Source organism: Rutidosis leptorrhynchoides, chromosome 7, assembly GCF_046630445.1.
Source record: "Rutidosis leptorrhynchoides isolate AG116_Rl617_1_P2 chromosome 7, CSIRO_AGI_Rlap_v1, whole genome shotgun sequence".
Lineage (NCBI taxonomy): Eukaryota > Viridiplantae > Streptophyta > Magnoliopsida > Asterales > Asteraceae > Rutidosis > Rutidosis leptorrhynchoides.
In genome coordinates this window covers 369,257,686-369,329,774 of record NC_092339.1, presented here as the reverse complement: position 1 = coordinate 369,329,774, position 72,089 = coordinate 369,257,686, and the positions used below count along the sequence as shown (strand labels likewise).

General features: G+C 33.4%; 2 protein-coding genes across 2 annotated transcripts; both read right to left on the bottom strand.

Moving 5' to 3' along the window:
• Positions 1 to 35,446: 35,446 nt before the first annotated feature.
• LOC139860506 (uncharacterized) lies at positions 35,447 to 40,604 on the bottom strand. The gene is made up of 2 exons (XM_071849260.1): positions 39,089 to 40,604; positions 35,447 to 38,973 (listed from the first exon to the last, which is right to left on the bottom strand). The coding sequence occupies exons 1-2, from the start codon at positions 40,602 to 40,604 to the stop codon at positions 35,447 to 35,449; spliced, it is 5,043 nt and encodes a 1,680-aa protein (XP_071705361.1).
• A 356-nt stretch (positions 40,605 to 40,960) lies between these two features.
• On the bottom strand, positions 40,961 to 60,398 carry LOC139860505 (separase-like). The gene is made up of 26 exons (XM_071849259.1): positions 59,749 to 60,398; positions 59,308 to 59,488; positions 59,115 to 59,222; positions 58,611 to 58,745; positions 58,168 to 58,523; positions 57,922 to 58,027; positions 57,643 to 57,771; positions 56,850 to 57,143; positions 56,437 to 56,550; positions 55,798 to 56,019; positions 55,572 to 55,697; positions 55,113 to 55,253; positions 54,622 to 55,014; positions 54,068 to 54,157; positions 53,498 to 53,764; positions 53,247 to 53,370; positions 51,913 to 52,542; positions 51,302 to 51,536; positions 50,928 to 51,030; positions 50,421 to 50,624; positions 49,994 to 50,267; positions 49,663 to 49,915; positions 48,507 to 48,918; positions 47,985 to 48,197; positions 41,549 to 41,636; positions 40,961 to 41,448 (listed from the first exon to the last, which is right to left on the bottom strand). The coding sequence occupies exons 1-26, from the start codon at positions 60,396 to 60,398 to the stop codon at positions 40,961 to 40,963; spliced, it is 6,336 nt and encodes a 2,111-aa protein (XP_071705360.1).
• Between the last annotated feature and the right edge of the window lie 11,691 nt (positions 60,399 to 72,089).

The following is a 72,089-nucleotide window of genomic DNA, read 5'->3' as shown; positions in this document are numbered from 1 at the left end:
TGCTAAGAAGATCATGCATTATCTTAAGGGAACTCCAAGTTTGGGTTTATGGTATCCACGGAAAGATGGGTTCGAGTTAATAGTGTATAGTGATTCTGACTATGGAAGCTGCAAAAGAGAGTTCAAATCTACCTCTGGTGGTTGTCAGTTTCTAGGTAGCAGGTTAGTAAGTTGGTAGTGTAAGAAACAAACAAATGTTGCAAAATCAACGTGTGAAGCTAAATATATTCTGCTGCAAGTAGTACGTCTCAGGTTATCTGGATTCAACAACAACTGCGAGATTACAGTTTGCATATTTTTAACACTACTATATATGTTGATAATACTGCTGCTATTGCTGTGACTAAAAACTCCGTTAACCATTCAAAGACCAAACATGAAATGTCCCGTTCTTATTGATTAAAAACGTTCCATATTAATTGATTTCGTTGCGAGGTTTTGACCTCTATATGAGACGTTTTTCAAAGACTGCATTCATTTTTAAAACAAACCATAACCTTTATTTCATAAATAAAGGTTTAAAAAGCTTTACGTAGATTATCAAATAATGATAATCTAAAATATCCTGTTTACACACGACCATTACATAATGGTTTACAATACAAATATGTTACAGCGAAATCAGTTTCTTGAATGCAGTTTTTACACAATATCATACAAACATGGACTCCAAATCTTGTCCTTATTTTAGTATGCAACAGCGGAAGCTCTTAATATTCACCTGAGAATAAACATGCTTTAAACGTCAACAAAAATGTTGGTGAGTTATAGGTTTAACCTATATATATCAAATCGTAACAATAGACCACAAGATTTCATATTTCAATACACATCCCATACATAGAGATAAAAATCATTCATATGGTGAACACCTGGTAACCGACAATAACAAGATGCATATATAAGAATATCCCCATCATTCCGGGACACCCTTCGGATATGATATAAATTTCGAAGTACTAAAGCATCCGGTACTTTGGATGGGGTTTGTTAGGCCCAATAGATCTATCTTTAGGATTCGCGTCAATTAGGGTGTCTGTTCCCTAATTCTTAGATTACCAGACTTAATAAAAAGGGGCATATTCGATTTCGATAATTCAACCATAGAATGTAGTTTCACGTACTTGTGTCTATTTTGTAAATCATTTATAAAACCTGCATGTATTCTCATCCCAAAAATATTAGATTTTAAAAGTGGGACTATAACTCACTTTCACAGATTTTTACTTCGTCGGGAAGTAAGACTTGGCCACTGGTTGATTCACGAACCTATAACAATATATACATATATATCAAAGTATGTTCAAAATATATTTACAACACTTTTAATATATTTTGATGTTTTAAGTTTATTAAGTCAGCTGTCCTCGTTAGTAACCTACAACTAGTTGTCCACAGTTAGATGTACAGAAATAAATCGATAAATATTATCTTGAATCAATCCATGACCCAGTGTATACGTATCTCAGTATTGATCACAACTCAAACTATATATATTTTGGAATCAACCTCAACCCTGTATAGCTAACTCCAACATTCACATATAGAGTGTCTATGGTTGTTCCGAAATATATATAGATGTGTCGACATGATAGGTCGAAACATTGTATACGTGTCTATGGTATCTCAAGATTACATAATATATAATACAAGTTGATTAAGTTATGGTTGGAATAGATTTGTTACCAATTTTCACGTAGCTAAAATGAGAAAAATTATCCAATCTTGTTTTACCCATAACTTCTTCATTTTAAATCCGTTTTGAGTGAATCAAATTGCTATGGTTTCATATTGAACTCTATTTTATGAATCTAAACAAAAAAAGTATAGGTTTCTAGTCGGAAAAATAAGTTACAAGTCGTTTTTGGAAAGGTAATCATTTCAGTCGAAAGAACGACGTCTAGATGACCATTTTAGAAAACATACTTCCACTATGAGTTTAACCATAATTTTTGGATATAGTTTCATGTTCATAATAAAAATCATTTTCTCAGAATAACAACTTTTAAATCAAAGTTTATCATAGTTTTTAATTAACTAACCCAAAACAGCCCGCGGTGTTACTACGACGGCGTAAATCCGGTTTTACGGTGTTTTTCGTGTTTCCAGGTTTTAAATCATTAAGTTAGCATATCATATAGATATAGAACATGTGTTTAGTTGATTTTAAAAGTCAAGTTAGAAGGATTAACTTTTGTTTGCGAACAAGTTTAGAATTAACTAAACTATGTTCTAGTGATTACAAGTTTAAACCTTCGAATAAGATAGCTTTATATGTATGAATCGAATGATATTATGAACATCATTACTACCTTAAGTTCCTTGGATAAACCTACTGGAAAAGAGAAAAATGGATCTAGCTTCAATGGATCCTTGGATGGCTCAAAGTTCTTGAAGCAAAATCATGACACGAAAACAAGTTCAAGTAAGATCATCACTTGAAATAAGATTGTTATAGTTATAGAAATTGAACCAAAGTTTGAATATGATTATTACCTTGTATTAGAATGATAACCTACTGTAAGAAACAAAGATTTCTTGAGGTTGGATGATCACCTTACAATATTGGAAGTGAGCTAGCAAACTTGAAAGTATTCTTGATTTTATGAAACTAGAACTTTTGGAATTTATGAAGAACACTTAGAACTTGAAGATAGAACTTGAGAGAGTTCAATTAGATGAAGAAAATTGAAGAATGAAAGTGTTTGTAGGTGTTTTTGGTCGTTGGTGTATGGATTAGATATAAAGGATATGTAATTTTGTTTTCATGTAAATAAGTCATGAATGATTACTCATATTTTTGTAATCTTATGAGATATTTCATGCTAGTTGCCAAATGATGGTTCCCACATGTGTTAGGTGACTCACATGGGCTGCTAAGAGCTGATCATTGGAGTGTATATACCAATAGTACATACATCTAAAAGCTGTGTATTGTACGAGTACGAATACGGGTGCATACGAGTAGAATTGTTGATGAAACTGAACGAGAATGTAATTGTAAGCATTTTTGTTAAGTAGAAGTATTTTGATAAGTGTATTGAAGTCTTTCAAAAGTGTATAAATACATATTAAAACACTACATGTATATACATTTTAACTGAGTCGTTAAGTCATCGTTAGTCGTTACATGTAAGTGTTGTTTTGAAACCTTTAGGTTAACGATCTTGTTAAATGTTGTTAACCCAATGTTTATAATATCAAAAGAGATTTTAAATTATTATATTATCATGATATTATGATGTACGAATATCTCTTAATATGATATATATACATTAAATGTCGTTACAACGATAAACGTTACATATATGTCTCGTTTCAAAATCATTAAGTTAGTAGTCTTGTTTTTACATATGTAGTTCATTGTTAATATAATTAATGATATGTTTACTTATCATAATATCATGTTAACTATATATATAACCATATATATGTCATCATATAGTTTTTTTACAAGTTTTAACGTTCGTGAATCACCGGTCAACTTGGGTGGTCAATTGTCTATATGAAACCTATTTCAATTAATCAAGTCTTAACAAGTTTGATTGCTTAACATGTTGGAAACATTTAATCATGTAAATATCAATCTCAATTAATATATATAAACATGGAAAAGTTCGGGTCACTACAGTACCTACCCGTTAAATAAATTTCGTCCCGAAATTTTAAGCTGTTGAAGGTGTTGACGAATCTTCTGGAAATAGATGCGGGTATTTCTTCTTCATCTGATCTTCACTCTCCCAGGTGAACTCGGGTCCTCTACGAGCATTCCATCGAACCTTAACAATTGGTATCTTGTTTTGCTTAAGTCTTTTAACCTCACGATCCATTATTTCGACGGGTTCTTCGATGAATTGGAGTTTTTCGTTGATTTGGATTTCATTTAACGGAATAGTGAGATCTTCTTTAGCAAAACATTTCTTCAAATTCAAGACGTGGAAAGTGTTATGTACAGCTGCGAGTTGTTGAGGTAACTCTAGTCGGTAAGCTACTGGTCCGATACGATCAATAATCTTGAATGGTCCAATATACCTTGGATTTAATTTCCCTCGTTTACCAAATCGAACAACGCCTTTCCAAGGTGCAACTTTAAGCATGACCATCTCTCCAATTTCAAATTCTATATCTTTTCTTTTAATGTCAGCGTAGCTCTTTTGTCGACTTTGGGCGGTTTTCAACCGTTGTTGAATTTGGATGATCTTCTCGGTAGTTTCTTGTATAATCTCCGGACCCGTAATCTGTCTATCCCCCACCTCACTCCAACAAATTGGAGACTTGCACTTTCTACCATAAAGTGCTTCAAACGGCGCCATCTCAATACTTGAATGGTAGCTGTTGTTGTATGAAAATTCTGCTAACGGTAGATGTCGATCCCAACTGTTTCCGAAATCAATAACACATGCTCGTAGCATGTCTTCAAGCGTTTGTATCGTCCTTTCGCTCTGCCCATCAGTTTGTGGATGATAGGCAGTACTCATGTCTAGACGAGTTCCTAATGCTTGCTGTAATGTCTGCCAGAATCTTGAAATAAATCTGCCATCCCTATCAGAGATAATAGAGATTGGTATTCCATGTCTGGAGACGACTTCCTTCAAATACAATCGTGCTAACTTCTCCATCTTGTCATCTTCTCTTATTGGTAGGAAGTGTGCTGATTTGGTGAGACGATCAACTATTACCCAAATAGTATCAAAACCACTTGCAGTCCTTGGCAATTTAGTGATGAAATCCATGGTAATGTTTTCCCATTTCCATTCCAGGATTTCGGGTTGTTGAAGTAGACCTGATGGTTTCTGATGCTCAGCTTTGACCTTAGAACACGTCAAACATTCTCCTACGTATTTAGCAACATCGGCTTTCATACCCGGCCACCAAAAATGTTTCTTGAGATCCTTGTACATCTTCCCCGTTCCAGGATGTATTGAGTATCTGGTTTTATGAGCTTCTCTAAGTACCATTTCTCTCATATCTTCAAATTTTGGTACCCAAATCCTTTCAGCCCTATACCGGGTTCCTTCTTCCCGAATATTAAGATGCTTCTCCAATCCTTTGGGTATTTCATCCTTTAAATTTCCCTCTTTTAAAACTCCTTGTTGCACCTCCTTTATTTGAGTAGTAATGTTATTATGAATCATTATATTCATAGATTTTACTCGAATGGGTTCTCTGTCCTTCCTGCTCAAGGCATCGGCTACCACATTTGCCTTCCCCGGGTGGTAACGAATCTCAAAGTCGTAATCATTCAATAATTCAATCCACCTACGCTGCCTCATATTCAGTTGTTTCTGATTAAATATGTGTTGAAGACTTTTGTGGTCGGTATATATAATACTTTTGACCCCATATAAGTAGTGCCTCCAAGTCTTTAATGCAAAAACAACCCCGCCTAATTCCAAATCATGCGTCGTATAATTTTGTTCGTGAATCTTCAATTGTCTAGACGCTTAAGCAATCACCTTCGTTCGTTGCATTAATACACAACCGAGACCTTGCTTTGATGCATCACAATAAATCACAAAATCATCATTCCCTTCAGGCAATGACAATATAGGTGCCGTAGTTAGCTTTTTCTTCAATAACTGAAACGCTTTCTCTTGTTCATCATTCCATTCAAATTTCTTCCCTTTATGCGTTAATGCAGTCAAGGGTTTTGCTATTCTGGAAAAGTCTTGGATGAACCTTCTGTAGTAACCAGCTAGTCCTAAAAACTGGCGTATGTGTTTCGGAGTTTTCGGGGTTTCCCACTTTTCAACAGTTTCTATCTTTGCCGGATCCACCTTAATACCTTCTTTGTTCACTATGTGACCGAGGAATTGAACTTCTTCCAACCAAAATGCACACTTTGAAAACTTAGCGTACAATTCTTCCTTCCTCAATACTTCTAACACCTTTCTCAAATGTTCACCGTGTTCTTGGTCATTCTTTGAGTAAATAAGTATGTCATCAATGAAAACAATGACAAACTTGTCAAGGTATGGTCCACACACTCGGTTCATAAGGTCCATGAACACAGCTAGTGCATTAGTTAAACCAAACGGCATGACCATAAACTCGTAATGACCGTAACGTGTTCTGAAAGCAGTCTTTGGAATATCATCTTCTTTCACCCGCATTTGATGATACCCGGAACGTAAGTCAATCTTTGAATAAACAGACGAGCCTTGTAGTTGATCAAATAAGTCGTCGATTCTCGGTAGTGGGTAGCGGTTCTTGATGGTAAGTTTGTTCAACTCTCGGTAGTCGATACACAACCTGAATGTACCATCTTTCTTCTTGACAAACAAAACAGGAGCTCCCCACGGTGATGTGCTTGGTCGAATGAATCCACGCTCTAAAAGTTCTTGTAATTGGCTTTGCAGTTCTTTCATCTCGCTGGGTGCGAGTCTGTAAGGAGCACGAGCTATTGGTGCAGCTCCTGGTACAAGATCTATTTGAAATTCAACGGATCGATGTGGGGGTAATCCCGGTAATTCTTTCGGAAATACATCGGGAAATTCTTTTGCAATGGGAACATCATTGATGCTCTTTTCTTCAGTTTGTACTTTCTCGACGTGTGCTAGAACAGCATAGCAACCTTTTCTTATTAGTTTTTGTGCCTTCAAATTACTAATAAGATGTAGCTTCGTGTTGCCCTTTTCTCCGTACACCATTAAGGGTTTTCCTTTTTCTCGTATAATGCGAATTGCATTTTTGTAACAAACGATCTCCGCTTTCACTTCTTTCAACCAGTCCATACCGATTATCACATCAAAACTCCCTAACTCTACTGGTATCAAATCAATCTTAAATGTTTCGCTAACCAGTTTAATTTCTCGATTCCGACATATATTATCTGCTGAAATTAATTTACCATTTGCTAATTCAAGTAAAAATTTACTATCCAAAGGCGTCAATGGACAACTTAATTTAGCACAAAAATCTCTACTCATATAGCTTCTATCCGCACCCGAATCAAATAAAACGTAAGCAGATTTATTGTCAATAAGAAACGTACCCGTAACAAGCTCCGGGTCTTCCTGTGCCTCTACCGCATTAATATTGAAAACTCTTCCACGGCCTTGTCCATTCGTGTTCTCCTGGTTCGGGCAATTTCTAATAATGTGGCCTGGTTTTCCACATTTATAACAAACTACATTGGCATAACTTGCTCCGACACTACTTGCTCCGCCATTACTCGTTCCGACACCATTTGTTCCTTTCGTTCTATTAACCCCTGGTCCGTAGACCTCACACTTCGCCGCGCTATGACCATTTCTTTTACACTTGTTGCAAAATTTGGTGCAGAACCCCGAGTGATTCTTTTCACACCTTTGGCATAGTTGCTTCTGATTGTTGTTGTTGTTGCGGTTATTATTGTTGTTGGGATGATTGTTGTAGTTGCTGTGGTTGTTGTTGTTGTTGTTGTTGTTGTTGTTGTTGGGCCGTTTGTTGTAGTTGCGATTGATGTTGCGATTGTTGGGATAATTGTTGCGATTATTGTTGTAATTGCCGTTGTTGTTGTATTGGTGATTCTTATCACCGTTTTCCTCCCACTTTCTTTTGACTTGCTTCACATTGGCCTCTTCAGCAGTCTGTTCTTTAATTCTTTCTTCAATCTGGTTCACTAGTTTGTGAGCCATTCTACATGCCTGTTGTATGGAGGCGGGCTCGTGTGAACTTATATCTTCTTGGATTCTTTCCGGTAATCCTTTCACAAACGCGTCGATCTTCTCTTCCTCATCTTCGAATGCTCCCGGACACAATAGGCACAATTCTGTGAATCGTCTTTCGTACGTGGTAATATCAAATCCTTGGGTTCGTAACCCTCTAAGTTCTGTCTTGAGCTTATTGACCTCGGTTCTGGGACGGTACTTCTCGTTCATCAAGTGCTTGAATGCTGACCACGGTAGTGCGTACGCATCATCTTGTCCCACTTGCTCTAGATAGGTATTCCACCATGTTAACGCAGAACCTGTGAAGGTATGCGTAGCGTACTTCACTTTGTCCTCTTCAGTACACTTACTTATGGCAAACACCGATTCAACCTTCTCGGTCCACCGTTTCAATCCGATCGGTCCTTCGGTTCCATCAAATTCCAAAGGTTTGCAGGCAGTGAATTCTTTGTAGGTGCATCCTACACGATTTCCTGTACTGCTAGATCCAAGGTTATTGTTGGTATGTAGCGCAGCCTGTACTGCGGCTATGTTTGAAGCTAGAAAAGTACGGAATTCCTCTTCATTCATATTCACGGTGTGTCGAGTAGTCGGTGCCATTTCCTTCAAAATAGTTAAATGGAACAAGTTAATCATACAGAATATTAAGAGTAGTTAATAGTATTTCGTAGCATAATATGAACTCATTTATAAAAGCTTTTTCTTCATATTAGCGTTTTATAAGTTTAAATTCGGGTAGTACCTACCCGTTAAGTTCATACTTAGTAGCTAATATACAATTCAACTACTACAATTCTATGTGAAAAACTGATTATAATAATATTTCGCGTTCAAACTTTTATACAATATTTTACAAACTTACAATACCGCTTATTTTACATAAAGCATGAAATATAGCACACAATAACTTTGATACAAGATAGTTGTGAAGACAATTCTAGCTAGTACACAAGTCGTTCAGCAAAGGCAATAAAGACACGTAATTCATACGTCCAGAAACAAGTCATGCATTCTGGTTTTACTAGGACTACTTCCCATCCTTGGACTTGTGCAACATAACCGTTATGGCCGTTGATAAGACAGCGTGTTGTAACGTCATCAAAGGGATGAGGGTTACGTAATGTCCAACAGTCCCGTAATAATCTAAAAACCTCATTTCTTACCCCAATTACCGACTCCGTCACTTGTGGAAACGTTTTGTTTAATAGTTGTAGCCCGATGTTCTTGTTCTCACTTTGGTGAGAAGCGAACATTACTAATCCGTAAGCATAACATGCTTCTTTATGTTGCATGTTAGCCGCTTTTTCTAAATCACGAAGTCCAATATTCGGATATATTGAGTCAGAATAATTTCTTAACCCGTTGCGTAAAATAGCATTTGGGTTCCCCGCAATATATGCGTCAAAGTAAACACATCGTAACTTATGGGTTTCCCAATGTGATATCCCCCATCTTTCAAACGAAAGTCTCTTATAAACCAAGACATTCTTGGAACGTTCTTCGAATGTCTTACAAACTGATCTCGCCTTAAATAGTTGTGCCGAGGAATTCTGACCGACTCTAGACAAGATTTCATCAATCATGTCTCCGGGTAGGTCTCTTAAAATATTGGGTTGTCTATCCATTTTGTGTTTTTAAACTGTAAAATAGACAAGAGTTAGATTCATAAAAAAATACTTATTAATACAAGCAATTTTTACATATATCATAAAGCATAAGAACACTATATTACATATATTACACCACACGAATACAACTATCTTATTCCGACTCGCTCGTTTCTTCTTCTTCGGTTTTGGTTCGTTTTGCCAAGTTTCTAGGGATATATGATGTTCCCCTAATACGAGCCGTCGTTGTCCACATTGGTTTAGAAAAACCTGGTGGTTTAGAGGTTCCCGGGTCATTGTTACAACTTAAGGACTTCGGGCGTTGACGATACATATAAAGTTCATCGGGGTTGGAATTAGATTTCTCTATTTTTATGCCCTTTCCCTTATTATTTTCTTTTGCCTTTTTAAATTCAGTTGGGGTAATTTCTATAACATCATCGGAATTCTCGTCGGAATCCGATTCATCGGAGAATTGGTAATCCTCCCAATATTTTGCTTCCTTGGCGGAAACACCATTGACCATAATTAACCTTGGTCGGTTGGTTGAGGATTTTCTTTTACTTAACTGTTTTATTATTTCCCCCACCGGTTCCGATTCTTCTTCCGGTTCCGATTCTTCGTCCGGTTCCGATTCTTCTTCCGGTTCCGACTCTTCTTCCGGTTCCTCTTCGGGAACTTGTGAATCAGTCCATGAATCATTCCAATTTACATTTGACTCTTCATTATTATTAGGTGAGTCAATGGGACTTGTTCTAGAGGTAGACATCTATCACATAATATCAAACACGTTAAGAGATTAATATATCACATAATATTCATATGTTAAAAATATATAGTTTCCAACAAAAATGTTAAGCAATCATTTTTAAAGAAAACACGGTCGAAGTCCAGAATCACTAATGCATCCTAACAAACTCGATAAGACACACTAATGCAAATTTTCTGGTTCTCTAAGACCAACGCTCTGATACCAACTGAAATGTCCCGTTCTTATTGATTAAAAACGTTCCATATTAATTGATTTCGTTGCGAGGTTTTGACCTCTATATGAGACGTTTTTCAAAGACTGCATTCATTTTTAAAACAAACCATAACCTTTATTTCATAAATAAAGGTTTAAAAAGCTTTACGTAGATTATCAAATAATGATAATCTAAAATATCCTGTTTACACACGACCATTACATAATGGTTTACAATACAAATATGTTACAGCGAAATCAGTTTCTTGAATGCAGTTTTTACACAATATCATACAAACATGGACTCCAAATCTTGTCCTTATTTTAGTATGCAACAGCGGAAGCTCTTAATATTCACCTGAGAATAAACATGCTTTAAACGTCAACAAAAATGTTGGTGAGTTATAGGTTTAACCTATATATATCAAATCGTAACAATAGACCACAAGATTTCATATTTCAATACACATCCCATACATAGAGATAAAAATCATTCATATGGTGAACACCTGGTAACCGACAATAACAAGATGCATATATAAGAATATCCCCATCATTCCGGGACACCCTTCGGATATGATATAAATTTCGAAGTACTAAAGCATCCGGTACTTTGGATGGGGTTTGTTAGGCCCAATAGATCTATCTTTAGGATTCGCGTCAATTAGGGTGTCTGTTCCCTAATTCTTAGATTACCAGACTTAATAAAAAGGGGCATATTCGATTTCGATAATTCAACCATAGAATGTAGTTTCACGTACTTGTGTCTATTTTGTAAATCATTTATAAAACCTGCATGTATTCTCATCCCAAAAATATTAGATTTTAAAAGTGGGACTATAACTCACTTTCACAGATTTTTACTTCGTCGGGAAGTAAGACTTGGCCACTGGTTGATTCACGAACCTATAACAATATATACATATATATCAAAGTATGTTCAAAATATATTTACAACACTTTTAATATATTTTGATGTTTTAAGTTTATTAAGTCAGCTGTCCTCGTTAGTAACCTACAACTAGTTGTCCACAGTTAGATGTACAGAAATAAATCGATAAATATTATCTTGAATCAATCCACGACCCAGTGTATACGTATCTCAGTATTGATCACAACTCAAACTATATATATTTTGGAATCAACCTCAACCCTGTATAGCTAACTCCAACATTCACATATAGAGTGTCTATGGTTGTTCCGAAATATATATAGATGTGTCGACATGATAGGTCGAAACATTGTATACGTGTCTATGGTATCTCAAGATTACATAATATATAATACAAGTTGATTAAGTTATGGTTGGAATAGATTTGTTACCAATTTTCACGTAGCTAAAATGAGAAAAATTATCCAATCTTGTTTTACCCATAACTTCTTCATTTTAAATCCGTTTTGAGTGAATCAAATTGCTATGGTTTCATATTGAACTCTATTTTATGAATCTAAACAAAAAAAGTATAGGTTTCTAGTCGGAAAAATAAGTTACAAGTCGTTTTTGGAAAGGTAGTCATTTCAGTCGAAAGAACGACGTCTAGATGACCATTTTAGAAAACATACTTCCACTATGAGTTTAACCATAATTTTTGGATATAGTTTCATGTTCATAATAAAAATCATTTTCTCAGAATAACAACTTTTAAATCAAAGTTTATCATAGTTTTTAATTAACTAACCCAAAACAGCCCGCGGTGTTACTACGACGGCGTAAATCCGGTTTTACGGTGTTTTTCGTGTTTCCAGGTTTTAAATCATTAAGTTAGCATATCATATAGATATAGAACATGTGTTTAGTTGATTTTAAAAGTCAAGTTAGAAGGATTAACTTTTGTTTGCGAACAAGTTTAGAATTAACTAAACTATGTTCTAGTGATTACAAGTTTAAACCTTCGAATAAGATAGCTTTATATGTATGAATCGAATGATATTATGAACATCATTACTACCTTAAGTTCCTTGGATAAACCTACTGGAAAAGAGAAAAATGGATCTAGCTTCAATGGATCCTTGGATGGCTCAAAGTTCTTGAAGCAAAATCATGACACGAAAACAAGTTCAAGTAAGATCATCACTTTAAATAAGATTGTTATAGTTATAGAAATTGAACCAAAGTTTGAATATGATTATTACCTTGTATTAGAATGATAACCTACTGTAAGAAACAAAGATTTCTTGAGGTTGGATGATCACCTTACAATATTGGAAGTGAGCTAGCAAACTTGAAAGTATTCTTGATTTTATGAAACTAGAACTTTTGGAATTTATGAAGAACACTTAGAACTTGAAGATAGAACTTGAGAGAGTTCAATTAGATGAAGAAAATTGAAGAATGAAAGTGTTTGTAGGTGTTTTTGGTCGTTGGTGTATGGATTAGATATAAAGGATATGTAATTTTGTTTTCATGTAAATAAGTCATGAATGATTACTCATATTTTTGTAATCTTATGAGATATTTCATGCTAGTTGCCAAATGATGGTTCCCACATGTGTTAGGTGACTCACATGGGCTGCTAAGAGCTGATCATTGGAGTGTATATACCAATAGTACATACATCTAAAAGCTGTGTATTGTACAAGTACGAATACGGGTGCATACGAGTAGAATTGTTGATGAAACTGAACGAGAATGTAATTGTAAGCATTTTTGTTAAGTAGAAGTATTTTGATAAGTGTATTGAAGTCTTTCAAAAGTGTATAAATACATATTAAAACACTACATGTATATACATTTTAACTGAGTCGTTAAGTCATCGTTAGTCGTTACATGTAAGTGTTGTTTTGAAACCTTTAGGTTAACGATCTTGTTAAATGTTGTTAACCCAATGTTTATAATATCAAAAGAGATTTTAAATTATTATATTATCATGATATTATGATGTACGAATATCTCTTAATATGATATATATACATTAAATGTCGTTACAACGATAAACGTTACATATATGTCTCGTTTCAAAATCATTAAGTTAGTAGTCTTGTTTTTACATATGTAGTTCATTGTTAATATAATTAATGATATGTTTACTTATCATAATATCATGTTAACTATATATATAACCATATATATGTCATCATATAGTTTTTTTACAAGTTTTAACGTTCGTGAATCACCGGTCAACTTGGGTGGTCAATTGTCTATATGAAACCTATTTCAATTAATCAAGTCTTAACAAGTTTGATTGCTTAACATGTTGGAAACATTTAATCATGTAAATATCAATCTCAATTAATATATATAAACATGGAAAAGTTCGGGTCACTACAAAACACATAAGGATTAAGTACCATTTTATTAGGGATTGCTATGAAACGAAATTAATAATGTCCTACAAATACGTACCATAACCCAACGTGCTGATTTGTTTACTAAGGCTTTTGTTAAAACGCGTTTCCTATTTTTGTAAAATGTGCTAGGAGTGAAAGATAGGGCAGAGTTCGTGTCCGATAAGGAGTTGTTGAAGTAACCATCCATTATGTAACATTTGTACATTTGCATCTGCATGTTGCATCATTTTGCATGTTTAGTCAGCTTATTTTCTGTTCTGCATGATCATTTTATTTTCTATTATGCATTTTATTATGAAAAACCAAAAAGATTGTGTTAGTTAGCTTTTTGTTTTAGTAGATTAGTAGAGAAAATGGCATCACCGGAAAATACAAAAAAAAAATGGTAAAATGAAAAATCATAAAAAATCAGAAAAACAAGAAAATGAGAAGTTGTTATGTGAAATGGGAAATGATTGTATTACTGAACTTACATGTTTATCGTTTTGCGTACAAAGTAAGTAATGCATGATTAGTTAAGGATAAGTTGATAAATTTTGACGATTGAATTTTAAGATCAAACAAATATGAAGTAAATAATCTTGACAAGGAAATCATGGAAAGATTTACAGCGATTGACGGTAGTTACCTAACTATCACTGAGAATGTACTAAGAAACAATCGTTCAGGAACTCAACAGACGGTTGAGGTCTCCTTTACTACGATTTTTTACTCTAGTGAAGGATTACCAAGTAAGTCCACAAGGTGAGTTTACTCTGTCTAGAATGCATACCAGTTTCTATTTACCTTTAATGCTTGGGCTGAAACGTACCAGTAGGTCAGTCAGGTATCCAAAAGGGGGTGTTCTCACTATGAACTGGTTCAAAAGTGCAATTCTGTATCACAGACAATTATTGGTTTGAGAATGTGTAATCAATGGTAGGAGACTACTTCAACACCAATGATTAAGGTTGCAGTGTGATTCATCTTCAATTGAAATAAGTGGTGCATCATCATCATACTTGTAATTTTATTTCATTTTGGGTTATTTTTCCATTATGTTTGCAAAAGTTAAACCGCAACATCGAAAAATCCAAAAAAAAAAAATTGTTGGATTCATGTGTATATGTTATTATGTATTTAAATTAAGATGGTGCACCACAACAACAACAAAGAATCGGGAATCTCATTTGGATATCAATGTCTATTCATCCAATAAATTCAAAGTTTGTACGAAAGAAGTGATCAAACAATGTGATGATCAGAATGACTGAAGTTATCTATATCCGAGGGGGAGAAGTGACAGAGTTTCAGATCTAGAGAACTCAAATCATTCTGTCCATGAAGCTATCATTTAGCAGGACTTTGCCTCTATTGTCTGTGGTATGGGTTGTGCCGATTGACCTATATAGCTGGGGACATTTTTTGGAGGGTATTCTGACTTAGAATTCCATCACTCCAAAATACATCAAATCATTCCATCATTATACACTTTCCACTCAAGCATGGGGTTTCTAGCCGCTTGTACCTAAAATGTGTTCTTTCAGAGTATGCAATAAAATTGAGACAAGCAAAACAGGCTGAATCGAAAGGTATGAGTTTAAGGTAGAAGCTCATGGCTGCCAGGGTTGCTAGAAACACCGTGAGAACATTCATGTTCGATTAAATCGAAAGTACATCAAGGTGATAGCGGACAGCGTTAATAATTTGTGCTCAATTGACTACCTAAAAAATTTGTGCGATCTCAAATGATGACGAAGTCTATGATTTAAGCAGACATAGAAATATGTTCAAGTAATTAATGCTAATGTGATCTTCAAAAAGTCTGGAAGGAAAATCTGATGAGTTTATTGATTTTCTAAGACCAAAAGTGTAGGTACTTAAATCAGAACAAAAAGGTTCGTAATACAAAGAATTAACGATGTTAAAACTGCAAATTAGGTTCAGTTCTGATCCCAAAAAAATTGATTAATTCACCTACTCAAAAATATGTGTTTATGTTTCGATAGTTGCTAAATCTGTTCTTGATTATGTAATATTGATAGCGAGTTGATTAGTTCTTAATTTATGCCTGTAATGTTCACTATGCGGATAGTTTTATCAATTTGTTTCACCATACTGTATATGTATGCATTTGCATATAAATAGAAAGCATTTAAATATGAAAAATACAAAAATATTTGAGTGTTTCAGCATTTTTATAACATATTGTAAGGTATTGCCGGACATTGGTGGTTACTTCTTAAACTCCGTATGTGTGGACCAGGGAGAGTTAGTAAGTTTTACAGATCCAAAATAAACGAAAAAGTCAATGATCGGGTATTAGGTTACTTGATTAATTCATAAATTGTAACGGGATCTCGAGTAATTTATGAGAATGAGAATTTTGAGTAATGGTTTGTCTTGGATTAGAAGGTTGAGTTAGAATTGGTGTGTGAAAGTTTGAACTCAAATTTTTAAAATTTTAATTTTGAGTTTTGCATCTGTACGGTTACACAATGCAACTGCACGGATACACCATGTAACTGCACGGTTACAGTTGGTGTAAGGGTCTTTGGGCTTAAAGTGCATCCGTACAGGTACACCTTGCACCCACACGGTTGCATAAACACTGGCCGGTTACACCCTTGCAACCGTACGATTACAAGGTGGGTATAAATACCCAAAATCAAATCCGGGTAAACTTATGCTTTCATTATCTTCAAGAGTAAAAATTCATTCAATATTATCAAGTTTTAGGACGAGTTTTTGCTGTTGATTTCTAGCTCTTACATTTGATTGTGATTCTATTCATCATAACATGTACCTGATTAACGCCATAATTATGTTGTTTTGATTGTTTTTAAGTTTTACAATACTTTTGATCAATACATGTTAAATAAGGGTGTTTAAAGGGTGATGGATGTTTAAGACCTGTTAGTCGAGGTATTAGGTGGTACACCAATCGGTTATTTGATGATCAACACCTGTTTGGTGTGGATTTGGGTTTTAAAACACTAACAGCTGAGAAGAACACAACTGTATGGTTGCACCCTGAAACCACACGGTTGAACATGCATCCGGGTTACTATTTCGTGCAACCGCACGGTTATACACCACTTTCAAAATTTTAAATGTTAATGTGTATCCGTGTGGTTTAGTAGTGCACCCGTATGGTTACAACTGCAACCGTGTTGAATCATCATGCTACCGTACGGATGCACCTCAGAAACCCTAAATTTTGATTTTGTGTTTTTAATTCTTGTGTTTGCGAAATCTTACATATTTTTTCAGATTAAAGATGTCTAGAACTCCTGCTTCTACTGTTCCTACTGCTGAGGGTACCGGCTCTGGTTCCGGTAGACAGAGAGCTGGTTCTGAGAAAAGATCAAAACCAAAGCGGGTGACCAAGTCTTGATTTAAGAAAGGTGTTGAACATAACAATGAGCTTCAGGTTGGCGGCAATGACAACATGATGGATAATCTGAACAAGTCTGACTATCTGGCCAACTATCATGGCATTATGGACTTTCTGACAAAGTCCCTAATCTACAAGGCTATTTCATATGATGTGCCTGCATACATCTCTCACCAGCGTGAATTCTGGAAATACGCTACACTGTCAAAGACGATGGAAGGTGATCGTAGGATTGATGTGATTACGAGTAAGGTACAAGGAAAGCCCATTGTTGTTACTGAGAGGCATATCTGAAGATTGCGAAATTTTAATGACTCTACTGAGATGCGAAGCTTTAACGACCCGTTCATATCAATTATAAACGATTTATATCAGTTGATTACATTGCGAGGTACTTGACCTCTATATGATACATTTCAACATTGCATTCGTTTTTAAAAGACAAACTTTCATTTCATCGAAAGTTGACGGCATGCATACCGTTTCATAATATATCCAACTATAATTGACTTAATAATAATCTTGATGAACTCAACGACTTGAATGTAACGTCTTTTGAAATATGCCATAAATGACTCCAAGTAATATCTTTAAAATGAGCAAATGCACAGCGGAAGATTTCTTTCATACCTGAGAATAAACATGCTTTAAAGTGTCAACCAAAAGGTTGGTGAGTTCATTAGTTTATCTTAATCAATCATTTCCATAATTTTAATAGACCACAAGATTTTCATATTTATAAACAGAACCTCTCATCTGCTTAAAGATAAAATCATTCATATGAATTGAACACCTGGTAACCGATATTAACTTTAATGCATAGAATATCCCCAAACAGAACCTCTCGTCTGTATAATATTAATCTCGAAGTACTAAAGCCATCCATAACCTGAATAGGGGTTGTTAGGCCCAATAGATCTATCTTTAGGATTCGCGTCAATTAGGAACAGAACCTCTCGTCTGCCTAATACTTAGGTTACCAAGCTAAAAGGGGCGATATTCGGTTTAATAATCCAACCATAGAATGTAGTTTCGATTACTTGTGTCTATTTCGTAAAACATTTATAAAAGCAGCGCATGTATTCTCAGTTCCAAAAATATATATTGCAAAAGCATTTAAAAATGGAGCAAATGAAACTCACAATACTGTATTTTGTAGTAAAAATACATATGAAGACATTGAACACGTGTAAGGTTGGCCTCGGATTCACGAACCTATATCATTCGTATATATATTAAAACATATAATCGTAATAGAACAAATTTATATATTATATCTTAAGTTATATATATTTAATTTATGTATATATTCAAAATGATTAATATTTATATATTTATTTTAATATCTATATATTTAGTATTATATTAAAAATACTTAATTTGTTGTATGTAAGTTTTTATATAAATAATGTTAATGTGATTTATATATAGTTATATGGAATATTAATATAATTGTAGTATATGTAATAAGTATGGTATATATATACAAAATATTTATTTGATTAAAGATGATAGCTTTGATATTAATAATTTACTACTAATAATAATAATACTTTATTAAAAATGATAATATTAATAATAATACTTAAAGGATACCGTTTATAATAATCTTAATAATACTTATAAAAATATTAATGTTAATAACATTTCTAATTCTTATAAATATAAATATGATATTATTAATAATGATAATTATAATACTAACAATAACAACATTAATAATAATCTTAATATTAATAACGATACTTAAGATGATAAAATTTGTAATAATTATTTAGATAATACTTATACTAGTACTAATGATAATAATGATTATAATACTTATAAATATGGTAATAATAATAATGATTATAAGTATGGTAGTAATAACAATAATAATAATAATCATAATAATAACAATAATGATTATATTTATAATAACACTAACATTAATTGTAATCATAATAATTACTAACAATAATAATAATAATAATAATAATAATAATAATAATAATAATAATAATAATAATAATAATAATAATAATAATAATAATAATAATAATAATAATAATAATAATAATAATAATAATAATAATAGAAATGAAATTAAGAATGTATACCCCTTTAAAATCTGTTCTGAAAAGAATTGCCCCAGACGAGATTTGAACCCGAGAACTCTCCTTTACACACAAACACACCACACCACTTGACCAATTCTGTTTTTCTGAAATAATACACTTCGAATTCTTTATAACCCGTTTTATGTTTACTCATCATCTTCCTCATTAGCAAGCACAAATCGACCCAAAGGACTCTCGAATAACTAATTCGTGATTTATTTAAGACTTTTAAATAACTAGAAATCAGAAAAGGATGTTCTTGATAATAAAAAAAATAAACGAAAAAATATATATATAAATATGCAGCTACTGCTGCTCGTCGGTGTTAAATAAAAAAAATTGATTTTCGTATTCAGGTATGTAATAGACTATGATTATAACATGAAATAGTTTAGAAAACATTTGTGGAAACTTTCCAAATCACCAATTTTGCTTGAATCGAAACGAATCACACGAATTTGATTGAAGAACAAGTTTTGACTTTTTATTTCAAAAATTTTGACCTCGAAATTCAAGATGGTTAGGAGGAATTGGAGGTTGAAATTTTACAAAAAGTTCGACTAGAGGATTCCTAATCAAACTGCAATTTTAGATTTTGATATTTGATTCAAAATCGAATTATGAATAAAAAGTGGAACGAACAGAGCTGATACTTTTCTCTTTTTTTAGTTTAATTCAACAAATAAAATTTAAATGAGGATGGAAGTCAAGTGAATCCAGCTAATCGAATTTATATATATCCAATATTTTCTTTCGACAAGGAATCTGGAAAAGTAAAAGTAGATAACAATATGTAACAAAATTTTTAATCTTCTGTTTGTTTTTTTTATAAATATTAATAATTAATAATTATATTAATATTAATAATAACAATTTTAATAACCATTATATTAATAAGAATAAGTAACAATGATAATAATAATTAGTAAGAATACTAACTAATATTATCAATGATAATAATAATATGATATTATTAATAATAACAATAACGATAATTTTAATAATAAAAATGATAATAATAATATTACTAATAACACTAATAATAATACTAATTTTTAATAATATTAATATTATTAAATGATAATAATAATATAATAATGATATAACATTTTATACATTTCAGATTTCATTCTTATGTCATAAAATTATTAATACTGATATTACTAACAATAAAATTAGTATAATACTATAATCATTTAAACGTATCAACTTTCATACCTATATATATATTATACATTGAAAATAATAATATAACTAATATTGGTTTCAATATTATTATTATTAATATTAATAATAATGAAAGTATCAATAATTTTCTTTGTGTAACAATTATATTTTTAACTTCTAATTACATTTAATATATTAATATCATAATTTATCAATTATATCATAGTTACTAATGATATAATATATATAAAAACATATACTAGATATTTAATATTTATAAATTTTATATATATTACAATTTTTATTGTATTACTTTTGTATAGAATTTATATATATGTAAATAATAACTATTATATTATATATTATTTTACATATTTAACTCTACTGATTAATTTGTATTTTATTATTTCACTTTATTATATATACACATATAATTATATATATATATATATATATATATACACACACACACACACACACATTTATTTACAAACAATTGTTCGTGAATCGTCGGACATAGTCAAAGGTCAAATGTTTTCATGAAATAGTTCAAAATTTTTGAGACTCAACATTACAGACTTTGTTTATCATGTCGAAATCATTTAAAGTTTAAGTTTAAATTTGGTCGGAAAGTTCCGGGTCGTCACAGAACCTACCCGTTAACTGAGTCTGAAGAAGAAAAAGGAGATCAAGGAGCTGGTTCTCACTCAGCTCAGTCTGTTGATGATGTGGATAACTTTAGTTTGAATGATGACGTGCAGGTAAACGAAAGTGGAGATATTTTTTATCGTTGAAGAGAAGAGAGGTTGCCGATGATGAACCGATAAGGGGTAGTTTGAAGAGGACTAGGTATCATGTAAAAAGGACTGATGTGTCTTCATCTAGTGTTGTTGCTCCGAACACTCAATCATTTACACCGAGACCTGAGGTTTAACCCACTCAAACCTCACAAGCACTGTCATGACCAGGAAAATTTCAACTTATTTTTAAGTTAATTCTCTATATGATTGAATATTTTCGACACGATAAACAGAACCTGTTAGGTTGAGTCTAAATTTTTTTTAAAAAATAATAATAATAATAATAAAGAAAAGGTAAATGTTTCTTATTTTTTTTACGAATTCATATTAAATTGAATATATTATAATAATTCAAATAAAATTTATGAATAAACATTGAAAATGTTATAGTTTTTCTCATAATATCAATATGATTAATAATTAATATTAATAGTTTTTAATATGAACGAGACATGATACATGTGAGATTAATTAGTTAATATTATACTTAAGGTTTGTTAATGTTAATAATAAAATAAAAATAATAAAAATATTAACATCTTGTAAGGAGTAGTTGAACTACTTTGAAGGAGTCAAACATTACCTTCTAAGAAACGTCACCTATAACAACTACGCAAAAATAGGAAACGATTTTATATTGGTTAATATTTAGAATAATCAAGTAAAGTTAAATGAGAAATAAAGTTAGAAATAAAATAATAAAAGTAACAAGTGAACTCATAGCCCCACTCTTTATTGCTAGCAACTTATTTAACTTATTAGGGTGAGACACATGCTGCTTTTACTATTTACAAATTAGATACAAGTACGAACTGTTAAACTATGCTATACCTGGCTATGTCCAACCAAGTCCCTACAGTGATATTTTTAATTGCTCGTTAAATGCATTCTTAATTATTGGGGGTAGGCCTATCGGGAGTAACGTCCCCGATACATTTGACTAAGTCTTTGTATTGCTTAATAATGAAAATAAACCGACAAGGACAGAACAACTTGTCACGGGGCAAACTTTAAACGTTTAGTCTAAATATCACGAACTGGCATAACTTTTTGATCTGCGAGATCTACTTTATAAAAATCTTGTGGTCTATATCTATTACTGAAATCATTATTTATGATAAACCTATGAACTCACTCAACCTCATGTTGACACTTTAAAGCATGTTTATTCTCAGGTTCTACATAATGCTTCCGCTGTGTATTTGCTAATTGAAAGCAACATTTCAACGAGTCATTCATGGATAATTTGAAAGACTTGCATTTGCTAATTTGATGATGATTGCTTGTCATGCTTGGAGTCTTCATTACATATCATATCAATTAAAGACATTTAATGCATTGTTCATTAAATACATTGTAATCTATTTATCTTCCGCTGCAAAACTCAATAAAACGTCTCATATAGAGTCGTTCTCGTTTATACAATTGTGATTTGATATAATTAGTCACAAATACCCCAGGCCCTATTTGGGGGTGTGACAGAAATTTGTATCAGAGCAGTGTTGTTGTAGAGAACCAGGATTGCATTTTATGTGTACCTTATACAATTAGGTACCTTAGCAATGTAGGACTACAACTTTCCTTGACTATAGTGCCTTTAATTGTTGCCTTTAATTGTTGCCTTTAATTGTTAAATGCTACACTATACTTTAAAAACTTTACGAATCTTAGAATGCTGAGCTAATCTAAGAATTCTGCTCACTTTCCTAAGTACTATCCAATTACGCCACCGCATTTAAATGCAACACCATGAATTCTAAAATTCTTGACATTCCTATGTCATCTATCATGATTTTGTGTATTACTTATGTATTACATGAAATGTTTTTGAAACTCCTATATTTGTTACTATTCATACTCAAACGTATATAACTCCCTGTTATACTACGTACCTATATGCCTTATGCTTTATGCATCGGTTTGCGAACCGAGAAAATGTCATTGAGTTATCAAGAATCTCAAAGACATTATAATGTCATCACTATTCATATTTGTTACTTCTAAAAATTTTATTTTCTCGTTATTTTTTATTATTGAACTTTCTTGACGGGTGGCGTCTACGAAACTCTAGAATGGAAAGGTTTGGATTACCGATTTAAAGGATCCTATAGCTCAAGCCCCTAGACCTGAATAGGCCATTACGAATTGAAAGTCTTTAATCGAAAGATTATCTGATTACATACTTATCATTTTATGATCTCGACACGTCATACTGCCATTATTGAAGTATAGACACATCATATCTTATTATATCTTATTATATCTATCCCAGTAGATTTTGTCTGACACTTTTCCTAAAATTTTTCCATAAATCATGAAAATCTTTTTACTATATATACGTATTCAAGGAGAAAAATACATCATTCAGTATTCAACACTCATCTCATATCAAAACCCTTATTCCGATCACATAATATGGATTTCTCACTTGATTCCTCGAGTTCCTCGAGAACCACAGGCAGCGTAACTAGAATGAACCAACCAATTAGTCATCATCTTTTCTTAATGAATTGGGGATGGGTTTGTAGTCGACTTAGTCAATGGAGAAGTGAAGAAGGTGATCCTTTTCACCCACCACATTGCCATATTGGCGAAGAACCTGAAGCACTTATCGGGGAACCCGTTCGGAACACCATTTTCACCCTCATTTCCAGGATATCCCGCCACGAGTATATATTATCTAGAATTCTAGATCTTATTCATCCGCTAGTCCGAACCGCCAATCATCCCGGAGTAAGAGAAGAAGTCAATGAGCTTCGCGCTCGAGTAGTGGCTTTAGAAAATATAGTGCAAAACCTACGAGCACCAGTAGCATAACCAGCACAACCAGTACCATCAGCATCACCATCAACAGCATCAGCTTCACCAACAACAACATCTGCATCTCACGCCTCAACATCACATTCGGTACCTCAGATATCAACATCATACGCCCCATAGATACCAAGGAATATTAGTAATAATGAGTTAAAATGTATTGACTCATTCTTCCTGAAGAATTATATATGTATACTTTATATATATATATATATATATATATATATATATATATATATATATATATATATATATATATATATATATGGTTTAATAAATCATTTCGTACTAAGCTATTACGTGTGAATCTTAACTAGTATGTACTACTTGGTTAATTCATATCACTAATATGCTATTATGTACATCCTTCGTTAATGACTTAACGATCGTTAATCACTGCTTCAGCACAATAAACTCCATTTCATAATAAACCAAGTGTATTATTCAAATACATGTTTGATCTTACACTCCTATTTTCGATGTACTCGAAACTTTCTAGAAAACATTATTCGTGCCTTGTGAATTTTACAAGAATTCCATGAGCATCAACATCATATAACGAGGTATATCAATAACAATGAACGATGAAGTATTGATTCATAACTTCATTTAATCCGCGACAATTATGAAATCTCTAAAGTTTTGAAGATTATTTATTCTCGTTTCAACCACAAATCAAATGAGTTTAATATTATATTAACTCATTAAATCTATATTATATCTGAAGAATACATATATGAACGTATATCTTCATAAAGATTGTAACATTCTTTTGTACAAACTGTTAATTGTGAAAATATTTTAACGGGTAGGTAATACCCGAGACATATTTATATCTCGCAGTAATATATTACATTGTACATTCTTCCATTTTGATTCAGCAATTATTAACTATACTACTTACATTCACAAGATATATATATATCCGTTCACTAAAGAACAACCATTTTCAATTACATATTCTGATTTTGACATATCAGAATCCAAGTAAAGCTTTAGCAGGTGTTATCTTTCTAAAGATCACTACATTCATGAATTATATTCATTCGTATTCTATGATGAATTATCACATCAAACCACCGAAATTATCATTCATTACTTTTGAAATCAACAACTCCTATTTGTCAACCATTAGATCCGTTGACGATTACAATCAGCGTTTAATCATCTAAAAATAAAATTTCTTGAAACCATCTCGGGTTGTCAATCAATGATTCAGATTCGTTAACCTTGAGAATGCTGGCGAAGCAGCAAAAAGCTATAGATGGTCTTAATGGCCAAAAGTTTGATGATAAAGAATGACGTATTGAAAAAAAAAAAAGCTCAGATTTGGAACTGAAAAATGGATTGAGCTAACCATAAAGGGGACCAAGGACAAATACAAGGACCAAACCCTATATTCAAGGAATCCAAGTAATTCTGAATCCGATGAAATCTTTAGAGAACACCTTGCTCCGAAGTCATGTTAAAAGTTTGCGAAAAAAATTTCTTCATCAACTTTCGAACTTAGAAATTCCAAAATATCATCATAAATATCTTCGATATTTCTGAAGATATTTTCATAAATATTCTCGTCCGAAATTATATACCTCTTTGTGCTATCTGTATTACATTATATTGGAAACTTCTGTAAAACCTAAGTATAAATTATGAATGATTTGAAGTAGTGTTGAGAATTGAAGCATGAGTTAGTATAATATAATGACGTCAGGCCAACGTGATTATATTACAGTAAGTCATGCTAAATTTTTAATGGAAGATGATGATTCATAGACTTTATAATCATCATTTACCATATTACATAACTCTTTCATTCTATTTAACCTCTAAACATATCAAGAAAATATTTTTCTTGATGATTCGGTCTTTTCCGGATATTCTGGTAATTTGACAAATCAAATCGTGCTACTACCTTTCCTTTCTACTTTGTATATTATGATCATTCGAAACTTCATACCTACAAATTCTGGACCATTACTCGCTTTACTTAGAGTCAAAAAGAGAATAAAAAGGCAAAGAGCTCCGACATATAAGGGAAAATATAAAGCCCGATAACAACACGAAAATTACAAACCATGTATATCAATACGTATTGCAACGTAAAGACACGGGAGAATTAAAAACATTATAACCCCAAGGGAATAGTATAAGAAAACAAATTCCTCTGATGCTAAATGAAAAAGAAGAATGACTGTATATATGGTCAATATAATAACAAGGATCAGAACTGGATTAAGCATTTCCTTAACCTTTTGGAAGTTTGAATTGACGAAGAAAGTATAGAAGTGGTGAAAATAATGAAACGGAAGAAGTTAATTTATAGCGAAATTCCAGACACAGCAATCGAGGCAATTTACCGCATTTAATCAAAGAAATCCTAATTTCCGTAATTACCAGAGAATCAAATCTTATAGATTACGAAGATTTTATTTAAATCCCTTGAATTCCGGAAATCAACTGTGACTACGTCAAAAGTTAAGCCGAACATTTAATTTCCTCATTTCACTCTTTTGTGATAGCTTCACTCGTACTCTTCGAAAAATCGAATTATTTTATCCATATTACTCTACGGTGATAAAACTCTATTTTTTTAACTCATATTCGTCATGAAAACATTTTTATTGTTAGACATGATGACCACAATCAAATTTCGGGACGAAATTTCTTTAACGGGTAGGTACTGTCATGACCAGGAAAATTTCGACTTATTTTTAAGTTAATTCTCTATATGATTGAATATTTTCGACACGATAAACAGAACCTGTTAGGTTGAGTCTAAATTTTAAAAAAAAAATTAATAATAATAATAATAATAATAATAATAATAATAATAATAATAATAATAATAATAATAATAATAATAATAATAATAATAATAATAAAGAAAAGGTAAAAGTTTCTTATTTTTTTGACGAATTCATATTAAATTGAATATGTTATAATAATTCAAATAAAATTTATGAATAAACATTGAAAATGTTATAGTTTTTCTCATAATATCAATATGATTAATAATTAATATTAATAGTTTTTAATATGAACGAGACATGATACATGTGAGATTAATTAGTTAATATTATACTTATGGTTTGTTAATGTTAATAATAAAATAAAAATAATAAAAATATTAACATCTTGTAAGGAGTAGTTGAACTACTTTGAAGGAGTCAAACATTACCTTATAAGAAACGTCACCTATAACAACTACGCAAAAATAGGAAACGATTTTAAATTGGTTAAAATATAGAATAATCAAGTAAAGTTAAATGAGAAATAAAGTTAGAAATAAAATAATAAAACTAACAAGTGAACTCATAGCCCCACTCTTTATTGCTAGCAACTTATTTAACTTATTGGGGTGAGACACATGCTGCTTTTACTATTTACAAATTAGACACAAGTATCAACTGTTAAACTATGCTATACCTGGCTATGTCCAACCAAGTCCCTACAGTGATATTTTTAATTGCTCGTTAAATGCATTCTTAATTATTGGGGGTAGGCCTATCGGGAGTAACGTCCCCGATACATTTGACTAAGTCTTTGTATTGCTTAATAATGAAATTAAACCGACAAGGACAGAACAACTTGTCACGGGGCAAACTTTAAACGTTTAGTCTAAATATCACGAACTGGCATAACTTTTTGATCTGCGATGTCACGACCCTACTTTTTCCGTTATCTTTTTCAGTTAATTATTTAACGACCGTTAACTGTTAGTGTGCCACGTCATTTCTATGACCTATATTATTATTTTTAATAATATATATATATATTAATTATTATGTGTTATGTGAATATTTGTATTCATATTTTAATTTATACGTTTCTACGTCTCGCGGATTTCCATCCGGCGAATCTTTTTGGTTTTCAAAACAACGGTCGAGTTTTTGGGACATTTAAATCCTAAATATTTTAAATATGATATTTTAAGATCATATTATTATATAGTGTATTTATATTTATTTTTCGTCGCGCGTTTGTTATCTTTCCGGATTTTTAAATCGCGTAAGTGCGTTTTCGCGTTTCGGGACTCGTTCGGGCTTTCGAGCCACAAGGAATATATATTTAAGTGAGATGGACCAAGTGGGGCCCACCCCACTGAAAATTTCGGCTGAATGGGGGAGGGAGGGAGTATTACTCCCTTGATTTCTTTTTTTGGAGATTATTTTTCATTCCACCAAAATATCCCTAAAACCTAGCTTTCAATTTTGCTCTCTTTTTCCCTCTTCCCCTTGCCTTGGCCATCGCCCATCCACCACCATTCATCACCATCATCATCTAAAATTAAAGCTTGGATCATCAATTGATTAACACCAACGCGTTCCTCTCTTCGTTCTCTACGCGATAACATAAATCGTTTCTCGATTAGGGTATAAACCCTAACCCTAGAATTTTCAATTTTTCATTTATTTACTGTATTTTGATGATTATTTAGTAGTATGATGTGTGTGGATTATTGTAATGGTGTTTGTATGCATAGATGTACTCATAATTGCATGTTTTCGGTTTGTTAAATTCTGGACAGCAGCTATTTCGTGTATTCTGGATTTGTGACTGAGATAAAAGTTAAAATAAACTATCTAGATGAGTTCCTCTCATCAAGACATTAATTTTAGACTCCGGATTCATGTCGTTTCGATTCCCGGAGCCCTAGTTATGATCAAATTTCTATTTTGTTAAAATTGAATTGTGGATTGATATGAAACAGGTTTGGTCCGACTTTGTGACCTTCCTTGGTGTCTTTAGGGTGTGTTAGTGTGTTAGGACTGATGGTGGGACGAACTTTCATGTTCGGGTCACCTAAATCGGAGCCACGGTTCACCCGGTACGACTAAAACACGGTTTTGAGTAAATTGAAAGTCCAAGTGGTGTCATGGCTGATTACCACGACTTGTGGACTGTTCTTGGTGAGTTCTTGAGTGCACCATTGTGTCGGGTGGTTTGAATAGGCGGAGATGCATATAAGGCTCGCCAGAAATCGACACCCGGGGCTCAAAATACGACCCGATGAACTTTTGAATTAAAACTTATGATAAAAATAATGAAACTCATTATTAATTAATTACTTATGATAAAAGAAGTAATTATTATTATTTAAGAATTATGATATAAATATTTATTATATCATTTAATTGTTATTTATGATTTAATTAACATTTTAATTTAACTTATGATTAATGACACTTTTATTATTAATGGAAAATACTTATGATAAGTATTAAATTTATTTTATAAGAATATTATTATAAGACTTATAATGAAGATTAAATAATTATTTAATTATTATAAGACTTAATTATTATTTAATTATGATTTAATTATTAAATATTTATGATTTAATAATTATATTTAGAAACTTATGATATGATTAATAATTCATTATTAATTAATAATACTTATGATATGATTTAAAATTTATTATTAATTAATAATATTTATATTATGACTAATATTTAATTAATTAATTAAATACTTATGTTATATTAATTATATCATTTCAACTTATATTAACTTTAATAATTCATTTTATTTAATTAAACTTATGTTATGACATAATTATACACTTTTAACTTTAATAAACATTATAACTTATGTTATTATTATAACTTACACTTTTCAAATTAACGTTGACTATGTTTGACCAAGTTTGACTTTTGAGTTGACTTTCGGTTGACTTTGACTTTCAGTTGACTTTTGTTGACTTTCTAAATAAGGAAACTTTCCTAACTTAAAAACTTTCTAAAAATAGAACTTTCTAAATTTGGAAACTTTCCAAAAATAGAAACTTTCCAAAAATAGAAACTTTCCTAAAATAGAAACTTTCCAAAAATGGAAACCTGCTAAAAATAGAAACTTTCTAAAAATAGAAAGTATGTGTCCGTACGCTGTTCCAGTCAAACCGATGCTTGCCGAGTATTGTTCTATGTCTACTTGCAACATATACAATAGCTATCATACTAAGACTTGACCTAAGTTAGTTAATTATATCGACCTGCTTTATTTATAGGTCGGCGTTGTGATCGTTCCTGATCACTTTATTCTATTTGCTGTTCGCTTGTTTGTGTGGTTTCTTCAGTTGCTTTTAAGGTGAGTTATAGTCCCGTTTTTACATACTTTTCAAAGTATATTTTTGGGATGTGATTACATGCATTTTCATTTACGTTTAGACACAAGTAACAGTTAAATTTAATTATTCATTGTGAGTTGGACAAAAATATTCCCTAGTCTGGTAACTGTAATCATTGGTTTCTACCGGTGAACGCGAATCCTATGGATAGATCTATCGGGTTTGACAACCCCATTTCGAGCTAGTCGCGCTAGCAATTTATAATCGGAATGTTTAGTACTTCGTAATTTGTTGTAGATACACTGTCCAAGTGTATATTTTTATTGTGTTTGGCAAGGGTAAATAAAGGGTTAAGTGGTTACCAGGTGGCTCATTGATAATGGAATAATGTTTAATGTTTTCTAACATTTTTAAATCTTGTGGTCTAAAGTTTACTTATTTATTTAAACCTATAATTCACTCAACCTTTGTGTTGACAGTTTACTTGCATATTTTCACAGGTACTTGAGTTTTGTGATGCTTCCGCTGTGTTTAGAAGAGTCTGCATGCATTTGGGGCAGATTTTATGAAACATTTTATGAAACTTAAGCTTGCATTCTATTTTTGGATAATTTAAACTTGTGGGTTTGTTGGCAAGGTTTTGTGTCAACTTTTGGTTTATTGCTATGGTTGGTTGTTTAAAACTACATATTTTGGTTTGTTTCCTTTTTGGGAAACTTTTGAAATAAAAGAATGCAACTTTGTTTATTTAATTCATTTAAGTCCGATCAAGCTGTGGGACCAACTGACGGATCCGTTAAGTGTTTTGACGGGGTCGTCACATGCGAGATCTACTTTATAAAAATCTTGTGGTCTATATCTATTACTGAAATCATTATTTATGATAAACCTATGAACTCACTTAACCTCGTGTTGACACTTTAAAGCATGTTTATTCTCAGGTTCTACATAATGCTTCCGCTATGTATTTGCTAATTGAAAGCAACATTTCAACGAGTCATTCATGGATAATTTGAAAGACTTGCATTTGCTAATTTGATGATGATTGCTTGCCATGCTTAGAGTCTTCATTACCTATCATATCAATTAAAGACATTTAATGCGTTGTTCATTAAATACATTGTAATCTATTTATCTTCCGCTGCAAAACTCAATAAAACGTCTCATATAGAGTCGTTCTCGTTTATACAATTGTGATTTGATATAATTAGTCACAAATACCCCAGGCCCTATTTGGGGGTGTGACAAGCACCTCCAGTTCAACCAACTCAACAGCAAACACAACAAGTTCAACCACCTCCGGTTGTTACCACTCAGGTTGACAGCTCGACAGCTCTTTCTGTTCCTCAAATGAACAATCCTGATTTGGTGAGCCTTCAGGCTACTGTACTGAGTCTAGTGAATAAGTATGAGAAGATAAAGTCTCGGAATAAGGAGAAGAGTAAGGTGGTTGGTGAGTTGGAAGCAAAGGTGAATTCTTTGACTAGTGAACTTGAGAAGTCGAGGAAAGAGGCTGCTGATTTGAAAGTTCTCGCTGAGAAACAAGCTAAGAGGATCAGACGCATGGATCGTCGTGATCGTAGATTTAAAGAAAAGCTGGAGGCAGATCCTCAAGATGGTACTATTCGTCAAAAGCCTGAGCACATTCGTGATGATCTGGTCTCCACCGAAAGTGAATTTTCCTCGAACTCGTCTTCTGATGGTTCTGAGAATGTAAGTCAAGTTCAAGAGGTACATTTCCCTAAACCTCTATCTGTTGATATTCATAAGTTAACATATTTTCTGCACAATCAAGGTACAGTGATCAGCTCGCTTAACTATGATGTTGAAGAGGGAGAAATTTCTGCATACGATGAATGATAAGGAGGTAGCTAGAATGTTTAGTATAGAGGTCGTGCAATTGATTGCTTGTGAGAAAACACCGAATACAGCGGGTACACGTGCAAATAGACATACCGGTGATGACAGTGTTGAGGAAGTTATCATTAAAGATGCTTCTGACGATGAGGATTTGGTGAATGAGGCTGATGAGGAAGACTTACCAGAGTTTGTTGACATGTTTAAACAACAAAGTGATGATGAAAAGTTGATGAGAATCGAACTGTTGAAGAGAGTGAGTCTTCGTGTGTAAATAAGGATGGTGAGAATCTTGATACGGTGAATAAGAAAAAGAATTAAGAATGGATGGAATATCATAAAACTGCCAAATCTTGGTTTAAGAAGTTACCGTTAGAGCCGAAATACAAGTTGTTTTATGATAGAACGGGAAAGGTTATTGGTTGTAAGATTATCAGTTAGACATATCTTAAGGATCTTAATTGTTTTGCGGTTACAAGGGGGAGAATGGTGTTGATTACTTCAAGCATGTTGCTGATATAAAGTCTCTCCCTTACTTTGAAATGATGGAATTAGCTAGACTGCCTCTACTTTACCATGAGACTGATGGTTGGGGTCAGTGGATGCGGTTTAAGATCAAGAAGGAATTCAAATATGGTTGGTCAGTGTTGGCTCCGCAGTTTCCAAAGACATCATATCGAATCGATAAAGAAACTGGAAGGAGGATTAAGGTTGTTAAGTATAAACGTGCAAAGACGATGAAGTTTGCTCCTGTTCGCAAGATGCCACAAAACTTCGGTAAAAGGTTTAAGTGGTGGTATTATGACGGGCGAACCGAGGAGGCTGTGATTTTGTAGGAATCTGGAGGTGATTTGGACCAGATTAGGATTTTCGATCCAAGGTGGATCAGAAAAGTATGCAGGGCTGATATCAAGGTGTTGCGACGACACCCGATCTTTCACGAGTTGCAAAACATGGAACAGGCCATCCAATTCAACAGGGTTGTTCGTACTTGTTATGCCTGTGACCTTTTTACTTAATGTTTTACTTCAAATCTTGAACCTGTGCACTATGGACTTGAACGTTACTTTTATTTTCAATTTGGTTGTAATAACTAGACATAAATGTTTGAACTATCTGTTATTTGAATCATTTGAATGGGTGTTTGTTTAAGTATTGCATGTTAATATTGATTTTATTGTTTAAATAATGAACAGAGTCCTAGGGGGAGTTTGTTGGTGCATAATATTAGTCCCAAGTTCATTATAAGCGTCATATCGTGGTTAATATGTGGTGTGTAGTAGTATACGAGTTAATATACTTTTAATGGTAATTTACACACTGTTTGTGCAACCGCACGGATACAGAATGCATCCGTACGGGTTCAGTGTGCAACCGCACGGTTACATCCTGCAACTGCACGGTTGCAAGTGTTGGTAGTATTTAATGTTTTTTTAGGTTCATTGTTAGGGTTACGAACTCTAAACCATTCCAACCCTTGTATCTGACATCCAGAAGTACCAGCACTCTTGTGGTTCGATCTAACACATCTTAAAGTCATAATAACAAGTTTAGATCTTTGTTTTAATTGTTTGTTTTTGATTTTTTTTTTTTTTTTTTTTATTGATTGATATAAAACCTAATATCGAGTTATTCCGCACTCGATATTGAAGTATTGATCGTTTAATCCTGTTTACACGATCCTACATTGAGGGTAGCTTGAATCACATTTTGTTTAATCGCGTTAACGTTTGGTTCTTCAATATTGTACCTTAGTTGCGCATCTACCCATAACTTTGTTTCTCTAAACTGGAAACCCGAAACAACATAGTGACAATGACACAACACTATAACTATATAACTATTGATCAAATTTTCGTGTTATCTTGAATTTTTTATGACCGAATTAGTTACTTTGGTTATACTCCATTTTCATCGTTTTTATATGATAAAAGTTCTAGCTGATGTTGAAACACATTAACATTATTACCCAATTTCAGTGAAGTTCTAGCTAAAGTTGAAACACTCTGTCAAATTTTTCTTAATGCTTTAATTACTACCAAAACATTCATCTTCATGAACGTTTTCTTCCGAAGTTAAACATAACATCATCAAGCAAACTACCGTACACGAAACGTTATATACGTTAGTCAAATATGTTTTATTAACGTGACTTTTTGTTTACACTGTTTTATATCTTTGTGACTTTATTATCATTTACTTTTTACGGGTTTACTTACGTGCTTATAATCCCTTGAATCCAATAATTTACTTGAAATTCAACGGATCATTCAGAGCGGGACATGTGGCGCGACAATCACATGTGATTGAATAAAAAAAAAATTTGAAATTTCTTTTTTTGAAATTCTGTTTTTTAAATTTTAAAAAGTTTTTTTTCGAAATTTTTTTTAAAATTTAACATGTCAATCCAATCACATATGATTGGGTTTTACAATCACATGTAATTCTGCATGTCAAATTCAATTACATGTGATTGAAAAAAAAATTCAAAATTTAAAAAAAAAAATTATGATTTTTGTTTCAATCACATGTGATTGGATTTGACGTGTGTAATCACATGTGATTGAGTTTTACAATCACATGTGATTGGCATGTAGAATCACATGTGATTTACTGCATGTCATGTGATTGAAAAAAAAAATTCGTAAAAAAAAAATTGAAAAAAAAAATTTGATAAAAAAAAAAAAAAATTCGAAAAAAAAAAATTTTGAAAAAAAAAATTTTTTTGAAAATTATTTTTTTCAATCAAATGTGATTATCGCGTCACATGTCGCATTCTGATTGGTCCCTTAGATCTCAACTTAAAAGTTAGATTCATTTGAATATTTCTCTTTGTATTCATAGAAGCGTAATTTTCATATTTTGGGCTTCGTCTTATTCTTAAGATCATCATAAGAGAACGGATGTCTTAATTCTTGGCCCTTACACTTTAAAACTTTGTCCAGTAGGCCCCTAATAACAAATTTTGGTCGGAAAGTTACTCAATAGATCCATTGGCGGCGAATTTAAGTAGAGACCCGTGGGATCACGGGACACCGCTAGTTTAAAAATTTTTAGTAGAAAATACCCTGTAAATTGTATAGGACACCACTAAATTTAAATGCATGACCCCATATACTTTTCAAGTCTATGGTATTTTTTTTTATTTGTAAAGATGTATATGCATTGAGAAGATATTCTAGTGTTTTTGGCAAGTTAAGGTGCCGTGATATGTCGGTTCAAATTTTGCTATTTCAGAGTGTTGAAGGCGCATTGTTCTTGGTGATTTTATATAGGGAGTTGGTTCAGAATTTTATTCACCGATATGCATCTCTTAACAAGATTTTTATTAGTACTATTGAGAATTGAGATAGGCCAACATTGCATACATTTTGTTAGTACTAAATGTTCTGAACCTGTGTTTAGTTTACTGCAAGCAGGGGAATCTTTAAAGTAGAGGTGGCCATTTCGACCGATAAATGGGTCAATTTTGGTATGAATGGGTCAACGTTTACATATCATCTATGTGTTTGAAACGATACTACTACAATCTGATCTCAGAATTAAAATCTGTTCCTTTAACCAACTCTGAAACTAAAGTTATCATCAACAGTCAACACAGACTTATTTTTTTTTTTTAGGTAAAGGGTATACACCCGGTAAATTATATATATCAAAAAATATTACATGAGAAACGGTTGATGCAAACAAAGCACACAACCAGCAAGCCAAAAAACTAGCCAATCAAACAAGGAAGACAAAAGCAAAAACTATATTTTCCACTTCATCTTCACCTCCAACACATGTTGTGAATTTTTGAACCTCAAAGACATTAACTTCAGTCTCACTGTGTTGTAAATGTCTTTATAAACTTGCTCTGCTTTGCGTTTTGTTCGGTTGAACAAACACCGATTTCGTTCTTGCCATATGTAGTAGATGGTAGCGGCAAATAATAGTTTAGAGACTACGACTCTAGCCACCCGCGTATGAGAAATCGGACTGATCTTATGTATAACCTCTTTCCAGTTATCCCCTAGAGATCGTAAGGGCATCAAACCTTGAACCTGATTCCACACTTGCTTAGAATACGTACATTCAAAGAATAAATGATTGTGGGAGTCTTGTTGGTTACCACACAACGAGCATGACAAATTAACATTCTGATTAGCGCATATATCCCATACTCTAATCTTATCTTGAGTTTTCAGCTTTTCACCCACCATTAACCAAACAATAAAAGCATGACGCGGTATGCATTGTGAGAACCACACTACCGAATGCCATATTACTTTTGTTGCACGTGGTCTGAATGTTTCCCATGCTTCCTTAGTCGAGAAATCAACCAAATTTCCATCAGATTGTCGCCAACACATAACATCAGACTTTGATAAATCAGGAGGCCTAACATTCATGAGCATTGGAAATTTATCGATCCATGGATCCGGCCATTGCCATCCAGCATTAAAGATCAAATCTGCCACCTTTGTGTCGTCCGAATAGCCAGCGCTAGTAACGTATCTATGAGTAATATGCTCACTAAGTGGCCCATAATCAGTCCATGTATCATGCCACGCTGAAGTTACATTTCCATCACCAACTTTATGGATGATAAACGGCCTTACTATACTTCTCATTTGCAGCATCTTACGCCACCCATAACTTGCTGAACTAGAAGCGTCTACCTTCCAAAAATTATGTTTATTAAGTCTATAAGTATGGATCCATTTTACCCACATAGATTGTTTATGATTTAATAAACACCATATATGATAAGACATTAAAGCCAAGTTCCATGCTTTTAGACTTTTGATTCCAAGACCACCCTCTTCTTTAGGAAGACAAACATTCTTCCAACTAACCTTAGCCTTTCCTCTCTTCAAATCTCCTTTGCACCAAAGAAATCCACGTACTGATTTCTCAATATCATGGATAATAGCATCAGGAAGTACAAAAACAGATGACCAGTAAACCTGCATAGGGGATAGAACCGAGTTTATCAGCTGAAGTCTACCCGCATATGACAAAAACTTGTTTTTCCAATCTTGAATTTTAATTTTAATCCGGTCAACCAAGCTTTTACAATCTTTGTAGTAGAGACGGGACGAGATCAAAGGCACACCCAAGTAACGTACCGGTAACACTCCTTCCTCAAACGACATTAAGGATAGAATCACATTCTTTAAGCTTATAGAGACATTGGAGAAAAAAGCCGTACTTTTTGGAAGGCTAGGCGTCAAGCCCGAGCATGCTTTAAATTCGGCCAAAGCATCAGATAAAGGCTTAACAGATCCAACACTCGCATGGGCAAAAAGAAAGAGATCATCTGCAAAGCAAATGTTCACAATTTCTTGCGCCTCACATTTGGGATGGTATTTAAAATCATCAGAATGTAGAACATTTCTTTTGATCATTAATGTTAAACATTCCATGACCAAGGTGAATAAGTATGGGGACAGAGGATCCCCTTGCCTCAAGCCTCTTTTTCCCTTAAAATAGCCATGGAGCTCCCCATTTATATTAATAGAGAAAGAGGTTGTGGAAACACATTTCATTATCCATTTAATCATGGTACGATGGAAACCAAAGTATAATAAAATGTTTTCCAAAAACTTCCAATCAACGGTGTCATACGCCTTTTGAATGTCAACTTTAAAAGCGCATCGAGGGGTACCTCTATCCAAGTGGTAGTTCTTCATAATCTCTTGAGTAACCAAGATGTTATCTGAAATACGTCTCCCGGGAATGAAGGCTGACTGGTTATCACTGACAATACTATCCAGACTTCCTTTAATTCTAGCTGTAATTATTTTGCTAATACATTTGTATATGACATTGCAGCAGGATATGGGCCGATAGTCGTTAACTTTGCAAGGTGTTTCAACCTTCGGAATTAGAGCAAGGATGGTATGGTTGATCTCAGTCAACAACTGACTGTTATTGAAAAAATCAATCACAGCCTTACATACATCCGGACCAACAATCTCCCACGCTTTCTTAAAGAAAACCGAAGTGTACCCATCCGGTCCCGGAGCTTTGTCTTCCCCAATTTCGAAAATAGCAGCTTTGACTTCATTATCAGTAACCGGACATATCATGTCTAAAGCTTGGATCGGAGATAATTTCTTCAAAAATAGATTATTGGGGTCGGAAATCCTCTCACATGGATGTGAAGATCCTAAGAATTCCATATAATGGTTAACAAAGATATCTGAGACCATTGGCCCTTCAATAACCGAACCCTGAGAATCCATAATGGCATTAATTCTACTTTTATTCGCCTTGCCTTTAATGATTTTATGGAAGTACTTCGTGTTACAATCTCCCGCTTTTAACCATTCCACCTTAGATTTCTGCTTTAAGAATCGCTCTTCGTCCCATATGGCATCGTTAAATTCTTTGAGCTTAACAGCCTCTGCTTCGCGAAGATATTCCGAAGTAGGATTTTTATCAAGGTCCAACTGAAGTTGGTCTAGCTCAGATCTCAATTTACAAACATTAGCATGAAGGTTGCCTTTGTTCCACATGATTTTACGAATAGGCTTTTTTAAATCTCTGAGTCGCTTCACCACCCTATACATAGTGTGCCCTTCAATTTGTTTTTTCCAGCCATCCGAAACACAGTCAATAAACCCCTCCTTATCCGCAATGTAGTTGCTGAAACGAAACATTTGTGGCTTTGCAGGCGCTGAATGCGGAATTTTGAGCACCGATGGGCTATGGTCTGATATTCTGTACAGTTGAAAGATTGCATATGCATTAATATATTTAGAAAGAAAAACATCATTAACCAATACCCGGTCAATTTTCCTCAGAATACCATCATTCGTCTTTGGTTTTTGATTCCATGTGAATTGTAATCCCATGCTATTTATGTCAACCATTTGACTGTTATCAAGGCATTCTTTAAAGTCACGCATTGCTACGGTCATATTAGACCCACCTGTAGTTGACTCATCCAAATTCAAAGCAACATTAAAGTCCCCAAGGATCACCCATGGATTACCGCCCACAAAGCCATGATGCATTTCAATATCATTCCACAAAAATCTTCTTTGTATGTAGCTGTTAGAAGCATATACAAAAGACGTAAAGAACTGGCTACCATCGCTATTAACACGAATCTGACAATGTATCACCTGGTTTGTGATTGCTAACACCATCACGTGAACAAGCAACGGGTTCCACCCCAATATAATACGGGTACCTGACACACATAAACTACTATTGGACGTCCAGTCCCAAGCAGGAAACACATTATTACATATAGAGCTCAAATTAGATAACGAAACATGAGACTCTAACACCGCACAAACACATAAATTGTTACTAGTAATAACCTCACGAACCTCTTTTTGTTTAGGGATGACGTTCAAACCCCTAATGTTCCATGAAGCTATACTAATCATGGGAACCGTTTTTAACGGGAGTGCTTGCCCCCTCAGTCATGTTAATCGAGTCGACCTCAATATCACTATCCTCGTCAATAAGCTGACCATTATGAGTTTTCAACCCATCACCATCATCTTCATCATTTAAATCATTCAAGGCAGTAAATGGGTTCTCATCAGTTGTTGTGTTCTTTAATCCACTTGTTCCTGCCACTTTATTAGCCACACCTTCACCATTGGTATTATTCATTTTACGTCGGTATACAAACTTTGCTTTTGGTTTGACAACCAAAAAACCATCTCCTGTTTTCTGCTTTCCACCCACAGTGCTCTTGGATTGTTTAGTCACCTTCTGATATCCTCCATCGACAGTCTTATTCGCTTCAGGGACCGGGATACTTTTTGGACATTGTGCATCACGATGACCAAAAATTTTACAGTTATCACACCGCGGTGGTTTCCATTCGTATTCCACTTTCACTATGCTAATAGTTTTGGTGTCTCCCTTAGGATTAGGGATCGCTATCTTTAAGCTTTCTTTTGGATCAGACTCAGCTGTAACTTCAAGCATGGCACGTGCATAATTAGGTCTACCCCAAGCATCCTGACACATAGAACTTGTATACGAATCTAACATTATTGGAATACCGACCTTAGAAGCAATAGAACTTAATCCATCTTCCGTAAATCCTGCGAGAGGTATGTCATGTAGCTTCACCCACACTGGAACACGCTTAAGATCCTCTTTCATTAGAGTAATTTCAGGCGACCATTTATTTAGAATTATTGGAATTGTTCGAATAATCCATGGTCCGTTTTCAAGAACTCCATTCATACCCGTTTCCGTTGTGAATTTAAAGAAGAAGAATCCTTTCGCATTCATCATAACCTTTTCGATCCCATACTTCTTCCAAACGTTCATTACATAATTATGGACCACCGGGTATGCCACTCGTTTTCCCAGAAAATAGCCATAGATAGTATGACGATATCTTTCTTGCGTTTCCAAAACAGACGACAGTGGAATTTCCACGTCTATATCGTCCTCTAGAGACTTCTGTGTTTCCATAAACCTGAAATTTACTTTCTTTTGAGGCTGCAACGTGTTTAAGGCATTCAGGTATGGAGACACATTATGTGTGGCCTCTTTCCCATCATCCTTAGGGCTAGTTATTGTGTTTTCATTCAGTTTAATTTGGCCAACCAAGCTAGACCTACAATCATTATTTTTCGCAAGGGATGGAACCAATTCTGGAAACTCATAGTCCTCCAATGGTGGTGTAATATTAGTGTTTGGAATTGGAACTTCACTAACACTAACCTGGTCTACATCTCTATCATCATGTTCATCCAGCGTAACCGGTAAGCCAGTTAGAGGATCAAGCTTTTGGCGTTGCCCAGACTTCAATTCTTTGTTTACTGATCTGTTCGAATCATCACTATCGCTAATCTCTTCATCTCCTCCAATAGCCCTGCTGCGTAAAACTCTAGTTGCAGTTTGGGTCTGTTTTTTCTTTTTTCCTCCGGAATTTTTGCCCATGATACTTCACGAGTGCAATTCAGAAGCCAAATAGATGGATAAAGCAATTGAAACGGTGAAAAATTGACGGAAAATTGCTAATTTATGGCCGGAGTAACCATAAACCCTAGTCGCATTTAGTCGTCATAAAAAGAGTAAAGTTTTATTTTTTCAAAAGATAACAAATGCAATGGAAACTTAGACATACATCTCATGCCCATGGTCGCAAACAATGATTCATATAAATAAATATACATTTCTTTTGTTTACGCTTATACCCCATAAATACATAACTTGTTCTACATTCTATTGCTCTTGCTACAAATTTGATTTTGCATCAAATTGCATAACCCGACACCTACACAAACAGCATCATGTTACAATGTTTTCTTTCTAATTATACCTGTTGGAACACCATAACATACAGGTGCAGCTCCAATCAGAAATGGGAGTGTACAAGCTCTGCGAGCTAGTCCCATAAAAGACCCAATCCTAGGTCTGTGTTTACAACCAGATATACAACAAGTATTAACCAAATTTTTTGATTTACTCGCTTCTTTTCTATTACGCCCCCCATCTACTATATTCGCTTTTCTTTCAGTGGCGCATTGTTCACAATCCGTTGTTGATCTGGCCTTAATCCACGAATCAAGCATTGTTTTGCTAAACCGATCGATATCTTTGTCGGTTACATCCCATAAGTTGGCAATTATTACAGGTGACCCTGCAAACAGATAATAGAATGGAGCACCATTTGGTGTATATGGTCCATTCAGAGATAATGATCCGCTGCTGCACCCCATAAGAAGAGTAGCTGCACACCTCTCAAGTTTCTGTATCTCGCCACCAGGAATATATTGCATCCCTAAAACAAACATATTAAAATATATATAAATATAGATTAAAAGTTGATAATCTTATGTTGGAAAAGGTGCAGGTTTTCAACTAGGCATATATAAACATACCACTTCCATGGCCAAGGTAAATGAACAAGTCATGGTTCTTTAATGCCATACTCAGCTCATCCACACAAGGTGAGGTCCCAGTAGTCCCCTGTATACAAGTTTATTTAACTCTTTAGATTAGATAACTATAAATATTAAATATTAAGTTAAATATTAACATTAAATTAATGATGAAAAATATTTGCGTTTTAACATTAGATATTTTTCTTGTTTAATTATGTTTATTTTTGTTTTTTACAAAAAATACCCTTCAAAGTTCAAATTCACCACTTAAATTCAACTAACTATGAGACCTCATATACTTTTGAAGTTGATGGGTTTTTTTTTTTTAGATTAGATAAATAGACACTAAAGTAACTTTCTGTTATAATTCAGTAGGCTTATAACTACCTTTAGTGGTTTGATTCTTGATGTTATAATTCAGTAGGCTTATAACTACCTTTAGTGGTTTGATTCTTGATGTTATAATTCAGTAGGCTTATAACTACCTTTAGTGATTTGATTCTTGATTTAGAATACTAATAATGAAGTGTAAGAACAAAGATGATAATGGAGAGAAAGAAAGAAACACTTTGTAAGTGTGAGAAATGGTGCCAGTTTAATGCTTGCATTCATGAGTATTTATAGCCTAAAATCTCAATATAAAAATACATACTTTGTGTACCAAAATTGACTATATGTATACACCAAAATTGACTATCCATATCTATATTATTATTATTATTATAACACTCCCCCTTGGATAGCAATTTTATTTTGTTGAAGATCAACTATAAATTACTGCCTCGTTAAAAACCTTGCTAAAGAAAACCCAGTGGGAAAAAACTTTAGCTAAGGGAAAAAGAGTGCAGCATGGAGTTGACTCCCCCTCAAGTAGACATCGCTTCAGCTGTTACATCTTTTGAACATGTCTCATGCCAATGTTATGAACGTGTGTTCTGAAAATAGCAGTTGGAAGTGCTTTCGTGAAAAGATCAGCAGAGTTTTTGCTGGATTGAACATATCTCATTTCAATCTCGTTGTCCTTAATGAGATTTTGAGTGTATGAGAAGAATCTAGGAGGTATGTGTTTGGTTCGGTCACTTTTGATATACCCTTCTTTCATCTGTGCTATGCAAGCTGCATTATCTTCATAGATAATTGTTGGACTTTTATCGCGTTCTAGTCCACAAGAATCAGTAATGATTTGTGTCATTGATCTCAACCAAAAACATTCCCGAGTAGCTTCATGTAATGCAATCACTTCGGCATGATTTGACGATGTAGCAACAAGTGTTTGTTTTTGAGAACGCCATGATATTGCAGTACCTCCATTTAGGAATACATATCCAGTTTGAGATTTAGCTTTATGTGGATCAGATAAATAACCTGCATCTGCATAACCAACCAAATCTTGTTTTGATTCGTTAGAATAAAATAATCCTAAATCAGTAGTTCCTCGAAGGTATCGAAATATGTGTTTGATCCCATTCCAGTGTCTTTTGGTAGGAGCAGAGCTGAACCTTGCCAACAAATTAACTGCAAAAGAAATGTCAGGTCTTGTACAATTTGTAAGATACATAAGAGCTCCAATTGCACTAAGATATGGTACTTCTGGTCCAAGAATGTCTTCTTGATCTTCACATGGACGAAATGGATCAGCTTCAACATTGAGTGATCTAACAACCATAGGAGTACTTAATGGTTTTGCCTTGTCCATATTGAAACGTTTCAAAATCTTTTCAGTATATGTTGTTTGATGTACAAGTAAACCATTAGGCATATGCTCAATTTGTAAACCAAGGCAATACTTGGTTTTTCCGAGATCTTTCATTTCAAATTCTTTCTTTAGAAGTTGAATGGCTTTATGGATCTCTTTATTTGTACCTATGATGTTAAGATCATCAACATAAACAGCTATGATCACATATCCGGATGTTGTTTTCTTATTGAAAACACAAGGGCAAGTAAGATTATTTGTATACCCTTTGCTTATCAAGTAATCACTTAATCGGTTATACCACATACGTCCCGATTGTTTTAACCCATATAAAGATCTTTGTAATTTAATCGAATACATTTCTTTGGGTTTTGCATTTGATGCTTCTGGTACCTTAAATCCTTCAGGTATCTTCATATATATATCACTATCAAGTGATCCATATAGATAAGCAGTCACAACATCCATGAGATGCATTTCTAAATTTTTAGAAACTGCCAGGCTGATTAAGTATCTAAAAGTAATTGCATCCATAACAGGGGAATAAGTTTCTTCATAATCAATTCCTGGTCTTTGAGAAAAACCTTGAGCTACAAGTCTAGCTTTATACCTTGTAACTTCATTTTTCTCATTTCTTTTTCGGACAAAAATCCATCTGTATCCTACAGGTTTCACATCTTTAGGAGTGAGAATGATGGATCCGAAAACTTTTCTTTTATTGAGTGATTCTAATTCAGCTCGTATTGCTTCTTTCCATTGAGCCCAATCATGTCTATTTTGACATTCAACCATAGATGTTGGTTCTGGATCATCATCATTATTCATGATGTCATATGCAACATTAAATGAAAATTTCTCATCAAGATTTTTCATTTCATTTCGGTTCCATAATATTTTTGAATATGCATAATTGATTGCAATTTCTGTATTGACATCATCAATCTCCTCTGCAGTAGGAGTACTGATTTGTGGTTCTTCTTGAACACTTTCTTTTACTTCATTATCAGCTGATTTTCTTTTTCGAGGATTTTTATCCTTTGAACCGATTGGTCTTCCACGTTTCTGACGTGGCAAAGATTCATGAGTGACGTTATTGCCAGCTTTTGGAATTTCAATTCGAGCTGGAGTATTTACTGCTGGTATATATGATTTTGTCACCGTTTTTGTATCTGTAAATGCATCAGGCAATTGATTTGCAAGTTCTTGTATATGCATTATCTTTTGAACTTATGTCTCGCATTCTTTTGTGCGAGGATCAAGATACTTTAATTGAGGTTCACACCATGAAACATCATTTTCTTTATTTTTCATTTCTCCCCCTAATCTAGGGAACAATGTTTCATTAAAATGACAATCAGCAAAACGTGCTGTAAAAACGTCACCTGTCATAGGTTCAATATACCTTAATATTGAAGATGTTTCATATCCAACATATATTCCCAACCTCCTTTGAGGACCCATTTTTGTACGTTGTGGTGTCGCAATTGGAACATACACTGCACAACCAAATGTTCTAAGATGGGAAATATTTGGCTCTTGACCAAAAGCAAGTTGTAGGGGGGAATATTTATGACTTGCACTTGGTCTGATGCGAATCAATGCAGCAGCATGTAAAATTGCATGACCCCATATAGATACAGGGAGTTTTGTTCTCATTATCAATGGTCTAGCGATTAACTGTAAACGTTTAATCAATGACTCGGCTAAACCATTTTGTGTATGCACATGAGCAACAGAATGTTCAACAACAATTCCTATAGACATGCAATAGTCATTAAATGCTTGAGATGTAAATTCACCAGCATTATCAAGTCTCACCCTTTTAATGGTGTAATCAGGAAAATGAGCTCTCAATTTAATAATTTGGGCAAGAAATTTTGCAAATGCCACATTACGGCTTGATAACAGACAAACATGAGACCATCTGCTAGATGCGTCTATTAGAACCATGAAATATCTAAATGGTCCACATGGTGGATGAATTGGTCCACATATATCACCTTGAATTCTTTCAAGAAACATTGGTGATTCTTTCTCAACCTTAAGTGGTGAGGGTCTAGTTATCAATTTTCCAAGAGAGCAAGATGTACATGGAACCATTGTATCATGATGGATTTTTCTATCCTTTAGTGGATGTCCATGAGTACATTCAATAATCCTTTTCATCATTGTTGATCCTGGATGGCCTAATCTGTTATGCCATAAACTGAATACACCAGGATCAATATATTTTTCGTTAACTACCATATGTATTTCTGGTACATTTATATGTGTATAATGTAATCCAGAACTAAGTCTTGGCAGTTTTTCAACCACATGACTCTTGTCAGTGATACTTAAATATTTCTCATTTTCTGTTGTCACTGACTGATAATCATACCCGTTAAGGTAGTCGGAGAAACTCAATAAATTTCTGCTTGACTTGGGAGAAAATAAGGCATCATTTATTAAAAATTTTGTACCATTTGGTAGTATGAAATTTGCCTTTCCTATCCCTTTTATCAAGTTAGCAGGTCCTGATATTGTATGTATAGTTCCTTCCGTTGGTTTTAGATCAATAAAATATTTCTCGGATTTAAGTATAGTGTGTGTAGTTCCACTGTCTGCTATACAGAGATCTCCACCACTTGATTGATGTTGTATTCCAGCAAAATTCATATTGAACTTCATATATAAGAAATAAATAGTGAGTACATTAATATTACACAATATTTTAAACGCAAATAGATAGTACTGAAACATTTAGCAAACATAATGACAAAGACAGACGATATTAAATCGTTTATTTTTCAAAAAACACACAACTTAAACATTCAAGAAATCTTCATATAAATCATATGGTTTCTCAGTGACTGTTGGATCAATATTATCCACAAAATTTACTTCCTTTTCTTTACCTTTCAGCGAATCCTGATACATCTTAACAAGATGTTTAGATGTTTGGCAAGTATTAGCCCAGTGGCCCATTCTACCACATCTGTAGCAAGATTCTTCAGAATTTTTAGAAGAATTTTCTTCAACATCTTGTTTAATGGGCTTGTTTTGTGGTTGATATTTATATTTTCGTAGATTACTATTTCTTTGACCACCACGGCCACGACCACGACCACGTCCACGCCCACGCCCATTACCATTACCATAAGGATGGTTTCTACCATAGTTATGGCTTTTGGCATGATGATGGTGATGGTTATTATAACCACGACCTTGCCCGCGTCCTTGTCCCTGTTTATAATTATTTGCAGTATTTGCTTCAGGGATTGCAAGTGTACCAGTAGGACGGGATTGCTGATTTTTCATTAATAGCTCATCATTTTGCTCTGCAACTAAGAGATATGAATTAAGTTCAGGATATGTTTTGAACTTTAGCATTCTCAAATTTCTTTGCACTGTGATGTTTGCAGCATTCATTGTGGAGAAAGTTTTCTCCATCATGTCTGCATCACTAATTTCATGTCCACAGAATTTAAGTTGTGAACATGTATTATACAGAGCTGAGCTGTATTCATTTACTTTCTTAAAGTCTTGGAACCTTAATGTTCTCCATTGTTCCATTGCAGCTGGAAGTAAAATTTCTCTTTGATTATTGAATCTGCTTTTGAGACCTTCCCATAAAACATGGGGATCTTCTACAGTCACATAATTATTTTGTAAGCATTCATCAATATGTTGATGAATAAAGCAACATGCCGTAGCTTGTTCTTTTTCAGAACAAGTGTTGTTTTCATTTATGGTTTCAAGAATGCCCATTGATTTAAGATGCATTTTTACTTTTATAACCCATGGCATGTAGTTGTTTCCAGTTGATTCTAAAGGAGTAAATTTAAGCTTTTCCAGATTCGACATTTTCTATTATCAAAAATTAAAACAAACATCATGATAAATTAGAGTCAATTTATATTCATAAGTATATAAACATTAAACATAAATTTAATATAACATAAATGATAAGTAGGTGACAGTGTCGACCATGTGTAAGCAATCATAAATAAATGTTATATAACAAAAATATAAATATTAGTAAACATAAATGAAAATTTGGCGACAGTGTCGACCATATATTTTTTTCAGGTGGTATAACCGACCTATATCATTCTGGTGGTATAACCGACCATATATCATTTTGGTGGTATAACCGACCATATATCATTTTGGTGGTATAACCGACCATATATCATTTTGGTGGCAGAGCCAACCATATTTAGTATTAAGATTATCGTGCTGATAACGTGTTATAATTCAGTAGGCTTATAACTACCTTTAGTGGTTTGATTCTTGATGTTATAATTCAGTAGGCTTATAACTACCTTTAGTGGTTTGATTCTTGATGTTATAATTCAGTAGGCTTATAACTACCTTTAGTGATTTGATTCTTGATTTAGAATACTAATAATGAAGTGTAAGAACAAAGATGATAATGGAGAGAAAGAAAGAAACACTTTGTAAGTGTGAGAAATGGTGCCAGTTTAATGCTTGCATTCATGAGTATTTATAGCCTAAAATCTCAATATAAAAATACATACTTTGTGTACCAAAATTGACTATATGTATACACCAAAATTGACTATCCATATCTATATTATTATTATTATTATAACACTTTCAAATATAATTAGTTTTGAATATAAAAAATAGAACAAATAGGAAAGTAGTCGGTAGATAATGATATAGAGGTTTCTTTTTTCCTAGTAGTTATATTGTCGCAATAAACAAATAGAAAATCTAAAAAATACATACCTCTAAATTTTGATCTTTAAACCAATTACTAAATTTGGCTTCAGTAGTGCGAAGGTCGCCACCTGGATTTAGCAAATAGTAGGCATCGAGGGGATCAATCATAGGGTAACACAAGGATGATGATGTGTCATATGTGCATGAAATGCTGGCAACACAAGGCATGCGATACACCTCCTGGTTTCGTAATATCGGGAGACTTTCCCATGGCAGCATCTGCACCAGGCAGGTTCAGAAACACAACACAACATGTTTGTATATTACCAAAAAAAGTGAAACAACAACAATAATGATTATATACTCTAATGAAACAAATTTGTTCAAATTCAAAAATAAATTATATATATAGGGTGAGGATCCAATGAGAACTCAAATGGGTTGAAAACTCTAGGAACCCGATTTCGAACAAAAAACATAACACGGGCGAAAAAAATTTGTTCAAATTAAGCTGTTTTTGTTAGAATCCATGTTGTAGAACAAAAATTGTAGAACCAATCAAATATATATATAAAGAAGATTACCTACCTGGATATCAAAATCTGGCACCAATATAACAGGTTCTCTATCTACTACATGTTCATCTCCTATTTCTTGAATAGCATTTAATATCAACTCAGAAACTACTAGGGAAGATAAACCGTTAGAATACTCCTCCTCCTCCTCCCCGGGGAGACTTTTGCATGCTCCAATGTAACATCCTTTTTTCAAAAATCTCTCTGAAAGCCATTCTTCTTCATGTTGAGAAGATGCATGCACACCACCTCCTATTACAAGTGATATAATGTCCGCATTCACATTGAGTTTACATCTTAATTTCAAGGCCTTCATCAGTTTCTTTTGTACAGAATCAAGATGATGCTTCTGCTTGTGATTGTGGTCTGACAATTTACCCAAAAGAAGGTGTTTCCATGGCCCAAACCACAAATTTTCCACATCTCTGAGAAAAAACCACCCACCAGAAACTAAACTTGATTATCCAACTAAAAATAAATAGTGTATCACAAACCAACAAAAGCTGGTAGATAGTATAATTAGGTGTATTATCAATTATTATTATTGCATATAGAAAATTAAAAAGTTAGATATCAATTCAACATTATTATTAACATGTGTATAGTTCATTTTTTAAATAGTCAAGGCCCCAAAGTTGTAGTTCATGAGGATTGAACTTGGGTCTCCACGAGATATTTACATTCCCCCACCACTAGGCTACCCCCTTGGGGGGTTGTATATATATATGTATATGTGTATATATGACTATATGTATTGTTAGTTTATTCATTGTGAGATTTGGGGGTTAAAGCTGTCTGTTTTAGGGCAGCTAAAACAGGTAAGATTGGGTTGTCTCGACCGACAATCATTTTCTGTCCACTTTATAGTTTACTTTATTCATTGATCTTATTTTGAAAAGCAACTTTATTCATTCGTTGATATATTAAAAACCAGTGTTATTACAATAATAATACTACTATAACTTATTAAGTAATATGAATATATGAATTATGGAAAATCTGGGAAAATTTCATCCCGCTTGGCCTATTTTTTTTTATTCGACTGACTTGACGTGTTAGGAAAAATAATAATAACCCAAATCGTCCCCTTTATGCATAGATGAGTTGAAATTGCCACCATTAATGATGAGGTTCACAAGCAAAGCAATAACAGGTGCAGATAATAACACCTGAGAAGATCACTGAGGCATTGATCAAGCTTTCTGCGTTGATTCCACCATAATGACCTGTTTTGTTTAGTATCCGATGACGACAAGTAATTTTCCTCTAATATTGTTCTGAACAATGGTACAACTTCATCGATAATACTACTTTGTGCCCCCCAAGGACAGCACCATAACTTGTCACCACAACTCCTTTTGTCAAATATAATACTACTACTACAATTAGTAGAAGAAGAATCTTCATCATCTTTTGAACTTCCTAATAATAAAATCTTATCATTAGTTCATCAGATGCACTTGAATAATAAAAAAATTGTACACGTATCCAGTTAGTTACCTGATGATAAGATTGGATCAACAGGCAGAACAACGACAGCAGGTGCGCTATCCGAATTCATACGAGATAACATTAAACATGCACGAGTAGTAGTAGTAGAAAGATTATTATAGGAGGACAACAACTCTCTAAGCAAGCTGACATAACTGTCTCCGAGCATGCTAACACAAACTATTGTCACACACGGTAGTTGTTGAAAAAACTTCAATATGAATTCTTCAAGATCCACAACTGATTGTGGGGCCAGCCTATGCAAATTGACATGGCAAAATTCCTGGGACAAAAAAAAAACACAAAATCATCATTCATATTATGTTAATTTCATTAACTATCGTACTTAGTTTTATCATGCAAGAGACATTCATTATAAACGATAGTTTATGCAACTTTGTTGGGTACGATTGCAGTTTGAAATACGTACCTCAACATCCATAGTGCTTTCGTCTTTTTTTCTGCCAAGATGAGAGAATAACCGGTAAGTGAGATGAGTACCCAGAGATGCTTGATGAAAATAACATGCCAATTGACTTTCTGATAGCCTCGTATTATTGCTAGAAGAAGAAGACGACAACATGGAAAATTTCTTATTCAAGGGAGCAAGTGTATACAAAAGAGCAAGCAACCGTGAAACCTGTGACATGATCATTGCATGACACCCAAATTAAATAAAAATCCTAATGATTCTTATTATACAAGTACACAGTATTTATGTGTGGGCAGATAGGGTAAGGAAACATTAAATTAGATTATTTTTTTTTCTTAGCATTGTTTAAAATTGATAATTCCATTAACCGTAAGATTTCTTTCTTAGCTGATACATATAATAAATAAAATGAAAATGAATTATGATAAGTAGATTGATCCTTATTAACTTCTTTTAACATTATATGATAAGGAAAAGAAGAATAAATTAAATACATCGAATTACAATTACCTTTTGAAAGAGTTCAGGGACCTCAAGGCAAAGTACGAAAGAAAGCTTTAATCCGGACACAACTATCGGTATGGGAATGAGTGCCATGTCACAACATTGGTTACTAAAAAACATATTGCAAAACAGATATACAAATTAGATTAAAAAAAAGTGTTGGATGCGATTATGAAACAATAATATTACACTTTCACTCCAGATCTTTTAATAAAAGTGTTGAAAGTAGCGTGTAATAAGAATGTGAAGCAGCTATGACTACTCGAGACATAACATTAAGAAGCAAACAGATTCTTACATATAGAAACAGACATACACACACACCAACATAATCTAAAACGCTTGATATATAGCATGAGCATCTATATGTCTAGTAATACCTTGTTGTTGTAGCTTTGGTTGATGAACTTTTTAAAGATAGCCAGCATATGTTGTAAAATATCGATGCTTGCTCAACTGCAAAGACATCTCCAGTTACATTCCTCTCAGCCAAAAAAGTGAATGAAAGCGGAAAACGTGATTCGCAAAACGTGGTCCTGTTGACCATCAAGGATATACCCTCCATAAACACTTTATATGCTCTATCAGTTTCATTACAGCCCAGTAAATATTTACCTAATCATATATCATATCATCTATTATTATTATTATTATTATTATTATTATTATTATTATTATTATTATTATTATTATTATTATTATTATATTATTATTATTATTATATATTATATATGAGAGTAAATATTATAATAAATTACAGAAAGCAGGCATCTTACTTCACCTGCAACCGATTATAATAAATTAATAACTAAAAGAATAGACTGAAGAATGTTTACAATGACATAACATCAAGGTTGCAAAAATCGCTACCAGGGGGATTACTCGGTCGGGACTTGACTTTTTAAGAATTACTAGTAAACTCGGCGAGTAATGTTGACCAACAGACCAAGTTTGACTTTGACAAGATAATGTTTTTTTTAAAAGAAGTTACCTATCCCAACGAGGAGTCTAAGCAAAAAACGCCTGCGGGTGCACTCCCATTTCATCTGTATAATACTTGTCAACGATTTGGATTTTGTAATCCCGGCAGGAAGACAATGCCAACAGTCAACATCATCACAAACACAAGCAATTTCACATCCACAAGAACCAGTACTAAAAACATCCTTAGATTTTTGCGTCCCCTTTGTAATTAGTACAACATTACAAACATTTTGAATCTCACTTTGAGCCGCCTTTTGCTTAGAGGATCTAGTAGTAACTCTAGAAGTTTCCCTTTCACCAATCATAAAACTGTCACAAAACATTGTGTTTCTTGAACTTTTTGATTCCTTAAAGTCGCTAATGCAATTTTTCCATTCAGAAAGTTTTAGTTTGTCCACAGCAATACTATAATCCTTTGGTAATTCTTCTTCTTGCAGCAGTTTATTACCAGGAGGCGCGTTACTAAAGTGACGACTTCTGATGAGGTCACCAAGTTGTTGGTCAACTTTAACTTCCAAAAGTAACTTGCACTTGGCGCAAGAGATGAGAGTCCCACTATCATCATCTAATACTTGTTTCGCACTTTTTAGTTCCTTTTCAGCTAAATGCCACAGCCGTTGCTTTCGATATAGTTTTCCTGAAAAGGTAAACAATAAACGACATTAACTGTTGAATTGAATATATATGTTGATTTTGGATGGCCGCCAATGAATGAAACACAAACAAACATGGATACAAAATACATACAAGTATATATATATATATATATATATATATATATATATATATATATATATATATATATATATAATGGAAGCTTAAAAAAAATATAGGCTGGGATATACGATTGGATATACCCAATAAATATAGATTGATATGTTGGATAAGAAAAGAAAAAAAAAAGTACTTTTCAAGAAGTAGCAGGTGGCAACTTCATCCCATTTAGTTATGTGGGTCAAGTTTGATTATGTTTTTATCTCTAATGGGTCAAACATAAGGAGAAATAATATTAGCTCAAAAGAAAATAGAGTCATATTCTCCGAGGTGATTTACCATTTTCTCAACAAATAATGGATATGGGGCAAACAATATAAATGTCCCGTAAAGTGTGTATTTTTACAGTATGGAACATCCTAAATCATCTTATACAAAAACAAGATCTTTATTGAGATAACATCATTTTTTAAGTTATCATATATAACAAACACACGGATCAGTTGTAATAAAAATGATTCTTTTGGACAGAAACAGAACAAGGTCACCCTTTATACGCCCATACCAGTAACTACTCTTCATGACATAACTGAAAAGGAAGAAAAAAATTTTAAAAAATGCATATACCTAAAGTGGTTGAAAAGCTAACTAAAAAGATTGGCAGGTGCTGAATACAAGAGATGTTCTTCCCCCATAGTAAAAGAGCTTCAGCCTCGTGTCCATTTCCAACCATTTCTTGAATGGTTCCCACCTGAAGTGTATCGTCATACATACATACATACATACATATAACAGTAACAGGATATTTTATAAATAAATACGTACATAAATATATATATATATATAGACAAATAATAATACACTTCAAAATCCACAACCTGAAGGATGCTTTCAAGATAACAACGCAGTACATTCCATGTAGTCAAAATGAAGTCGTCCTCAATTTCATCACATGAACTCGACCAAGCTGTTGTAGCCAACGAAGAATGCATGTGAAAACTTGTAAGTTCATATCCCCGTTTCTGTATGATTTCCCCATTAGCATCATCCATGATATCATCATTGCGTTGCTCTATTGAGTAGGCGAAATATTCTTTGAGAAGTTTACTGCGCAAACGATGGGCTTCTTTTGCATACGTAAGAGCCTAAATATAAAAACATATTTATGAAACGTGTCAGAAAACAAAGTTCTTCTAGGTGAATACAAGTAAGTAATCCACTGAGAATATAATAAAACGTAAGGCCAAATACAGAAGAGTATATTACTGCCCAGTCAACTTATTCAGCACCAGATCTTAAGATAGATCAACTCTACCATATGCGAAATAAAGATTTACTATGTAACTAGCAAGTATGAAGAAATGAAAGAAATAGAAGCATATAGGACCTTCATCTGCATAGAAGACATCTTTGTATAAAATCAAAAGATTATGGCACAAATTAAGTACCTCAATCATTAATCCCCTTGCAATCAAACCTTCACTCAAATCATGATAAAGATATGCTGCTAAAAAGAGTGATTTGTCGGACAGGGGAACCTGAAAATTAGTAGTGGATATAAGATCAGCATATGTACAATAAGGTTTAGTTTAAATAAAAATAATAATAATAATAATTAAAAATTCAGAGGTGGCAATTTTGACCCATTTAATTACTTGGGTCAACTTGACTTGTGTTTCACGTCCAACGGGTTAAATAGGTGAAGCTGAGAAAGCTGGTCAGAGGGGTTAATTCATCTAAAGTGTAGTCAAATGCATAAAATCACCCACCCAAATCGTTCTGTTAACAAAACCAGAATATTAGCGTACAATATGGTTTTTGTAAACGCATTTAGCGTATAAACTAACTAAGTAAAATGAAAATCGGTGACAGATAAGTGTTTAATTAATGACCTGACCCAGCCCCATGTATCCCAATCCATTTGTACCTGTTAGAAGACTGGCCCATTTTGCCACCTCTAACAGAAACCATCCTATATAACCAATCCAAAGATCATACATACAGTGTTAATAAGATCAAATGCAGCCTTCTTGACTTGATCGATGGTTGTTTGTGTAGCAAGTTTTGATTTATTATTATAAGAATCATCAGGGGTGGAAAGAGTAGATATGACCGAAAAACACTGTGTAAACCCAACATACAGTTCTTTTGATATCCTCTTCATACAGCTTTTCCAAAAGTCCATAGAAATAGACAAACTACTATTAGAGTGTTTCGACAATGTCTCAATGAATGCGTCATTCACAGGTGATATGCAAAGGGCATGATTAAGGCTTCTAGATTGCCATAGCATACCTAAGCATTCCTTCAAACCAACACTCTTATTTTTATTTTTATTTGTAATATATCTGTTGATCAGCATATCATATATGTCACAATGATCTTTCAAGTAGCCCTGTAACAAATTTACGTTGTAAATAATTATAATAATGAGGCACACAAACAAGATATTGATAAAACAAAAACCAAAAGGAAAACAAGAAAAAAAATAACCTTAAGAGAAAGTAAATCCAAAATATGATACAGTAAGGTAATTGTATTCTGAGACGACTCTGTATGAATCTGTTTAACAGATTGGGAGTGCTCTTGGCTTGACCACAACCTTAAAGCATCGCCTATATCTTTAAAAATAAGCTGTTTTCAACAGGAAAAAAGAAAAAAGAAAAAAAAAAGTGAAAAATGGATAAGAGACTAATATTATGGCAAGACTGAAAGGTCAAAGAGTAACAGGTCAAAACAGGCTCTAGTTGAAATGCTAGGAATTAAAACGGGTTTGTCGGGTTAAGTTGACCCACAAACACTTTTTTGTCCATTTTTTTATTATAAAAAGATTGACCCATTCAAAAGTAACAGGGCGAAATTAAATATGCTCCCTCGAATAATAATATATGAATAATGAACCATCAGCCTACAAAGTATCCAATTTTTCAAGACAAGGAAAGTAGATTATACATCATCATCATCACTTGACTTTGACTTTGACTCCAGCTCTTGGGTACACAATGCACGTAAGCAATGAGCTTCGGCTAATAATTGACAAACTGGACCACTGTCTTCCTTGTCCTTACTAAAGTCACTCTGGCCATATAAACCAAAATGAATTTTTTAAAATCAAACAAGCAAGAAAACAATAAGAAGAGATAAGATGTTAGAATGAGAAATAATAATAAAGACTCACCATTAAAGATATTGCATCAGACAAATTCTGATAACAGTCTTTCAGACCTTCAATTCCACATGCTCGTGATTCCCTTGCATTTGCAATAAGAAACCTGGACTTCTGTAAACAGTTAACTTTCGTTGTGTACATCTTTTCAAATAAAATCTTTGTAATAGTTGTTTGCATTAGTTTAGATAGTTCCGGATTGAGAGACTTCATTTCTGTATATGCTTGAAACACCTAAATAAAGGAGAGGAAAAAAAAACACAATTAGTAGTAACTTAAAATGAACATAAAAAGGACATGATAACAGGGGATTGCAATTAATTATATAGAACAAGTATAGGCACATTATCATATATGAATAGTACATTTATATGCATAGGATTCAATGAGAAGCCAAGTTATTTGCTAGTTCACAATATTTGATCAGATTCATAAACTTGTGAATCAACATTACAGAAGTAGTGTATCAATTTTCTTCTACCATTGATTCGGCTTCTTATTTGATCTGATTATACTTACTTATATATGAATATATATATATATATATATATATATATATATATATACATACATACATACATACATACATATGTGTGTGTGTGTGTGTGTGTGTGTGTGTGTGTGTGTGTGTAGTGAAAGAGGAAAGAGAACCTGCTCTAATAAAATACCAAGAGTTTCCTTTGACATTTTAGAAGATGACATTAACATATTTATCATTGGAACCATATGTGTAGCTTCAGGGTCTTTCGTTTCTTTACAATTTATCTGCAAGCATATGGAATTTAGATAACCAAGGTGATGTAATAAACATTTGAAGTGGATGATTTGCATTGTGTTTTACATCTAACAAGTCAATCATAAGTAAATCAAATCAAATATATAGTTTGAACCAAAACAATCAAAAGTTGTGGAAGGTGAATAATGTAATAAACGTCCTGATTCAATTATTTTTACATATAAGAGTGTCACTAAAACGATATAACTTTTGAAATCACAGTTGATACACTAATCATATTCATTAATTAATTAATATATATATATCAAATACATTTTTTATTACTTACCTTCACCCAATGTTTAATCAGAGCTACGGGGATCGGAATCTTGTGAAACAAGTTTTGAGCAACAGACCAACTTTCAAGACAATCTGTTACGGTCCTACTTATTTTCTTACTACCACACTGGTAAAGTATATCCAGTAGAAAAGTGCTTTTTGAGCAAGCCTCTGCCACAAAACCAGCTATGAAATCCTCTGAAACATCACTAGAAGACTTGTCTTTATTAGAGACAAACGCCTCACATAACTGTAAGATGCATTCACATGCTGCTTTGCAACATAATGTAAATGCCTTTGTAGCCTACAGGTAAAACATGTTATCATTGAAGATGAAAACAAATTTTAACAAGAGGTGTGTGCACACAAATCAAAGAATGAAAAAAACATACTCCCTCCGTCCCAATATAATAGTCAAGTTTTCCTTTTTGGAGTGTCCCATATTAATTAATAGTCACTTTCATAAATAGATAAGAATAATAGGGTAAAGTTCTTTTATACTCTTACTTTGTATTATAATGATTGTAAAAAAAAAAAAAAATGTAGGTAAAATGTTAGGGGTAAATATTTTAAAGTAAACAAAAAGTATAGTGTGATAGTGACTTCTTAAATTGTGTGTTTTTGTTTGTGGACTATTGAATTGTGACGGAGAGAGTGTATTAAGATTTATGACAGTGTCAATAACTAAACACCAAATACAACAATATCATCGTCAAAGTCAACGAAGCATGTGTTTTATGTATAAGTAAGATATATAAACGATTGACGTTGAGTGGTATGCCGAGTTAAAATAAATGTGGTACCTCTTTTATTCTATTATCTCTGTACAAAACTCTACCAACATTATGCAAAGAGGCATAGAGATATTTCAGCCCATCAGCTTGGCGGCCTCTATCTTCTGAAATAAGATGCTTAAGAAAACTAACACTCTCCTACAATGAGTAAAATATATATAACATTAGTTCAGTATAAGTTTTAGAACAACTAGCACTATTGATGTAATCATCATCAGGATGACAAACAATGTAAAATGTAACTGTATTTGATTAAAACAATAGTGTAAAAAAAAAAAAGTCACCAACTTTAGCCCTTTGCTTTGTAATATAAGAGAGTGTGAAAGTAGCAGTAGCTATAGCAAGTATAGTTCGCTTATTGTCCTCATATACATCTATCTCCTTGTCAGATTCACTGTATTCACAAGTCAAAAAATATGGCATTTTTTAGATACTGCATCGGATGTTTCAGTGTGAATAATAAAAAGATTATTAAGCTAAAAGCAATTCAGATCTTATGAATCAACATGTCATATTACTTACTCATCGTATTACCTTAGAAGAAGAAAACTAAGTCTGAACTGATGAAAAGTGTCCACAATGTTAGGTAATTTGATAGGATCACAAAGTAGTATGTCCATACGCTTTGAATTAATCAGCTTGGAAAGGGGCCCACACAAGAACTTTAATGCAGTAAAACAGTAAAAACTATAATAGGACGACTGCATATCTGTAGCTAGTATAGTTACTGAGCCGTGGGCAGTAGTAAAACTTTGTAGCTCATCCTCTAAGTCAAGTAAAACTTTAGAAATAGATTTGTCATCTACAGCTTTTGTCATTTTGGAGCTCAAATCATTAATAGATAATGTGAAGGCATAAAGCCTCATGATCTTATCAACTGATAAATTTACCTACAAACTGACTGTAATTAGATTTGAAAACTTGTAACTCAAGCCAGAAAATCATTAAAAACTGAAAACATAAGTATGTGTAAATACCTGAGACAAATCACCTGCTAATTTGACAAAGTGGGTTGCAACGGCACTACAAATATTGACAGTTGCAATTCTACATTTTTGGGCACAATAATCAGCAAGTTCCAGAAAATTTATAATACCTGCTTCCTTACCAATCTGCCAAGCATAATATATTATTAATATCCAATTAAGCAATCTCCTATAATAATCAAAAGTTTCTTCATTCATATACCTCTAACATAGTCTACAGTTCCTTATATATTCTTCTCAAAAGTTTACTACATCTTCTTCCAGATAGATGTTAGAACATATCATTAGTAGTTCAAGAGAACAGAAATAATCACTATACACTGGTATGAAATACGAAACACTTACGGAGCATTAAACTGAACACCGTGTTACACATTTTCAAACACGCCATAGCTTAAAATAGTTTTGCCCTAGTATATTAGCAGACTTCACAGTAGAATACAAAACTTAATGTATGGCTTACTTTAGGTTTGAATTTTGAATTTAGATGATTACCTTACATTCCTTAGCCATATTATCCAGCACACAAGTTAGTATGTCTACATTGGACAATAACTGATTGTCCAACTCTGAAAATATCAAACTGCATATCCTGCGTCCAAACTGCAGAAAGAACAAAAAATATAAAAATTTATAAATGTTGTTAAGCCATTGGAATAATGGATTTTAATATTAAAATCCACTTCACCTTTAATGTTTGATCATCCTTCACAGGTGATCTTCTATACTCTTTAAATGTTACATCACAAAAACTACAGGCCAGGTTTCTATCAAATATTGCAATTTCACCAACCACAAACAGTGTACATCTGTGCAGATAATATACAAGCGATTCGTGCAACTGCACATAAGAATCTGCATCAGTAACCCTGCCATGTTACCAAATTAACACTATATTAGCTGTTACTTGCTAATAGAAAGGCAGTCAATCCTACACACTTACCTAACACACGTTATATGTACATCAGCACGCACGCACACATATAACCGTTTATTGGCAGTTTATTTCATAAAGACTGATTCCACAGTTACACTAATCTCATTCTATATTCTAATGTATTGTTAAATGATGATCATTGTTGATGACTTAGGTAATAAACAAAAAACATATACAAGTGTGGAATTATACCTCAGCCATGGCTCAATTTCATCAACCATCGTAAGCACTCTCCTGTAATCTTCCTCCTTTTTACTTCGAGCATTCGCAGCACAGTTAACAAGTGACACAACAACCTTAAATACCAATAACGCAACGTCCTTATCCCCATTTTCTTTCCCTAACTCAGGAACAACTCGTCCGTTTCGTTTACCTGTCATATTACCGATAAACTCGAGAACAGATAACGCCTCATTTTGTGCATCGTTATACCTCCCCCAATATTCAAAACAATGTATCAAATTAACCCTGTCAAATTGAACATGATAGGGTTTACATGATAACTGCGAAGAAACTGCTTCCAGACAGGTTATACAAAGTCTGTACGTTTCGAAAAGTTCTATAGCGTACTCAGGATCGAGTTTAGGTGTTTCTTTTAGGCGTTTAGGGATGAAGATTAGGGATGTGCTGATAAACGAAAGGAACTTCTTCGCTAATGAATGAATTGTGGTTGTTGATTCGGCGTTAATTTCGGTTGATTTTGAACGTTTTTTAGGGTTTTTAAGGATTGGGGAAAAAGGTTGGAGGTAAGAGGAAAATAGGTGATGGATGGAAGATAGATCGGAGGATGATTTGAGCTTCGAGAGGAGTGATGACTCGGTGGCGGCGCCGGAATCCGCCATTAGTGTGTGTGTGTGTGTGTGTGTGTGTGTGTGTGTGTGTGTGAAAATGGTGTAGTGTGTTGAAGAAGAATGGTGGTGAAAAGGGCGGAAAAGGAAGCGGGAAATTTTGGGGTGAATAGAGAACAAATTGAATTATTTTGGCAATTACAAAACTAGTCCTCTAGTATTCCTATATTTGAATTTAAATTTAATTATTGATTTGATTTGATCATAAATAAATCTCTCTTTTTTTCTTATAAAAAAAAAAATATATATATATATATATATATATATATATATATATATATATATATATATATATATATATACTAGGTTTTTGAGCTCGTACGTTGTACGGGTGTGTAAAAATTCGTGCAAAAAATGTAATTTGCAGTTCAGCCTGTGCGTTGCACGGTGGGTAAAATGACCGTGCAAAATTAATTGAGTTTTTCAAACAATTATTATTGTGACCTATATATAGAAATGTGTCAAAAAATGTGATGTGATAGATTTTTGAGCCCGTGTGTTGCATAGTTGTTAAATAAAACCATTAAAATTTACTTGGTTCTCTTACTGTTATGGTAGATTTTTGAGCCCATGTGTTTCATTCCTTCTTCAACACGTTTTGAATTTATTTCATATTATTATTATGAGCCCGTGCGTTGCACGGATGTTATAAAATTATATTTTCGCATTATTGAGTTTTGGGCCCATGCGTTACGTTGCTGTTAATGAACATAAAAAGCGTTGGTCCCTTGATTAAGAACGGGAGTATTGTATAGGGGGTGAATACAATTCTTTTGCTTATGTTAACAGTTTAAGCTAATTAGTATTCATGCAAGTAAATTAAATAAGAGTCAAAGGTAATTTTCAACGATTATTCTTTATTGATATAAATCACAAAGAATCACAACTATCCTTGGCGGAATGATAGTTGGTTGATACATATTCACCTAAGTTATAGCTATTGAGATTATCTAAAGCTATTACACGTTTGGACTCTTAATAAATAAAACTCACACCACTAGTTGTTACAATAGTGGATACATCAATTTATAGTACTCATATTAACCGTGTAAATATTCTATTGTTCACTGGTACATAGGATGTCTGTACTTGTGGGGACAACTGCATAAGAGAGCGTGCTCTCTTCTTTCCTCTTTGGTAGCTATTTGCAGGAACACCCTAATTCGGTTTGGCACAACTATTTGATTAAACAAATAGAATGTTGTGTTCTCTAGGCATTGACAAAGAATAACACATGTATGCACATGCGTTAAACTTCTGCATTTTCACGTGGTCTTGTAAGGTCACTTGTCAGCCGCTGACGCGTGTTCTTTTCTGTTCAACTTTGTCTTCGACTTCTGTTGAATAGTACAATTGATGTAGACCACTCAAGAAACCACTATGCTTGTAATGGAGCATAGCTGTCTTGTGTAGTAAGCTGCTTTCCAGCATGCTGGTTCTTCTATGCTGAGTCACTTGATATTCTTAAATTGTTGGGTACACATCTTGTGCTAATTGAAGAATACTGTCTACCTTGTGCTGGTAGACTAGGCAGCAAACTAAACACTCGACACAGCAATATTTGATGTCTCTACATAAACAAACATGTTATGGCTGCACATAACATTCTAGTGTACATATCTGCTGTTTTGTCATAATTAAATCCTTAATTACATTCAGGATTCAACAAAAAGTATATGTGTAATAGTGGCTTGTCATAATTAGTAAATACATTCATAGTGATGTGTTGTTTCAAGTATATCTCTAACATATATAAATCATGGGATGGATCGACGATGTGGCATCTTCTCAATGAGTCCGAAAATTTGGGGACATGTGTTAGACGAAAAAATGGTTCGATTTTTTTTTAATATAAGGTTTTCATTAAACCTTCTAAAACTGCCACGTGTCTTCCCAAACAATCGAAATTTATAATCACGAAAAAATGGATCTGCTGATAAACGAAAGGAACTTCTTCGCTAATGAATGAATTGTGGTTGTTGATTCGGCATCAATTTCAGTTGATTTCGAATGTCTTTTAGGATTTCTAAGGATTGGGGAAAAGGTTGGAGGTAAGAGGAAAATAGGTGATGAATGAAAGATAGATCGGAGGATGATCGGAGCTTTGAGAGGAGTGATGATTCTGTGGCGGCGCCAGAATCCGCCATTAGTGTGTGTGTTTGTTTGTGAAAATGGTGTAGTTGTGTGAAGGAGAATGGTGGTGAAACGGGCGGAAAAGGAAGAGGGAATTTGGGGGTGAATTAGATTAAATAAATTGAATTATTTTGAGCGATTACTGATAATGCTAAAAACGAACATATATTTCATAGCATTATTCCTCAAGAAAGACAAGCTTTTAGTTGCAATTATTCTATTTACAAGTGATATTCGTTTAAATAATAAAAGGTGAAGACAAAAGACAGATTCGACGAATTGAAGACGCAAACGACCAAAAAGCTCAAAAGTACAAAATACAATCAAAGAGGTTCCAATTATTGATAAGAAACGTCTCGAAATTACAAGAGTACAAGATTCAAAACGCAAAGTACAAGATATTAAATTGTACGCAAGGACGTTCGAAAATCCAGAACCGGGACCAGAGTCAACTCTCAACGCTCGACGCAACGGACTAAAAATTACAAGTCAACTATGCACATAAATATAATATAATATTTAAATAATTCTTATAATTATTTAATATATTATATTTATTTATAAAACCGTCGGTAAACAAAGAGCCAAACTTGTGTGAGCTGTAAAAGCAAACTCCGCGACTCGCGGAGTTTGAAGGCCAAAAGGGCCGCGAGTCGCGGAGCCCCAAACTTTGAAACTCCCTATAAAGCCAACCGAATTCTGAGCATTTTTCATCATCTTTTTTCCTTCTTCTCTCAATATATACGTAATATATATTTATAATTTATATTTTAATTTTAATTTTAAATCCTAATAATAAGGGTATGTTAGCGAATGTTGTAAGGGTGTAAGTCGAAATTCTGTCCGTGTAACGCTACGCTATTTTTAATCATTGTAAGTTATGTTCAACCTTTTTAATTTAATGTCTCGTAGCTAAGTTATTATTATGCTTATTTAATCCGAAGTAATCATGATGTTGGGCTAATTACTAAAATTGGGTAATTGGGCTTTGTACCATAATTGGGGTTTGGATAAAAGAACGACACTTGTGTAAATTAGACTATGGGCTATTAATGGACTTTATATTTGTTTAACTAAATGATAGTTTGTTAATGTTAATATAAAGATTTACAATTGGGCGTCCCTATAAATTACCATATACACTCGATCGGACACGATGGGCGGGGTATTTATATGTACGAATAATCGTTCATTTAACCGGACACGGGAATGGATTAATAGCCACTAGAATAATTAAAACAGGGGTGAAATTACATTCAAGGGTAATTAGTGTAATTGTTAACAAAGTAGTAAAACCTTGGTTTACACGCAGTCGATAACCTGGTGTATTCATTAAACAAAGTATTAAAATCTTGTTACAATTCGAATCCCCAATTAGTTGGAATATTTAACTTCGGGTATAAGGATAATTTGACGAGGACACTCGCACTTTATATTTATGACTGATGGACTGTTATGGACAAAAACCAGACGGACATATTAAATAATCCAGGACAAAGGACAATTAACCCATGGGAATAAACTAAAAATCAACACGTCAAACATCATGATTACGGAAGTTTAAATAAGCATAATTCTTTTATTTCATATTTAATTTCCTTTATTTTATATTTAATTGCACTTCTAATTATCGCATTTTTATTGTTATTGTATTTAATTGCATTTTTAATTATTGTACTTTTTAATTATCGCAAGTTTATTTTATCGCACTTTTATTATTCGCAATTTCATTATCGTTATTTACTTTATGCTTTAATTTAAGTCTTGTATTTATTTTTAATATTTTACATTTGGTTTTAACTGCGACTAAAGTTTTAAAATCGACAAACCAGTCATTAAACGGTAAAAAACCCCCTTTATAATAATAATATTACTTATATATATATTTGTATTTTTATAAAAGTAAACTAATATAGCGTTAAGCTTTGTTTAAAAAGATTCCCTGTGGAACGAACCGGACTTACTAAAAACTACACTACTGTACGATTAGGTACACTGTCTATAAGTGTTGTAGCAAGGTTTAAGTATATCCATTCTCTAAATAAATAAATATCTTGTGTAAAATTGTATCGTATTTAATAGTATTTCCTGAAAAATTTAATAGCTATATTTTATACCCCTTAGCTTTAACATCAAGTATTTTTGGCGCCGCTGCCGGGAACCCTCTTAAAAGCCGAAAGCGCAACGCTACATAAAAAAAAAGATTTTTATTTTACTTTTATTAAAATTCGTTTTTATAAAAGTACGTTTTAAATATTCGAAAATATAAAAAGAAAAAACAAAAATTTGTATATTTTTAAGAGTTTGTTACAAGTTTTATAAGTTTCTTTATTTTTATTTTAGTTTATAAAAATATAAGTTTTATTTAAATATCTTTTATTTATATAAAAACAGAAAATAGAAAGAAAAAAAAAACGCGTCGATTTAAAACTGTACCAGAGTTGAAATTTGAACCCCGCGACTCGCGGGGTTTGCTGTTTGAAATACCGCGACTCGCGGAGATAACCTGACACGCCGACAGAACCCTAATCAGGCATTAATTACGAATTATTATTATAATTATTAATATAAAACCCTAATTAGGTTTTAATTAAATATGTATTTTAGTTTTTATTAATATTTTGTTTAATTAGTTTAATTAAATTGTAAAATTAGTAATTTTATTAAATAAATAATATAAAAATAATATTTTTATAAAAATTGTATTTTTTTACAACTTTTTGTATATTTTTATATTTTGTCCCTTTTTAATCGTTTTAGCGTAACTTTTGTATTTTTAGCTCATATTTAGTTTTAAACTTAGTTTTTGCCATAGTTATTTTTACTTCTAGATTTTTAGTCTTTGCCGTAGAATCCCTTAAGTGTTTTTTCTTTAGACTAAGATTTAGGTGCTTTAGAATTTTGCGACGCCTTTTTAAGTTTTAGTTTCTTTTTAAGTTATTTCTATTTGGGATATAGTTTTTCCTGTAAGCTTTAATATTTTTAGACGACTTTTACCTATGTATCAATTATCATTCCAATTAGTAATCTCAATTTGCGATTATAATTTTAAGTTAGTTGTAGTTATAAGGTTAGGTTAGTCAAGTATTTTTAAGTTTTATAAGTTTCTTTTATTTTTTCGTCACCTTTTATTTTTCAACCATTTTTCTTTTTCGACCTTTTTCGACGAGCTCTTTTTCTTTCTTATTTCTCGCTATTCTAGTTTTAGGATATAGATTTTTATTCTACTTCTTATCTAAATTTCTTAAAATTACGAAAATTTATTTTAAGTGGTTAAATTGATAGACATCAAAATTTTCTGGTTCGTAGTAATAGTTGGATTTGTACGTGGACCGGGTTATTGGAGCCAAACAGTCCTCAATTATATTGAGACCAAACGAATCCTGCCCCTCTGCTGCATCTTTTGGCTATTCGAAACGTGGGCAAAATCAGAAAAGTCTATTGATTGGATAACTTATTATAATTTTTCTTTCCTTTTAAAAACTAATAGGATATTCAGTGAATGCACCGAGCAAGACGTTCACCACCTTTTGTACGTTCACCACCTGTAACTAGATCAAGACATTTAGCAAATATTACTGCCGTTAATTTTTCTTTATAATCGTCATCCAGTCGACCAAGTACTCCAATTCAAATTTCCGATAATCCATTTTTTGAACCCGACCTCACAATTGAGAATCCGGAGAATATTCAGGAACGATTCGTAGATCCTGAACCACTAAACTTTCCTCCGGAACCACCAATCATTCAAACAGAGATTGTTGAGGAACGAACCATTAAATCAGAATCCTCTAGTGATTCCGATTCAACAAATTCAATTATGGAGAATCTGGAACCTTTAAGTATGGAAGACCGAATGAGAGCTAAACGCACTGGGCAAGGTCACGCAATAACTCATCCAGACATTAATGCGCCAGATTATGAAATCAAAGGACAAATTCTACACATGGTGACTAATCAATGCCAATTTAGTGGTGCGCCGAAGGAAGATCCAAATGAACATCTACGTACCTTTAATAGGATCTGCACACTATTTAAAATAAGAGAAGTGGAAGATGAACAGATATATCTCATGTTATTTCCCTGGACTTTAAAGGGAGAAGCCAAAGATTGGTTGGAATCGTTACCTGAAGGGGCGATTGATTCATGGGACGTTTTGGTTGAAAAATTTCTTAAACAATTCTTTCCTGCATCTAAAGCCGTAAGACTTCAAGCAGAAATTGTTACGTTTACACAGAAACCGAATGAAACTCTATATGAGGCATGGACTAGATATGGAAAGTTATTAAGAGGATGTCCGCAACATGGTTTAGACACCTGTCAAATAGTACAAATATTCTACCAAGGATGCGACATCACTACAAGGAAAGACATAGATATAGCAGCTGGTGGTTCTATTATGAAGAAAACCGAAACTGATGCTTACAAAATTATTGATAACACTGCTTCCCACTCACATGAGTGGCACCAAGAAAAAGATATCGTTAGATCATCTAAAGCAGCTAGAGCCGATTCTAGCCATGACTTAGATTCCATTTCCGCAAAGATAGATGCTGTGGAGAGACGAATGGAAAAGATGACTAAAGATATTCACTCAATACGAATTAGTTGTGAGCAGTGTGGAGGACCACATTTGACAAAAGATTGTCTCAGTATTGAATTAACAATGGAACAAAGAGAGAATATTTCGTACATAAACCAAAGGCCTGGAAATAATTATCAGAATAATTATCAACCGCCAAGACCGATTTACAATCAAAACCAGAATTATAACCGAAATATTCCATACAACAACCAACAAGGTCCTAGCAATCAACAAGTATCCAATAATACTTACAATCAGCAAAGACCTAATTTTCAAAAAAAACCAACACAACAAACCGATGATAAAAAGCCGAATTTAGAAGATATGATGACGAAGCTAGTTGAAACTCAAACGTAGTTTTTCACATCTCAGAAACAAACCAATGAACAAAATGCTCAAGCATTTAGAAATCAACAAGCTTCTATTCAAAATCTGGAACAAGAAGTAAGTAACCTAGCAAGGTTAATAGGTGAAAGAAAACCGGGAAGTCTACCTAGTGATACAAATGCTAACCCCCGTAATGAAACAGCTAAAGCCATTACCACAAGAAGTGGTACAACACTTAAACCACCTGAAATACCTGTAACTTCTGATGAAGCTATTCCTACTCCACAAAAACCACAACCTAATCAAGATAAGGAAAAAGAACCGGTAATTGAAAAGGTTAATGAAGATAACACAGTTAAGGCTAAACCTTATGTTAAACCATACCAAGCACCACTTCCTTACCCGAGTAAAATAAAGAAAGAGAAACTTGAAGCCGAGCAATCCAAATTCTTGGATATGTTTAAACAGATAAATGTAAATCTTCCTTTCATTGATGTAATTTCAGGAATGCCTAGATATGCTAAATTCTTGAAAGATCTAATCTCAAATAGAAAGAAAATGGAAGAACTCTCGGCTGTTACTATGAATGATAATTGTTCAGCAGTGCTGTTGAATAAGATACCAGAAAAATTATCTGATCCAGGAAGTTTCACAATTCCATGTTTTCTGGGTAGTCTTAGTTCAATAGAAGCATTGGCAGACTTAGGTGCTAGTATAAATTTAATGCCGTATTCACTATACACTAAACTAGACCTTGGAGAATTGAAACCAACAAGAATAAGCATACAACTAGCCGATAGATCAATAAAATATCCTAGAGGGATAATGGAGAACATGCTAGTTAAAGTTGGTACTTTAGTATTTCCAGTAGATTTTGTTGTTTTGGACATGGAAGAAGATTCTCAAGTTCCTCTCATATTAGGAAGACCATTCTTAAACACGGTTAAAGCAATGATAGACGTGTTCGGTAAGAAATTGACCCTAAGTATAGAGGATGAGATTGTTACCTTTTCAGTTGATAGAGCAACGCAACAACCACAATCTGCAGATGATACATGTTATTATATTCAAACTATAAATGCACATGCAGAATTATTAGAAGAATTTCCAGAATTACAAGGAACAGGAGAATGTTCTTTAGGAGAAGGTAATGAACCAATTGATGAAGCTGAAATGTTAGCTACACTTATAGCTAATGGATATGAACCAACAACAGAAGAAATTCAAATGCTAAAAGAAGAAGACAGATATCGATACAAATCATCGATAGAAGAACCTCCGAAATTAGAGTTAAAGCCACTTCCAAACCATTTGGAATACGCTTATTTACATGGTGAATCTGAATTACCTGTAATAATATCGTCTTCTCTTACTGAAAATGAGAAATCACAACTCATTTCTGTGTTGAAAGCTCATAAACCAGCCATTGCATGGAAGATTCATGATATTAAAGGAATAAGTCCTTCGTATTGCACACATAAAATCCTTATGGAAGAAGGTCATAAAATGTATGTGCAACGCCAATGAAGACTAAATCCTAATATGCAAGATGTAGTTAAGAAAGAGATTATTAAACTGCTAGATGCAGGTTTAATTTATCCAATTTCTGATAGTCCATGGGTAAGCCCAGTTCAATGCGTGCCTAAGAAGGGTGGCATGACTGTCATTACAAATGAAAAAAATGAGCTTATTCCTACTAGGACTGTAACAGGATGGCGTGTATGTATTGATTATAGAAAATTAAATGACGCCACCAGAAAAGATCACTTTCCCTTACCTTTCATAGATCAAATGTTGAAAAGATTAGCCGGAAATAGTTACTATTGTTTTCTAGACGGATTTTCCGGATATTTTCAAATTCCAATAGCACCCGAAGATCAAGAGAAAACCACATTCACGTGCCCTTATGGTACTTTTGCTTACAAACGCATGCCATTTGGACTTTGTAACGCCCCTGCAACCTTTCAAAGGTGTATGATGGCGATTTTTCATGACATGATAGAAAAATGCATGGAAGTTTTCATGGATGACTTTTCAGTCTTCAGTGATACATTTGAATCATGTCTAGTTAATCTTGAACGAATGCTTATTAGATGCGAACAATCAAATCTAGTACTTAATTGGGAGAAATGCCATTTCATGGTTAAAGAAGGCATCGTTCTTGGTCATAAAATTTCAAAAGAAGGAATTGAAGTGGATAGAGCTAAAATAGATGTAATTGCTAAACTTCCACATCCCACCAATGTTAGAGGAGTTAGGAGTTTTCTAGGGCATGCCGGTTTTTACCGACGTTTCATAAAAGATTTTTCTAAAATTGCCACTCCTATGAATAAACTCCTAGAAAAGGATGCTCCATTCATCTTTTCAGATGAGTGTATCAAATCTTTTAATATTCTTAAAGAGAAACTCACTAATGCGCCGATCATGATAACACCAAATTGGAATCTACCATTTGAACTAATGTGCGATGCAAGTGATTTTGCAATGGGAGCCGTTTTAGGACAAAGGATTGAAAAACGATTTCAACCTATATATTATGCTAGTAAGACGTTACAAGGAGCACAAACGAACTATACAACTACTGAAAAAGAACTCCTTGCTATTGTCTTTTCTTTTGACAAATTTCGATCATATCTCGTTCTAGCAAAAACAGTGGTCTATACCGACCATTCTGCTCTTAGATACCTATTTTCAAAACAAGATGCTAAACCAAGATTAATATATTGGATCTTACTCTTACAAGAGTTTGATATTGAAATTCGAGATAAAAGAGGAGCAGAAAATCTCGCCGCTGATCATCTTTCTAGTCTTGAAAATCCCGAATTAGAAGTTCTAAATGAATCGGCCATACAAGACAACTTTCCTGATGAATATCTATTGAAGATAGATTATAAAGAAATCCCATGGTTTGCAGACTATGCAAATTATTTAGTATGTGGATTCCTTGAAAAAGGATTATCATACCAAAGACGAAAGAAATTCTTCAGTGATATAAAACACTATTTTTGGGAAGATCCACATCTGTTTAAAAGTTGTCCAGATGGAATAATACGCCGATGTGTATTTGGAGATGAAGCTAGTAAAATATTAAACCATTGTCACACAGGACCAACAGGAGGGTATTATGGGCCTCAACTAACAGCAAGAAAAGTTTATGATGCTGGATTCTATTGGCCTACAATTTACAAAGACGCACACCTTCTTTGCAAATCCTGTGATGCTTGTCAAAGGACCGGAAAAATAAGTCAACGTGATGAAATGCCACAAAATGTCATCCAAGTATGTGAAGTATTTGACATTTGGGGTATTGACTTTATGGGTCCATTTTCAAAATCTCATAATAATCTATATATACTCGTAGCCATTGATTATGTATCTAAATGGGCGGAAGCACAAGCTCTCCCAACTAACGATGCACGAGTTGTAGTCAACTTTTTAAAACGTCTTTTTGCAAGGTTTGGAACACCGAAAGCTTTAATAAGTGATCAGGGTACTCATTTCTGTAATAATCAACTTGAGAAAGTTCTTAAAAGATATGGAGTAACTCATAAAATCTCCACCGCATATCATCCACAAATAAGTGGACAAGTTGAAAATACTAACCGAGCTTTAAAACGTATTCTAGAGAAAACCGTAGGATCAAATCCGAAGGAATGGTCCATTAAATTGGAGGATGCACTCTGGGCTTTTAGAACAGCCTACAAAACTCCAATTGGAACCACACCTTTTAGACTTGTTTATGGAAAAGCATGTCATCTTCCAGTAGAAATTGAACACAAAGCATTTTGGGCTTTGAAGACATGTAATCTTGATTTACATGAAGCCGGACGTCTACGATTAAGTTAACTAAACGAATTAGAAGAATTAAGACATGAAGCATACGATAATTCGTTAATCTATAAAGAAAGAACGAAGAAATGGCATGATAAAAGAATCAGAAGTTCAAAAGAATTTAAAGAAGGAGACAGAGTTCTTCTTTTCAATTCACGATTCAAGCTATTTCCTGGAAAATTGAAATCAAGATGGTCTGGACCATTCATAGTCAAAAGAGTTTTCCCATACGGAACGATAGAATTAATAAATTCAAATGGGATTGAATTTAAAGTTAATGGTCACAGAGTTAAACATTACATACATGGTCCGATGGAAGTTGACAATGAAGTTAATCACAATTTCGACACCACAGCTAACTAAGTGTGGGGAGAATCAAGTCTTTAAAGGTTTATGTATTTCTGTTAGAGTTAGATTGTCTGTTTTCATGTAGTTCTCGAAAATGGAACCCGAATGATCTTTCCCTAGCAGACCCTAAAGAACTAGTCTTCTCCCCCCATTCTGAATTTTTATTTTTTTTAGGTTTTTACAAAATGAAGACTGCCTGTGAACTAAACCATGGTCTAATGCTACACGCTTTGATCACTAAACGTAATAATGACACACTTCCGAGTGAAATAGTATCAGTAATCAGAGAAAGAATGGACGGAGTTAGAAAAGAATCCAGATGCGAAGATAATAAGTTACAATTTGGTAAAGGAAAATCAAAATCCGCAGCCAAAAGAAGAGCACGACACCTAGAAAGATGTCACAAATGCGGAAAATGGTCACATGGAGGTAAATGTTCAAATAATCAAACCTATTCAAAT

Excerpts from the sequence above, each read along its gene's own strand:
- LOC139860506 (XM_071849260.1), bottom strand. The coding sequence starts at position 40,604 with ATGGGCAAAAATTCCGGAGGAAAAAAGAAAAAACAGACCCAAACTGCA. Across the intron at positions 38,974-39,088 it reads AAGCACTCCCGTTAAAAACG|AGTCTCATGTTTCGTTATCT; the intron begins GTTCCCATGATT and ends GTGCGGTGTTAG.
- LOC139860505 (XM_071849259.1), bottom strand. The coding sequence starts at position 60,398 with ATGGCGGATTCCGGCGCCGCCACCGAGTCATCACTCCTCTCGAAGCTC. Across the intron at positions 58,028-58,167 it reads CTTAGTTTTCTTCTTCTAAG|TGAATCTGACAAGGAGATAG; the intron begins GTAATACGATGA and ends TTGTGAATACAG. Across the intron at positions 50,625-50,927 it reads TCCCTGAACTCTTTCAAAAG|GTTTCACGGTTGCTTGCTCT; the intron begins GTAATTGTAATT and ends ATCATGTCACAG.